Source organism: Coptis chinensis, chromosome 3 (assembly GCF_015680905.1).
Source record: "Coptis chinensis isolate HL-2020 chromosome 3, ASM1568090v1, whole genome shotgun sequence".
NCBI lineage: Eukaryota > Viridiplantae > Streptophyta > Magnoliopsida > Ranunculales > Ranunculaceae > Coptis > Coptis chinensis.
In genome coordinates this window covers 112,836,804-112,908,892 of record NC_141458.1, presented here as the reverse complement: position 1 = coordinate 112,908,892, position 72,089 = coordinate 112,836,804, and the positions used below count along the sequence as shown (strand labels likewise).

Genomic DNA, 72,089 nt, shown 5'->3' with positions numbered 1-72,089 from the left:
CAATAGTGCTTACTTCCACAAGAGCTAGTCCTTATATAAAGTGGGAAGGAATATTACAATCACTCTTTGCAGTCTCTCACCTTACTAGATCACTCCTCTCTCTTTACAGGCTTGTCTCTCTATAAAGGTTATCTCTCAATCTTGATTGCTTTCAAGATTGGGTTTCTCTATTTGTTCTTGAGTATTTTCGTGCCTCTTCTAAGTGTTAGGTTTTGCCAAAAACCCCAACCTTTATTGCAAACTCACGGTCCACAAAAATAGAATTCTCCGAAAAATAGGCATGGGCATGAGGCGCACCTTGGCCAAGGCCAAGTCGAGCGCGGGTCGCGCTGAAGTGTAAGAACCGTTATTTCAGAATGCAAATTTCTATAAACCGCGAAAACCCAAGTGCAGCGGAATTAATGGGGTTCATGGTTTTGGATAGAAAACATACCTTTTAGAATCGGCTAAGATGTAATCTCTGAGAATCCAAGCTATAAATCCGAATCAACAATCAACCCCTTGATCTTCTATTGTATTCCTTTAGAATAGATTGGACGTTGTGTGGGCAACGATCTACCAACCCCCTTATTTCTCACAAAGCTAGATCCAATTTTGGATCTATCTTTCTTTGCCTCTCTTTTTAATCCAGAGTGAATAGTAATTTTCGGCCAAAAAGAAAGGATTTTATTTATAGACTACAACAGAGACCATGAGGAGAAATTAGGGTTGGGCCTCCTGACGGGCTTGGGCTTCCCATGTTCGCCCAGAACACACGACCCAAGTCCGTCAACAAATGGTTTATTCCACTAAAGGTCACTGTTGCACTACCGCCCTAATCCCAAATTACGTGTCAGCGTTTATGGGCTCCATATTATATGCTTGTGGATCTCCCCGAGTTTAAGATATCGAATGTCCGTTGATTAAGTCAAGTTACTGACAACTATATTAATCAACTTCTTATGTCCTTGAGTAGTACCACTCAACCTCATAGTCATGTCGAAATAAATCCACCTGCAGGGTTTACATGACAATCTTTTTGAGCTCCTCAAGGGGACATCATCAACCCGACTTCCTGCGGGTCGCAGTTCCTTCTATAATCAACAGCACACCTTACATACAATATCATTATCCAATCCATCGAGTTTGTTAATTCACAAATGAATCTCATTCATTGATGATTTAAAGCAATGTACAATGCACGTAAGTGCCCGTTATTATATCCGGATTAAGAGGACAAACATCCATAATAATAGAGGCGTTTGTTCTCTTATATAGTCAGTATAAAGAGAAACAACCTCACTTGGTCTTGTTCAATACACACAAAGTGTACTAGTGTAATCCTATAGTCAAGATAGACTAATACCAGATTATACTACAACCGTACCAATGGTTTGTCCAAATCCATCTAGGTTGTGAATGATTACTTATACTTTATAAGGTACTGATGATATGATCTTCTGTGTGTTCACACCATATCATCTACAACATAAAGTATTAGACACATTCATATAATTAATAACATATATAATATGCATAACATTTGTCCATATGATTTTCATTCAAAATATAAAGAATTAGAGTTAATACAAAAGTAATGATTTTAGTATATTACCCTATCATGAAGTGCCTGGAGGTCGACCAAGGAATGGCTGGTCGGTCGGCGCCTGAAAGCAAGCTTTATTATGGCGGCGGTCGCGCCAGTTTACTCGAAGCAAAGAAGAAATCCTTTTCTCCTTATGTGAGGGATAACTCCAACAATCTCCCCATCCCGAACAGTGAGGGGGGATACCTTCATGTAATTTATAAATCAACAGGAGGAGTACGTCTGCTACCATTCCGGCAGTAGCACAACAAATATTAAACTTACCTTTCGGTAAAACTTTGGTCATCATATCCGACCCGTTCTTGTCGGTATAGATCTTCTCGATACACAAATGCTTGTCTTCGAGTACTTCTCTAATCCAATGATAACGCACGTGTATGTGCTTGGATCTAGAATGAAAACTCAGATTCTTGCTCAAATGGATGGCGCTCTGACTGTCACATAGAACTACAAACTGTTTCTGCTTTAGCTCTAGTTCGTCGAAGAACATCTTCATCCATAGCATCTCTTTGCAACACTCAGTGGCTGCAATATACTCGGCTTCTGTAGTGGAGAGGGCAACACATTTTTGCAACTTAGATTACCAAGAAACTTCTCCCCTTGCAAAGTAACCAGATAACTGAGAGGTGGACTTCAACGAGTCTACATCGCCTGCCATGTCTGCATCAGTGTAGCCTTCAAGTAAGGGCTTACTTCCACCAAAGCACAAACACGATTTGGAAGTGCCCTTGAGATATCTCAATATCCACTTAACACCTTTCCAATGCTACTTCCCCGGATTTGACAGAAATCGGCTTACAACACTAACAGCGAAAGTAATATCCGGTCATGTACACACCATTACATACATCAAGCTGCCCACTGCGGATGCATAAGGAATCTTTTCCATCTGACTCTGCTCATGCTCACCCTTTGGACACATCTCTTTGGTCATGCGGGCGGCCACCAAAGCGGACAACCGACCGGGCCGGCTTTTGATCCATGTTGAATCTCTTCAACACCTTCTCAATGTAGCTTTCTAGAGAAAACCATAACTTTCTACTCTTTCTGTCACGAGTGATCCGCATCCCAAGTATCTGCTTTGCTATACTCAAATCCTTCATCTTAAAAGACTTACTCAAGTCTTTCTTCAGCTTGAATATCTTGTTGATGTTTGGGCCAACTATCAACATATCATCCACATACAGCAAAAGTACTATGAAATCCCCATCTGAAAATCTCTGAACAAACACACAATGATCGGAAGCAGACTTCTTGTATCCTTGCTTCGCCATAAAGGAATTAAACTTTATGTACCACTGTCTCGGTGCTTGCTTCAACCCATACAAGCTCTTTATTATCTTGCATACTAGGTGCTCCTTGCCTTTGACCTCAAACCCCTTTGGCTGGTCCATGTAGACATCTTCTTCAAGGTCTCCATGAAGAAATGTTGTCTTAACATCTAGCTGCTCAACCTCCAGGTTCATACTTGCGGTCATACACAATACCACCTGGATAAAAGTCATCTTCACTACAGGAGAGAAAATCTCATCAAAGTTAATCCCTTTTCTTTGATTGAATCCGCTTCACAACAAGGCGAGCTTTGTGCCTTGGATGTGGATTATTCTCCTCATGCTTGACTTTATAAATCCACTTATTCTTGAGAACTTTTCTTCTTGTCGGTTTCTCAACTAACTTATAAGTGTGATTCTTATGCAAAGAATCCATCTCGTCATGCATGGCCTCCAACCACTTCTCTTTGTATGTAATTTCAATTGCCTCTTGATAGTACATAGGTTCTCCACCATTAGATAGTAAAATAAATGTATGTGGTGGATACCTAGTTGAAGCTTGTCTCTCTCTGTCAGACCTCTTTACCCCATCTGCTGGTGCCTCAGGAGGATGCACTTCTGCTTGCTCAAGTGGTGGTTCATGCACTTCATCTGCATCTTCTATACCAATAGGTTCTATCCCATCATTAGCAATATAATTCTCATCATGAGCTTCAAACTCACGGTTCTCTGCATTTTCAATGCCTTCTGCATATTCCACAGTAGGAACTTCTGGTTCTGAATTAACAAGATCATTAGTGAAAGCTTGTAGCTTCTCACCCTCCTCAAAGTCTGCTATGGTTTGGTCTTCTAAGAACACAACATCTCGACTTCAGATTACCTTCTTGTTAATCGGATCATAGAGTTTGTAACCAAACTTTTCATCTCCATAACCCAAAAAAATGCACTGCTTGGCTTTGTCATCAAGCTTAGATCTCTTATCCTTCGGAATATGCACAAATGCCCTGCACCAAATACCCTCAAGTATCCATAATCAACATCTCTGCATGACCATACTCTCTCTGGATAGTCACTATTTAGAGGCTTCGACGGCGATAGGTTGATCACATGCACGACTGTACGCATTGCTTCTACCCAGTAGGTTCTAGATAGCTTAGAGTGAGACCGCACAGCATACATCTCATCCTCTCTACAATGGTGCAGTTCATTCTCTCGCTATTCCATTACATTTGCGGTGTCTTGGGAACGGTCTGCTCATGATGAATCCCATGACTCTGGCAATACTCTTCAAACGGCCCAATGTACTCATCCCCATTATCTGAGCGAATACACTTCAACAACTTTCATGTCTCTCTTTCCACTATGCTATGGAATTTCTCAAACACGCCAAGTACTTCATCCTTGGTCTTCAAACTATATGCCCATACCTTTCTTGTCGCATCATCAATGAAGGTCACGAAGTATAAAGCTCCCCCGTGGGACTTCACTTTTATAGGATCACATAAGTCTGTGTGCACTAGTTCAAGGACATTGTCCTTTCTGTGAGACGTGAATCTTTGGAAAGACACCCTGTGTTGCTTTCCTATCAAACAGTGAGTACATGTATTTAAATGTGTACCTTTGATTTCTAGCAAGGTCTTTTGCTTAGCAAGAACTTCCATCCCTTTTACGCCCATATGACACAGTCTCTTGTGCCACAGTTCGGAGGAAGCTTCTTCTTCTTCCGCATTCACTTCTATTTTACACAAACTAGCATGTGTTTTGTAAAGAGAGCAAGTTTTCTTCCCTCTGGCTGCTACAATGGAACCTCTGCTCAGTTTCCATACCCCCTTACTAAACGAGTTTACAAAGTCATCGTCATCTAACTTCCCAGCCGAAATTAGGCTTAACCGTATGTCAGGGACATGTCTTACATCCTTGAGTGTCAAGGTGTAGGTGTAGCCGACATTGGTTTCTACATGAAAATCTCCAATGCCTATAATCTTCGAGACACCAATGCTATCCATCTTCACTTCACCATATTCACCACAACTGTAGGTAGTGAAGAATTCCCTGTACGGTGTGACGTGATAGGATGCTCCTGTATCTATCACCCACTCTGTATTAAGACAGCACACACCACAATCTAACACAATTCCCACTGGGTCGTCGACTAGTGCGGTAGTATCTCTGCCTGTGTTTCCGTTCCTCTGCACCATGTTTTCATGTACACAATTATTCTTCTCATCCCTCTTCAATGTTCTTCACTCATATCTGAAGTGACCCTTGGTGGCACAATGGTAATATTGCCTCTCTGCCTTAAGAGTTCTAGCTTCACCCCTAGATTTACTTATGTCATCACCTCTAGAATGAGATGATTTTCTGTTTCTACATCTCCCCTGTTTCTCTGTGACAAGGATCTCTGAGTGAGAGGAGCTGGCATTTGGACTCCTTCTAGTCTCCTCATTCAACAAAGACACGGTAGCCATCTCCATGGTAACGATTCCATCCTTGGCTACTCCGTGTAGAGAGATTGCTAACGTCTCCCAACTTTCGAGTAGAGAGCCTAATAGAAACAATGCCTCAACTTCGTCTCCCAAATTAATTTTCATCAAATGCATCTGATTGATGGTATTAAGTACTTCGTTAAGATGCTCAGACATTGAAGAACCTTCTTGGTACTTCGTGTTGGCAAACTTCTTAACGACCAACACTTTGTTTCCGCCCGACTTCTTCTCATAGAGGTATTTGAGTTTCTTCCACAAGCCAAAAGTTGTAGTCTTTTGGGATACATGGTGAAAAACACTGTCGTTAATCCACTGTCGAATGTACCCAATTGCTTTTCTATCAAGCTTGCTCCACTTAGCCGCAGCAACCGTTTCCGGTCTTTTTCCCCCATTCTCAATGGGTTGTGCCAAGTCCTTGCAATAAAGCAAGTTTTCCATATTGGCTTTGGTGTTGTTCTTCCTATTCAGACTCGTCATGCGAGTGTTTACGGAATTGTCCATCTCTCCAAGTTATTTAAACCTAAATCTTCTCTCAGGAGTTTTGTTAAACACCTTCCGACCAAGATTTGGATAACACCCTAGGCTAATCTAACCTGGCTCTGATACTACTTGTTGGGGTTTATACCAATACCAATCGATTCCCTACTACACAGATAACTCATATTTGAACAATAGCAACTTCAATCACCAATCTAAATATCAACTACAACCTAGCTAACATACCCAACTCGCTAAACAACTATTAATAACAGATAATAATACAAAGCAGTAAAAGCAAACTACAACACAAAGATATACCGTGGTTCGGACAATGATGTCTACTTCCACAAGAGCTAGTCCTTATATAAAGTGGGAAGGAATATTGCAATCACTCCTTGTAGTCTCTCACCTTACTAGATCACTTCTCTCTCTTTATAGGTTTGTCTCTCTGTAAAGGTTATCTATCAATCTTGATTGCTTTCAAGATTGGGTTTCTCTTTTTGTTCTTATTTATTTTCGTGCCTCTTCGGATTGTTAGGTTTTGCCAAAAACCCCAACATTTATTGCAAACTTGTGGTCCATAAAAATATAATTCTCCGAAAAATATGCATTGGCGCGGGGCGCGCCTTGGCCAAGGCCAAGTTGAGCACGGGTCGCGCTGAAGTGCCTAGAAGTCGACCAAGATATGAGCACGGGTCACGCCTTGAGCAAACCTATTCTGAGCACAGGCCGTGCTCAGACTTCTGCACGCAAATAGAAATCATTTTCTCCTCATATGAAGGATAACTCCAACAGGAGTATTTACATACATAACTGATACAAACCTTCGTCAAACAATGCTAATTGCACTAAAATATATTTGAACAAGTGTATGCGAAAGTACAAATCAAAGTAAGCAAATAAGGTACGATGTCACCAAGCGTAGTGATAGAACATATATATTACTTCTGTATGCACGTGAGTAAATTTAGTTAATGTTTTTTTTTTTCTGGTAACTGAGTAAATCTAGTTAATATTAAAAGCCTATGTTAGAAAGATTGACATATATATGGTACTGGATCGCCAGATTAATTCCCTTTTTCCTATTTTCTGTATTATATATGTCGTCATCTCCTTAGACTTCTTCAGATCTGTAAATCCACAACTGTTTTAGAGGTTGAGTTTTCTAACCAAAGCACAAAAAGAAAATAAATAAAGGAATCTCTTCATTACACAAATTATTAGCGTCTTAATTCTAACACATTCAAACTCTATAAAACAAATCACTAGTTTTCAAACCCGTTCTACGAACAGGTGTCATTATATTAAATTATTCTAAAAAATATTAACAACAATTCATAATTATGAGATATGAAAATTATATTAATCACTTATTCAAATTTCTTGCACCGCTCTCTATCAAAAGAAAACACCAAACCTTGGTAAAACCCATCGATTTATTTTTGTTGTTATGTTTAATAATAGAAGTTTAATTGAAATTTTGTGAGGATGCCCAATGTGGCGATGATGATATTGAAAATACTTAAATAGCAAGACATTCCCAATCATAATAAAATAATTATAATAAACACTACTTAAAATGCAAAACTATACTTGTTGAGATATTATATTCTCCCTATATATAATACAACTATGTTTCGAGGTTAGTTTAATGCATTTGCATCAAGTTTCCGATTTTACGTTAATTATTCTTTGAGGCTAGTTCAATGTAATTGGATCTAGTTTCCGATTTTCCATTAATTATTCTTTGAAATTAATTCAATGTAGTTGTATCAAGCTAGTTTCTGATTTCCCGTTAATTATTCTTTTAAGTTAGTTCAGTGCAGTTGCACAAAGTTTACGATTTCCCGTTAGTTATTCATTAAGGTTAATTTTGTGCAGTTCCATCTAGTTTTCAATATTTCGTTAATTACTATTTGAGATTAGTTAATTGCATTTGCATCAAGGTTCCAATTTCCTGTTAATTACTCTTTGAGGTTAGTTTAATACATCTGCATCCAGTTTCTGATTTCTCGTTAATTATTTTTCAAAGTTAGTTCGCATCTAGCTTCCAATTTTCGGTTATTTATGCTTTAAGGGTAGTTCGATGTAGTTACATCCGGTTTCCGATTTCCAGTTAACTATTCTTTGAGGTTATTTCAATGCATTTGCATCCAGTTTATGATTTTCCGTTAAATATTGCATCCAATTTCTGATTTCTCGGCCTGTTAGTTAATATATGATTTTAGTTTAATGCAGTTGCTTCCAGTTTCCGATTTTCCGTTAATTATTCTTTGAGGGTAGTTCAATGTAATTGCATCCAATTTCTGATTTCCCGTTAATTGTTTTTTGAGATTAGTTTAATGCATTTGCAACAAGTTTTCGATTTCCCGTTAATTATTTGTGAAGGTTTGTTCAATGCAGTTGCATCAAATTTATGATTTTCCATTAATTATTCATTGAGGTTAGTTCAGTGCATTTGCATCCATTTTTTGATGTTTCTATATTTGTTAATTAGTCTTTAGATTAGTTCATTGCATTTGCATCCAGTTTCTGATTTCTCATTAATAACTCTTTGAGGTTAGTTCAATACATCTACATCTAGTTTATGATTTCTAATTATTTATGCTTTGAGATTAGTTCGATGCAATTTCATCCAATTTATGATTTCCTGTTAACTATTCTTTGAGGTTATTTCAATGCATTTGCATCTAGTTTCTGATTTCCCGTCAATTATTCTATGAGGTTAGTTCAATGCAGTTGCATTTGGTTTTTGATTTCCTGTTAATTATATTTTGAAGTTAGTTCACTGCATTTGCATCCAGTTTCTGATTTACCATTAATTATTAGTTGAGGTTTGTTTGATGCATTTTTGCATACCGTTTGCGATTTCCCGTTAAATATTTTTCAATGATTTGCATCCAATTTCTAATTTTCCATTATTAGTTATTCTCTAACGTTAGTTTAATGCAGTTGCATCCAGTTTCCGATTTCTAGTTAATTACTTTTTGAGTTTAATTTATTGCATTAGTATAAAATTTTCGATTTCCCGTTAATTACTTTTTTAGCTCAGTTCAATGTATTTGAATCCAGTTTTTTATTTCCTTTTAATTATCCAATGTGGTGTGTAATATCAACTTTATACTTATCCATCTGTAGTATCCTTGCAAACATAACATAAAAATAAATTATGTTTGATTTACTATATGGGATCATTAAAGATTATCCAATTCCCGATTTTCCGTTAATTATTCTTTAAATTATATACCTGACTCACTATGTGGGATCTTCAAAGAGTATCTATGAACGGGTCCTGTCATATTAATTATTCTGAAAAATATATGCAACTATATATGCATAACTATTATATACAACTATTATATTGATCACTCATCCAAATTTCTTATAACATGAAAACCCCACGTACTCTCTATAAAAAAAATAACTCACCATTGATAAAACCCTTCAATTTCATTTGTTGTTTAATAATAAAAGTTTGATTGAAGTTTTGTGAGATTGTCTAATAAGACGAAGTTCATATTGAAACTACTTGAATAGCAAGGTGTTCCCAATTATACGAAAAAAGATAAGATAAATACCGTTTTAAATGCAAAATTATACTTACCGAGATATTCCCACAACATATAACACAACTATATTTTGAGGTTAGTTTAATGCATTTGCATCCAGTTTCTGATTTTCTGTTATTTATTTTTTGAGGTTAGTTCAATGCAGTTGCATCCAGTTTTCGATTTCTTGTTAATTATTCTTTGCAGTTAGTTTAATGCATTTGCATCCAATTTTTAATTTCCTACTAATTATTCTTCGAGCTCAGTTCAATGCATTTGCATCTAGTTTCCGATTTTTCGTTAATTATTTTTTGAGATTAGTTTAATACATTTGCATCTAGTTTCCAATTTCTTGTTTATTATTCGATGAGGTTGCATTTGCAACTAGTTTCTGGTTTTCCGTTAATTATTATTTGAGGTTAGTTCAATGAATTTACATCCAGTTTTCGATTTTCCATTAATTATTTCTTGAGGTTAGTTCAATGCATTTGCATCTAATTTATTTTTTGAAATTAGTTAAGTGTAGTTGCATCCGGTTTTCGATTTCCCATTAATTATTTTTAAAGATTAGTTTCACGCATTTGCATCATGTTTCCAATTTATAATTTTTTTAAGGTTAGTTCAATACAGTTGCATCCAGTTTTCGATTTTCCGTTAATTTAATCTCTGAGGGTTAGTTCAATGCATTTGCATCCAGCATCCAATTTTCGATTTCCCGACAATTATTTTTTTATGTTAGTTCGATGTATTTGCATCCAAGTTTTGATTTCCTGTTAATTTTTTTTTTAGGTTAGTTTAATGCAGTTGTATCAATATTCCGATTGTCTATTAATTAATTTTTAAAATTAGTTTAATGCTTACATATGCATATAATTTTCGATTTCCCGTTAAATATTATTTGAGGTTAGTTCGATACATTTGCATTTAGTTTTCTGTTTATCATTAATTGTTCTTTGACGCTAGTTTCATGCAGTATTAAATATATTTTAAAATATTTGTCATTATCGGTTGTTGTTGTTGGTTTTTTTTTTTTTTTTTTTTTTTTTTTTTTTTTTTTTTTTTTAATTTTCTATTATATATTTTGTGATGTTATTTTTTGTATAATTTAATTTTCCATATGTAATTTGTTTTGGTTTAGTTTGGTATATAATTTATTTAAGCCTAACATCCACTTTAACTAAATCAATAATTATATAATTTATTTAAGCCAACATTCGTTTTAACTGAATCTCATTATTCCGCTAAAATTGGAAATTATAAAATTCATAAATTTAATTAGAATATATCGTAATTATTGTGGCTTGTGGTTTTTGAAATCCTTAACTATTATTAAATGTCTAAATCCCACAGTGGATGACACCTCAAATTGATCCAACTTTATTTGTTAGGCCCATATATATAGTGCATATAATACCATTTTATTTGTTTTTGGTGTACACTATTACTTATTTTATGTTATGAAATCCATGGGCTTATATGGATGCCCACCATTGATATATGTTATCCTGATAATCCTCTATCTTGGTATTTATCCTGATAACCTTCTATCTTGATATTTATCCTGATCATCCTCTATCTTACTGTTTATCCTGTTAATCCCTTATCTTAGAAAGGAGGTTACCTAGTTGTATATAAAGGTAACCTCCTCCCATTTTAGTTTTACCTCAAGAAATAAGAATGCTCTCTCTCTCTCTCTCTCTTTTATTGATTCAATCTACATGTTAAGTTAGTGTGGTGTTCTCTCCAAATCGGTTTAATTTCTAACACGTTATCAGCACGATAGTCTTTAGCTTTGGATTAAAGGTATGTTATTAAGAGATATTAGTGTACTGTGTATCACTGTCTCAAGTTTCATGTGTATCGGTATATGTATTTCCATCTATTTCATAACCGGGTTCAATATTGTTGGTTAATTAAATGTTTTTGCTTTACCCTATAGGTTTGATCGATGACTTATCGTGGAAGGTGGAATGGGTCTTATATATGCATCTAAAAGATCCCATTGATCATTTGTAGATCTGATTAATTGTATGATTTTAGTGAATTTGTCTCATACTTTTGGATGGTTAATGAGATCGTAATTACTAATTAAAGTAGGTGAGTTTTAGGAAATTCTTGTTGTTGGTGCGTTATAATTTTGCTTCGACATTGAGTGTTCTCGGCCTATTCTCAGTCCATGTGGTGCTTTAGTACTTTTATATCGTTGCTAATACACTATGCATGATAAAAGTTACTTGTGTTAATGTTGAAGCTATTACATCTGAAATAAAAATCATCTGCAGTTGAATTTATTTAGTTTTTATCATTTTTAAATATGATAATCTATGTAACTTGCATCTCCATAAGTAATCCGTTTCTTCCATATTGTTATGCATGATTGCCTTATGCTCTTTGATTGCTTGCCTCCCACTTATAAGTATCCCTTGTGTTATTAAGTGAGGCACAGTAGATATTGGTTAAAATAATTGGTGGTGGAAGTGGTGTTATAGAGGCAAAACTTATATTAATGATACCAAGTTCATACATCATTGTGCCCACACCTTAATATTTAAGTTTCCATCATTCCTTTAAAAGGTTATGGTCTGTTTGTACTAGTGGAGAAGATGACGACGACATCATCTCTTTTGTTAGCCGGGCCTAATAACTTTTAAAGGTCAAAGCCCAAATGTTTTATTGATTCAGGGCCTTAAGTTAATAAAACCCAGACTTATGACATTAGTTTCGAAATTCGGAATATTGAGACACTCTCAACCTAAAGCGGCTATAATTTTCTGCTCAAACGTCGGATTTGCGAACCGTTTTTGCATTAGAAAGCTGACTTCGGAGATGTTTCCAATGGTATGTGTCGTGAAGCCTAATTCGTCCTGAGCTAATTCAGTTTTACAGTTCTTTATGGACTAATTTCTCGTTGGATAGAAGCGTGGTAATCCGATTTTTTCAATCGGATAGGTATCGTATTCCTTACCAAATCTATGCAATTCTTTGTTTTATATTGTGAGATGGATTAAAACATAGAATTACATGCTAAGATTTTAATTTAAGGAAATTTCTTTTCTTTTTTTTGTTTTTTTTTTATGTATACTATTGAACAATGAACAATGACCCTAAAGTTTTACGATATATTAGGAACCCGAAGTTCCAAGATCTATTTTTTTTAAGAACACGAAGTTCTAAGAATTAAATTGTTAGGAACCGAAGTTCTAAAATCTATTTTTTAGGAACTTGAAGTTCTAAGATCTATTATTTTTAGGAACCCGGCGTTCCAAGATTTAATTTTAAGGAACTGAAGTTCTAAGGTCGAATTTTTAGGAACCCTGGGTTTCAAAATCTATTTTTTTAAGAACACGAAGTTCCAAAGATTCAATTTTAGGAACCTGAAGTTCTAAAATCGTCCCAGTTGACTATATCGACTTGGTCGAGTCCAACCCATAAGGATTGGTCCAGTTTTGGCCCATTATGGTAATTTATGTAGGCCCAATTCGTTTTTATAGCTATTTTGTTTTCAAGAACTTGAAGTTCTACCATAAATAGTATGAGAATCAAATAACAATGGGAAAGTTTGATGAGCAACCTTTCATAATTGGAATGCTTTATTTAGTTAATTATATTTTTATTACCAGTTCATGAAAAGTTAATATTGTGTTCTCTTCATGGAATGTCTAGGCCTTGATTGTCATTAATATTTTTGAATTTTCTTATTATGAATCTCAAGTTTTATTTTTCTTAATATACTTGTGCTAGTATCAATCTTTACAAATTTATTTTGCTTTATATTAAAATGTATGGATATATAAATGGAGAAAAGTATTATGGATATATGTCCGGTAGACTATACCCATAAATGAGAAAGACATTGTGTATCATATCTAACGTTGGGAGCAAGAAGCTCACTTAGGCGGTCGTATTACATACTTGTCAATTTAATGAGACATTAATGAGACAGTCTTCTTCCCCGTCGTTAGGGGAGAAAAGCAATGGTTGCTCTAAGGAACGGCGTGAAGCAACTTGGATCCGTCCTCGTCTCATTAAGGATCCAAACAATGAATGTGACTATATGAGATAAGGAGAATGATACACTTGCAAGCGGTTGCAAAGAAAATGCCTAAGCATTTAATGATATGGTAAAAGTAACCATGAATGTCCATAATTGATGTTCCATTTGGACGGGGTCCAAACATGGCGACAAATGAATCCATCAGACGCTAAAAGCGTGGTAGACCTATAGGATCCAAAAGAGTGCTCCCGGAGAGGAGAACCGAGGAACCATCTTGTCCAAACAATAGCCGGTAATGGGTTTGGAGCTCCATAAACAAATAATGAAAATGTGCAAATATCCAAAATTCTTTGAAATGCCTATATATGGTTGCCCTGAAGAGAGGCAGTGCACTGAAAATAAAGAGATCGATCTCAATATTCCATGCATGTTGGTGAATTGTGGGATAGGAAAGCACTTGTCATAGATGACATATTTAGCTATGGTATAGCTATTGGAACATCAAAGGACAATGATGAAAAATAAATGAGCCATGTGTTTTGTCGACAAAGGAAAGATTTTAATCACGGAATTTGCTATTCAAGCATAATTAAACTCTTTCAATAAACGTGGTGTATTTGGACCTATAGTACAAACCCCAAAAGGTGTTAACCAAAGGTTACAAATGGGTGTTTGTTCGAAACTAAAACGAGAAAAATGAAATTTCTCGATATAAGACACGTCTTGTGGCACAAGGTTTTCTGCGAGAAACACAGGATTGATTATGAAGAATCATACTCATGAATGTAGTATTTGACTACTTGTATGGGGACATAGACAAATATATTTACATGAAAATCCCCTGAAGGATTTTTGGTTTGCCGAAGCAAAATCAAGGATGCGTACTCAATTAAACTAAGACATTTATTGTATGGTTTGAAACAATCCAGGAAGATTGTGGTACAATCGTCTTAGTGAATATTTGTCTAAGGAAGGGTATGCAAACAATGAAATTTGCCCATGTGTCTTCATAAAGAAATCCTTAAATGGATTTGCAATACTAGCCACTTATGTGAATGACATAAATTTGATTGGAACTCGGAAAAGCTTCGAGATAAGCTGCCGCCAATACCTAAAGAAGGAATTTGAGATGAAAGACCTTGGTGAAACAAGACTTTGTCTCGGCTTGCAGATTGAGAAAGTTCTAGTGGTGTATTAGTTCACTAGACTAATTACACCGAGAATGTTTTGAAATATTTTCACATGGACAAGGCACATCCATTAAGTACCCCAATGGTCGTCGGTCCATGAATATGAGAAAGACCCATATCGCCCCAAAAAGAAAAAAAATGAAGAAGTTTTAGGTAATCTTGAAGTACCATACTTGAGTGCAATTGGTGCATTAATGTATCTAGCACAATGCACTAGACCCGGACATTTCTTTTTCGTATATTTGTTAGCCAGTACCAATTTCGGTAGCCTACTAAAAGACTTTGGAATGATGTCAAACACATATTGAGATATTTTTATGGAATAACGGTATAAAACTATTTTATTCTTATGGTTCCACTAATGACTATGATCTAGTTGGCTATGCAGTCTTTGGTTATCTATTTCGGAAGGGTCACTCCCAAAACAGTGTATGTATTTCTTAGTGGTAATGTTGTTATTTGTTGGCATTGCACTAAACAAACTTTAGTGGCAACTTTCTCTAACCACTCTGAAATTTTAGCTCTTCATGAAGCTAGTCGTGAATGTGTATGGCTAAGGTTATTAATTGGGCATATTCGTATTTCTTGTTAATTACCTTCTATAACAGGTGTTCCCAACATTATTTATGAGGATAATGCAGCTTGTATAGCCCAGATTCAAGAATGATTTATAAAAGGAGACATGACAAAACACATTCGCCAAAATTCTTTTACACTCAAACTTGAGGAAGAAGAAGCAGATTAAGGTCGAGCAAGTTAGTTCGTCTTGACAACCTTCTTTGTTCTCTTCACTAAATCACTACCAAAGCATACATTTTCAAAAGCTTGTATATGGGATCGACATCTTGAGAGTTCACCACCAAGCCATATAAAAACTTGTCTTTATCAGGGGGAGTAATAGAATAGGGGGAGCATCATGAAGAATGTGTCCCAGGACATATGCACTACTGTACTCTTTTTCCTTATCTAGGTTTTATCCCACTGGGTTTTCCTAGTAAAGGTTTTAATGAGGCAGTATTAAGCAAGTCACAATGATTTTGAGTAATGTTGTACTCTTTTTCCTTAGCTTTGGTTTTGTCCCATTGGGTTTTCCTTAGCAAGGTTTTAATGAGGCAACTGTCATTGGATGATTATAGAGCATCCAGAAGAATGCTACAAAAGATGCATCCACCATAATTTCCACAAAAATGGTGGACATCCAAGGGGGAGTGTTATGAAATCCATGGGCTTATATGGATGCCCACCATTGATATGTGTTATCCTGATAATCCTCTATCTTGGTATTTATCCTGATAACCTTCTATCTTGATATTTATCACGATCATCCTCTATCTTCTTTGTTTATCTGTTAATCCCTTATCTTAGAAAGGAGGTTACCTAGTTGTATATAAAGGTAACCTCCTCCCATTTTAGTTTTACCTCAAGAAATAAGAATTCTCTCTCTCTCTCTCTCTCTCTTTTATTGATTCAATCTACATGTTAAGTTAGTGTGGTGTTCTCTCCAAATCGGTTTAATTTCTAACATTTTATGATTAGTTTACTTTTTTTCCTTTTTCCTTTTTTCCTTTTTCCCCAGTCACATGTGTGGTTAACAAATGCATAAATTAAATGTTCAAATAACTCAATTCATTTTTTCATTTGTTCTTTCATAGTTTCATTATTATTTTCTAGAAAGAAACTTTGTTATGTTAAACTTCACCTGAGATTAGTGTGGAAACTATTCTTTGTGGCGTAAGGGTTTTAGGAAAATCGTTTTTGATTGAAAATATTGTTTTTTGCAATTTAGATTCCCCCTCCCCCGTAATTAGCTATATTGTTTAGGAAAAGTTGGAGACTTTGCAAAACTCTAGATCGGATTGTTTCTTTATTTATATCTCACTTTTTCATAATTAGTAATAGAGTATTAGAGTTTACAAAAAACTGGAATCTCTGAGAGTGCTCCAAAAAATAGATTAGTGAAGGTATAACTAATATATATATATATATTTGGAATTCATTTTTTTTTCGTAATTAGTATTAGAGTTTACAAAAAGTTGGAGACTCTGTGAAGCCTTGAAAAGTAGAGCCAATAAGATATATCTATAATATCTATCTAAAGACAATAAACAAAAAACAACATAAACCCAAAACATAATACCCATAACAAAATGAAAATTGTCCATTATTTTCAAGCAGAATAAAATTTAAGCAAGAGAGATTGAAATGACATATCCGATAATCGAAATTTTCAGGCAAACTGAAATTGTTGGAAGAAAAGATTGGGTGAAATTTGTCCATTTAAACAAAAAACAATAGAAACCAACATAGAAAAATAAGAACTTCTAATGGATAGCAAAAAAAATTCAAAGTTAAGAGATACTGAAAGCGACTGAAGGAGATTTTGGTGAGAGCCAATAATCGGAATTGGAGGAACAGCTAGTGTAATTTCTAAAGTGAAAATGTGAAATGAGAAAATAAGATGGGGGAAAGGGTATAGACGTCTTTTGCAGGCATAAATCACGGATAAAGTCGTCTAACATACGCAAATAATAGGGGTAAAATGATTCAGAAAAAATATCAAGAGTCGCACTTAAAAAAAATTTTAAAATACTATTACAGTACAGCACTAGTACGTAGTACGGTAGGTGGGGGGAGCCGGAATTTTTAAAATAGTTAAGATGATAATGAATCTTATTTTCACGCACGCATGAGTTAAGTGCAACGTATGTTTCAGTGATGATCGTGACTTTGTTTTACCTTTAAAAAAATCATGTCCATTTGCAGCGTTCAGTCCTTGATTTCTTTAGTTGCGGCTTTAATAATTAGTACCAACTGCCAAAACAATGACCAAATCATGTCTTAATTACTGTGTTTCAAATTAATATCTTGACAGACAACATGGCCCAACGAAGTACATGCATAGTATGAACAAAAAGACAAATACTGTAGAACTGTATCATCCAATGTTCTGCCAGTTTGTTGTTCTTTCCAAATGCAATAAGCCTTAATTTGTGGAGCTTGTTTAGTATACAAGTTGATAAGAATCATAAGATAACCTCTAACTTAACGTAATTAAATAGCCTATTCCAAGTATAACAACTTAACATAATTAAATAGCCTATTCCAAGTATAACAACTTAACAAGCACACCCTAGTGACTAGCAAAAAAATCTATTTAGGGGCTATTTGTTTTTTTGGGTTAAGTTATAAGAGGTTCTTATAAGATGGTCTTATAAAGTGGTTTGTTTTTCATTGTAAAAATAGAAAAAACAAATACATGACACCTTATAGATGGTTATTTGACAAATATAACCTTACTTTACATAACATTTAACTTGAATAGATTAATTTGAAACAAGCGTATAGTTTGATTTTCGATTTCAAATCAATTTTGATAATTAGAATATCGATTTTAGAAAACTACCTTAATTGGCGGTGGTGGTAGTGGTCTTAATAGCACGGTGGTGGTGGTAGTGGAGGTGATGATATTGGTCTTAATAGTACGGTGGTGGTGGTGGTAGTAATAGAAGTGGTGGATGTCTTAATAGCACGGTGGCGGTGGTGGTGATAGTCTTAATAGTACGGTGGTAGTGGTGGTGGTGGTGGTGGTAGTGGAGGTGATGATATTGGTCTTAATAGCACGGTGGTAGTGATGGTGGTGGTAGTAGTAGAAGTGGTGGTGATTTTAATAGCACGGTGGTGGTGGTGGTAGTAGTAGTAGTAGAAGCGGTGGATGTCTTAATAACACGGTGGCGGTGGTGGTGATAGTCTTAATAGTATGGTGATAGTGGTGGTGGTGGTAGTAGTGGAGGTGATTATATTGGTCTTAATAGCACAGTGGTGGTGGTGGTGGTGGTTTTAATAGCACTGGTGGTGGTGGTAGTAATAGTAGTAGAAGCGGTGGATGTCTTAATAGCACAGTGGCGGTGGTGGTGATAGTCTTAATAGTACGGTGGTAGTGGTGGTAGTAGTAGAAGTGATGATATTGGTCTTAATTGCATGGTGGTAGTGATGGTGGTGGTGGTAGTAGTAGAAGTGGTGGTGGTTTTAATAGCACGGTGGTGGTGGTAGTGGTGGTGGTGATGATGGTGGCAGTAGTGGTGGTGGTGGTTTTAATAGTTTAGTGGTGGTGGTGGTGGTGATAGCCGGTGGTGGCTAGGGAAATAGAGTTATTTGGAGAATAAGATAATGAAATGAGAAGAAGAGATAAATGAGGCTAGAGGTATATGGATGGGGGTGTTTGAGTCATTTTTCAAGTTATAAGACTTATAGAATGAAGTAGATCCCGATTTTGTAGACTTATAAATTGGAGCCTCTCTTATAAGACATTTCAGTAGAATCTCTTATAAAAAAAAAAAACCAAAAAATGTCCAAAATCACTGGGCCACATCTTATAAGAGGTTATAAGACCTCAAGGTCTTATAAGAGGCAAAAACAAATGGCCCCTAAACTCCCTCACGTAACATGAACTCCATATCTTAAGTGACATCCAAATTATCTTATGCAAAAAAACTAATAACTCCATAAGAACTAATAACTCCATATCTTATGCAAAAAATCTAATAATTCCATAGAAACTCCATATCGTAGATGACATCCAAATTATTTCTCTTTCCAATAATAAAAAAAATAAATATAAAAGCAAAAAAAATAACTAATAACAAACTTACCTAATAAAATAATTAACACCCGAAATAGTAACAAATAAATAATAAAAATCTTATTTATATTTTCACAAACAAATTAAACAAAAAAAAAGATAAAGAAAAGTAAAAAAATAAAAATAAAAAAACCCCAACGCCCTAAAAAAAGTTAGGTGCTCAAAAAATTCACTTTCGTCATTCTCAATCCCCTTCACTATTTTTACTGTCACAAAATTTTATTTTTTTATCACTTTAGTTTACATTAATTTTGAGTGGAGAAAAAAAAAATCTATATAATTATCTATCTATTGATTTAAACAAATGTTTGGATGATCATGTCAATTTTATTTTTTTTGGGAGTTAAGGTTTATTTTTCTTTATTTTTTTTGGTTGAATTGTTTGTAGAAATATAGGCAAGTTTTTTATTTATTTGTTATTTTGGTTGTACTTATTTAATTAGGTATGTTATTTAGTATTAATTTATTTATATATTTGATTTTTGAATTTTGGAAAGAGATTAGGATTTTGATGCTACATAGGAAATGGAGTCCCAAAGGAGTTATTGAGAGAGTCTGAGTAGAACTACTCAGTGACTAGAGAAAGAAATGTTTATCCATATTTTTTTTTTTTGTATATTTGTTAATTAAGGTATTCTTTATTGAGCACTTCTACTCAGACTCCTTCTATAACTCTCTTGAGACTCTATTTCCTACGTGGCATTCAAATCCCACTTTCTCTTTCCAAAAATAAAAAAACAAACATAGAAACAAAATAATAACTAATAACTTGCCTAATTAAATAATTAAAACCATAAATAGTAATAAATAAATAAATAACTTACCAATATTTTTACAAAAAAAAAAAAAAAAAAAAAAAAAAACAACAACAACAATAACAACTTGAATAAGATTAATTAATTTTCTTTTCTAGTGCATCTTCATATTCAAAACATTCATCTTCCATCGTATTTCTTTATACGTTTGTTCAAGTCAATAGATAGAGAACATACAATTTTTTTTTCCTCTATTCAAAACTAATATAAACTAAAGTGATAAAAAGTAGAACTTTGTAACAAGAAAGAGAGAGAGGATTGATAATGAATAAAGTGATTTTTTTGGGTGTTGGATTTTTTTTGGGCTTTGATTTTTTCTTTATTTTTTTGTTTGATGAAATATATGTAAGTTTTTTGTTATTTATTTGTTAATGTATTGAGTTTTAGCTAATTAATTGGGTAAGTTATTAGTTATTTATTTGTTTCTATTTTTGTTTTTTGATTTTTGGAAAGATAAATATAATTTGGATACCACCTAAGATATGGAGTCCATAGAAAATTATTAAGGGAGTCTAAATAGAGGGTGATCTTGGACACACCCATAAAAGCACTCCCATATCCCATAACTAACTTAAGTTTTTGTTATACCCCAATAACAGTCTCAATCCAATAATATCTCTCAAATTAATTTGGAATATTTCTAATAGGGGTAAAATGATTAAAAAAATAATAATAACAACATGTCTTTTGGGTATTCGTTATTTTGAAAGAAGAAATCAATAACACTTTTTTATTTAGAAAGAATAAAAATATAAACACATTTTTTTTCCAGTTACAAGTAAAGAACGTAAAGTATATAGGATTTAGTATGGAGTCCCACCATGTATATTAAATAAATGACTTGTTTTGTCTTGCGTACATCTAATAAAAAATAGGGTAATTTAGGAATCTAAATGTGTCTAAAATAATTTTATTTATTTATTTTAAAATTGGGGTACGGGAATGTTTTTATGGGTGTGTCCAAGATCACCCCTAAATAGATTTTTTGTTCTTTATTTTTTATTTTGCTGGGTTTAATTAAGGTATTCAGTTATAAGTTTCACTGTATTTAGACTTTAGAGGAAATTTAGTATCTATGCATAAAAACAACATATATTCACCATATATCACCATCTTTCCGAAATTTTGAACCTTGACGACATCAATTCTGGCACATGAGCACGATCGCTTGAGCTTCAACATAGGATTTTCTATCCCAAAAAATCTTTTGGATAAACACCAAGCAGTCTCTGCCACCTCGTGCCATTGTGTCGTATTGGCAAAGAGATTACAGAAACAGAGCCAGCCCTGTATTAAACATAGGAACCTTCATAATGCTTCTCTTCCAATATTGTAGTCAGTATCTGAAGAAAAAAATTGTTTGATCTTTAATGGTCTGACCTTTCCTAAATCCTAAAGAAAGCTTGGGAAACGGAGACATGAAGAATACCACAACAACACACTCGTACCAACATTTCAATGAACATTACTGCATGTTTCACTAACAAGTTCCCACAACCATTCTACAACTAATAAAGCCCTCTAAAGAAATGTTGAAGTGTTGAACCTGAGCTAGAACCAACAGAAAGCCAGTGTTTTAGTTATATGGACCCTGGTTATACCACCATATGCAAGTAAAGACCCTACTTCGGAACTGAGAACCATCATGAAATACGTCTTAATAATGGCGATTTATCTGGCTGACATAAAAATCAAAATAAGGCCAATTCATCATAAATATACACTGGTTACAACACAATGTAGTCCCAATATACATCAACACTGCCTTCTAAACATTACTCGGCGTAAAAGTTTAATCAAAGAGAACTTTTTAGGACGTCAAGAATAATCCGGAGTATATCACTTTCACCATGGTTTTATTCCTCTCCGTCCACAGTGTCCAAATGATCGCCTTAAAGATGAACTGATAACCACATTGCCATGGGGGAGAGTGGAATATAAGATAGGAGGAGCACAAGCTTGAAAAAAGCAAGAAAGAAAGATCTCCAAAATACCAGCCGAAACCGGGTCAAAGTATACTGTTCACAAATCCTTCTACCTCAAGATAGAAGTAGATGCTCCAAATGATGATTTGCGACCCCTCTCAAGGTCAAAGTGAACCTGCTGTGGGACAGTGATGATTAGCTAGCTTCTCTACTCGAGACGATTTGAAGGAATCCAGCACCGAGGTTCTCTCTCATTTGTAAATAGGCTTATACTGCCTTTAGTGTTTTGTCTAATTTGTGGGAGGTATATTCCTGGCGATCGGACATAATGGAATGCAGTTGCCATTATGGCGACATTGCGAACTTTCTAATGTTAGCACTCCACACCTTCTCATTTTTTTATTTCAATAACAATCCAAATTTTCCTGGAATACATCAGCACCTACACATAATGTCGTAATATTATGTTCATAAAATTTATGGTTACGGGCCTATTAAACCTAAGCTACAGCTCACAAGGAAAAATAATGATTTTCTAAATAAGAATGAATTTTTTTGAATAAAATGAGAAAACAACAAAGCAGACTCAAACGGTGTACACTACAGGACTAGTTCAAAAAACCTGCCTGTTGAACATTTAGTAAGTAAAGAAGAAAAATACAGTACAACTATTTAGTTCTAGAGAAAAACATAGAGACAGTAAAAATTCTTATCAACCTTGCTAAATTAACCAGTTCAATCTCAAGGCTGGTTTCATAAAGTTCTAGAGAAATGCAGAACAAGATCCTGGAAATTCCCTTTAAATAAATGTAAGGAACACTTTTAGTTTCTCATAATGAGAAAATCTGCAAGATATGAACCTACTAGAGTACAAATATATTCATGAAACTCATAAAATTTGAGTTCAAGAATATACAAGGGGGATGCTTATAAACATCCTACGGACATGGACTTTCGTTTTGATATTCACTCACACTAGGAAGAGCACGAAATAGAAGACTAACGAAAAACGAGCTATGCACTTTGTTTCTCTCCCATGTCACTATTTTATTAATTTTTCTCACAATACAATAATGCAAATGATAATTGCCTATCTACAGGACAACAAAATTTAAAATTTGGGCAAAACACAAGTAGAACTGATCAGTATGATTATTACTTACCTCACAAAGAAAAAGGCAATTGTGTAGATGGCTAGATGCTCCAGAACAAGATTCGCACCAAAAGATGTATCAGGCATTTAGGCCTGATTAATTGCCTTCCTAAGAGGAGCATTCCAACAAGGAAGGTGTCTCAACAATCACTTGATATGTAAATCATGAGATCTTCAACCAGACTTGCAAGTTTCAGTTGATTATTCTTGAGATCGCCTGTACAAAAAGGATAAGATGTAAGCTATCTTCATGTTAACCATGTCTAAGGTCAATGAACACTTTGGATGTTTAACCTGCTATTTCAGGAGTCAGATTATTCAATCAACTGTTGTGGTCTTGCCATCACTACAATCTATGAAGTTCAAAATCTTCTTGATTTTTAATCAATCAAATTATAATCTTCTCTCGAGTGTCAAAGGACTCACTCCCAAAGAAGAAGTGACCATCAAAATTAAACTAGACAGGATGTCAAATGAAATGAAGAGCATAATACAAAGATATCAATAACAATTAATTTTTCAGCAAAATTTAAAATACAATGTAAATTAAACTACAATCATAGTTAGAAACCAAGGTAGGAATAGTAGGATGAAGAAAATTCTGCTAAATGGCACTAAAACTAAGACATAGTTAGGGCTTATGCTAACAAATAGTTGCTATTGAGACTATTCTGTGAATGAAGGGGAGAGAGAGAGAGAGAGAGAGAGAGAGAGAGAGTGAATCACTGCTAATTTGTAACCTCAGCCGTCAACATGGGGAATCTCACATATGCAGCCTGCATAGTAGTCATGGCATGTCCAGTCAAATGGCTAAGTAATCCATCTACTGTAGCTTCCATATGCACAAGGCACAGAACAAAGGATGGACAGATTTGTGGACAGAATCTGTCTCAACCTCTGCAGTGTATGTGTTTAGAACAAAGGACACACCGTGGATTATGGTGTACTGGTGGTATATCATGTCCTGGTGTCATCCACCTGGAGAGAAGTGAAATTCTGACTGCTTAAACCGTCCATGGTGCAAAACTACGAAGTAGCTATTTAAAACTAATGTGGTAAGCCTCCATTTCTTCACTGTGTAGAGGACCCCCAGAGATGTTACCATAGATTTAGTTAAGTTTGCCTAGGGATATCTCAACTGGTTGCACACTTCGCTTGAGTTGGAACCAGAATAGACCTTTTTTCTCCTTTTCCTTATTTTCCCTTTTCCTCTCATGGGCACACTTGTACACTTTATTTTACTAGTTATCAATAGAAGGAACTTACTTAGTCAAAAACAAAAGAAAACACAAGGCATAGAAACTTTATATAGACTATAGACCTCTAGTATAAAATGCACGATTCTGGGCGCAAAGTTGTATCTTCATTGTATTTTCCCAATGTCACCCCCTCCATACTATCTGTAGAATCCTGAAATGCACCAACATCTAAGCCTGATTCATCCACGTGCATGAGATGCACGAATTTTGGTGCACCTCTCTCCCTCCCCTCACCCCCCAAGTATAGAGGTATTCTTAAGATTATTTTAAACACCTCTTTTGAAGTCGATTTTGTAAGTGGGAGCACAGATATCAACACCCTAGTTGTAACTTTAAAGTTTAGCCCACTCAATGAGATATATTGATGGCATATCATTTAAACAAAGTATGTCTAGAATGAGTCGGGAATTACCTGATAGCTATCAGTTAAACAGGATGTACTTTATGGCATCCTCCCTTACGAACGAGCACGGAGCATGGAATTGATTGGGTCCTAGGTAAAATAACAAGGAGAAAATATAAGAATTTCAATACCAAAATATCAGGAAAGTATATGAGCAAGAGCTGAAACAATTTGATGATGTTACCAACCAGGCCTTGATAGAAGAACATCAAGCTTTAGTGAAGCCTTGCAGCAGATGTGTAACAAAGTTAAGTATTCTCGTAAACAAGAATATTCTCCTCAGGCCCAAAAACCAAGTCGAATTCTCTTTGCTCATAATTTTTTTTCTAAGTTAGCAAAATTGTATTAATATGGGAAATGGATGTACAAATTACATTGTAGAAGTTGGTTTGGATTTGTACAACTCCTAACCACCTCTAATCAAATCTAGGGTTAACTAGTATTACACCCCCACTAGATGAGCCAATTAGGATTTCACCCCCACTAGATGGAAAATTAGGGTCTCTCCCCCCCCCCTACACACAAAAAAAAGTCAAATTGGATTGACCGTGTTTTTTTTCAGTGTATTTTCGCAGGCGGGGGGGGGGGAGGGGAGGGGAGGAATCATAATTAGCTCATTTAGTTGGGGTGTAATACTAGTTAACCCTCGAATCTATAATAAGTCACCGAGGGAGATTCCCATCTAGTAAGCCAATAGGGCCTTCCCTCATACAAAACTTGATCAGTGCAGTTGAGTGAGGGCATTATTTGTGGCTAAGTCAGCTGCGAAATTTGCTTCCCGCCGTATGCTTGTAATCTGACAATAAGACAAGCTTCTTTGCTCATAACATTCTTCCACCAACATTCTCTTTATCCTTTCATCTGGAAGTTTCCCTCTCTTGAGAATCATATCAAACACATGGAAAGCCAAATATATTTTATTCTCTTTCAATAGACTGCAAAGCAGCCTATTATAATTATGAAGGCGCGGTCTATAATTCTAGAGAAGCATTTCCTTAAATAGGTTCAGATCAAGATCACTTAAGTATCACAACAAGCACCCGAGTAGTCTTTCATACTGAAACCTTACTAGGGATAAGGCCTCAAGAACTCTCCCATTCCTGCATAGACCTTCTATAAGAGTGTTGTGTGATTTTATCTGGAAGGCAGCCAGTCTCACTCATGTTGTTAATAGCTGTATAGCTTGACCAATTTGACCATGTTGTATGTGCCCTGTATGTCATATGTTTGGCATTTAACCCATCATTTTGCATCAATTCCACATACAAGTATGCATCTCGCAGCATATGAGCCCTGCAATAACCATTGATAACCGCGTTATAGAAATGCAAATCGAACACTACCCCATTTCGTGTTATGTCTTTCATTAACTTCTCTGCAATATAAATAAATTCTTCAGTAAATTTGCAAGAAATTCTTCTTTTGTGCTCCTCTGGCATTAAAATTAGCAGATTAAGCAATTGGAAAATCATCTCTCCTGCTTTCTTAGATCTTCTATCAACAACATGGTATCTTCTACCAGCACGAGAGATATTGCTACATACACCACTGACCAATGAACCAAACGTCATCAAATCATGTTCAATGTGATTTCTCTTCATTAGATCAGCCAAACGAAATGCAAAACTGACTTCTCCTTTCTTGCAGGATTGATTAATCAGAAATGAATAAATACAGTACCCAGCACGAGACCATCATCCAGCACCATTTCAAGATATTTGCGTGCCTTCTCTGTCATATTTGTCTTCATTAATCCGTTTATCAGTTCCGTATAAGTATGAGCACATGGTCGAAACCCACGCTCAATCATCACATGAAACAAATGGCATGCATCAATAGCTCTTCCATTTATGGAGTAGTCGTTGATCAAAGTGGAGTATAGGTCTCCATCAGGGACCGCGCCAACCTCAAGCATCCTCCTAAATATCCATTCTCCCTCGGGCAATCTTTTCTCTTTGCATAAAGAACCAATAATAGAATCATAGATTGCGACACTGGGCCGAGTCCTCTCTCATCCATTTTCTCTAAGACCTCAAAGGCCATCCACATATCTCCTTGCTCGCAGTGTTCATTTATCATTACCAAGTAAGTTGCAAGGTTCGGAACCAAACCCTGACCACACATACGATCTATGAGGAACTCAGCTTCCTTAACATGAGCTTCCTGGCAAAGAGTCCTGATCAAAGAATTGTAAGATGATAGCAAAGGCTCGCATCCATAAATGATCATCTTATTGAAAACATTCAGTGCGTGGTTTGTCTTGCCTGCAGCACTCAAGGCACTTATGAAAACACTGAAAACTTCATTGGGAAGAAATTTCAGTGCTACCCAAGATTCTGCTAAACAAGAGCTCTATATCATTCTCAAATGTCTTTTCCGTATGAAAAGTGGAAGAACTACACAACCAAGAAAGGTCTACATTCAACCCATGCTTATTTAATACCTTCGAAACTAGAAGAAGTACATTGAACTCTTGGCCTTTCGGATAGTTATTTTCTAGGTACAAATACAATACGTGATCTGGAGCAACGTTGCTGCTTGACATCTTATCAAACAAGTCATCGGCTTCATCAAACCTATTCTCCTTCTACAGGGACGAGATTATGACTGTATAACAATGCACATTGGGACATACAGTACAACTAATCATGTTATGAAGAAGCTTCAAAGCACAATCCACTTTTCGTTCTTTGCAGTAATAACTTATCATAATGTTAAAAGTTACCACATTCAGTTGCAATCCCCTTTCCATTGTCATTTCACCTAACTCACAACCCAAATCAACATAACCACATCGGAAAGACGGAAACATCCGTAAAGCAGCATGTTGTAAACATAAGTATCAGGCTCACACTGCATATCAAACATCCTTCGAAAAACACCCATTGCCATCTCCATATCCCCTTCCTTACAAAAAAACATAAATAAGAGAAGTATACAACTTCTGATCAGGAGAAAAACCATCAATCAAATTATTATAACACCAAAGACTCAAATAAACTACAACACTTACCATCTTATTAAAAATAGTAAAAGCCTCTAAAACTCTTTCTTCTGTACACAACCCGTTAAGCAAAACATTACAAGCAGGTAAAGAACCAATCCTAAAAAGTCCATCCACATAAACTACAATAACATATTACCATAGTCTGTAACACACAAGTAAAGGAACAATACCTCTACTCAAAATGGCCTCATTAAAAACCGCTTCCGCAAGGCTTCCCCCAAAACAACAAGTTATTGTACTTATAAGTAAAGCGTAAGTTGTAGACTTAATTAAGATATACCGAAATGGAGTGGGAGAATGAAGATGAGTGTTTAATGAGACGGTGGATTAGTGTTTGTGCAGAAGAGATTAAACCACGGGTGATGAGATTATCAGTTAATGAAAGAGAAAGGGTTTTATGGTCTTTGGGAGAAGTGGGGCAGTAGTAAGTGTTTTGGAGAACAAATTGAGTACTGTCATCAAACATGTGGTCTGCACCAATTAAGGGTATGAGAGTGCTCGGTTGCTCAGAGAGAGTGAGGAAATTTGTTCGAGTGTTTTGAAAGTGAGTGTATTTATATCTTCTATCTAACAAAACAAAATAGAAGTGTGGGCCCAAAAATTATTGGATAGATAATTATTCTCACCAAAATATGACTCGGCAAATCCAAACGTACGGGGAGTTTGTGCAATTTTGTTAAGTGCAATTAATACCATGGGATCTATTCAAAATTCAGCAAAAAGTAAACAATTGCGGCTAGCCTTATAAACTGTTGGGCCTCCAAATATGACATGGTACTGCACAATTGGCTTGCCCAATTGATACTATTGGGCTTATGGATAATGGATAATTGGGTGGCCTTGCGCCGAAAGCGCGATAAGTTGTTTCGCGCCAAAAACATGGCTGGCCTTGTGCCAAAGGCACGACGTGTTGTTTCGTGCCGAAAGTGCATTTACGCCTCAACAAGTTGTCGGGATAGCAAGCGTTGAGATCTCGCGGCTATATACTTTATAGGATGGGACTTGTGTGTATGAGGAAGTGAAAAGCCTAATTGAAAATCAAGTCCATGTTTTTGCAACCGTTTAATATCGGTTGACTATGGGCCTTCGGCTATAGCTGAATTTTCAAAATTTCATGGGCTAATGCCGATCGATCTTTTATAGTTCTATGACTTGCAAAATTTCCATTTGTTAATTTTTTTACTGCTCAAGAAACAGTCATCTGCAATTTCTATGCTACTTATGAGACGCGCCTGTGATGTAGTTCTTTTGGAATTTATTGTTCATTCTTGAAATACTTCGTGAAGATACAACGACAAGGTGGGTAGAGAACTCTCTCTTTTTTTTTGGTAAGAAGGTAAGTAAAGTTTGTATGTTATAATTTTTTTTGTGTGAATTAATTAAAAATAACTCGGTGTTACATTCATCTATTATCTATATACTAAAGCAGAGACTTTTAAAGGAGGGATTTCTCTCTCTTATGTGGCATTCTAATATGAGAGTTAGCCTTTTCTCTATCCTATATGGCACTTTAATATGAGAGATAATATTTTCTAATAGTCTATAATCCCATGTACATTGAACCTCTTTGGTTTGAGTGTATTTTTAATTCTTATATTTAGAGAGTTTGTGTATTTCCAATTCTTATATATTTGATCAAATAAAAAAAAAAAATTAAAAAAAAATAGGTGATTTGTAGAAAGTAATTTCCTATTACAAATCAAACACTTTTAGTATTCAAATTTTTATATATTTGATCAAATAAAATAAATTGCAAAAAATAGGTAATTTATATAAACTAATTCCCTATTACAAATCATACAATTTTAGTGTCTATGATAAAGCACCGACTTATTTCGAATATATCCTTAACACGACTTCAAACACATAGTTAAAAACAATTATACAAAAAATAACATCACAAAATATATAATATAAAATAAAAAAAAATAACGGCAAAGCAATAATGACAAATATTTTAAAATATATATTATATTGATTGAAACTAAAGTAAAAAAACAATTAATGAGAAACTGAAAACTGAATGCAAATGCATCGAACTAACATCAAATAATATTTAACGGAAAATCGGAAACTGGATGCAAATGCAAGCATTAAACTAATCTTAAAAAATAATTAATAGAAAATCGGAATATGGATAGAACTGCATTAAACTAATCTCAAAGAATAATTAACTGAAAATTAAAACTTGGATGCAAATATATCAAACTAACATCAAAAAATAATTGTCGGAAAATCGGAAACTGGATTCAAATACATTGAGCTAACCCTCAAAGATTAAATTAACAGAAAATCAGAAAATGGATGCAGCTGCATTAAACTAACTTCAAAGAAAAATTAATTATAAATTGAAAATATAATGCAAATGCGTGGAACTAATCTTAAAAAATAATTAACGAGAAATCGGAAACTGGATGCAACTGCACTAAACTAATCTCAAAAAATAAACTGGATGCAAAACCTCAAGAAATAATTAACGGAAAATCGGAAACTGAATGCAAACTCATTGAACTAACCTCAAACAATAATTAACGGGAAATCGGAAACTAGATGAAAATATAGCTTTATCAAATAATAAATGAGAAATCGGAAACTAGATGCAAATGCATTAAACTAATCTCACAGAATAATTAACGAAAAATGATAAACTGGATGCAAATGCATTGAACTGACCTCAAATAATATAACAATTAACAATATGAAATTGGAAATTTGATACAAATGTATTGAACTAACCGAAAAGAATAATTAACGGTGCTTCGGCTGGATGCAACTACATTGAACTGATCTCAAAAATAAATAACGGGAATTGGAAATTGGATGCAACTACGTTGAACTAACCTCAAAATATAAATGACGGAAAATCAGAAACTAAATGCAAATGCATTAAACTAACATCAAAACATAGTTGAGTTATATGTTGTGAGAATGTCTCGATAAGTATAGTTTTGCATTTAAAATAATATTTATCTTATATCTTTCCATATGATTGGGAACTCCTTGCTATTCAAGTAGCTTCAATATATATGAACTCCGCCTTATTAGGTAATCTCACAAAACTTCAATCAAATTTTTATTATTAAACAACAAAATGAAGTTGAAGGGTTTTATCACAGGTGAGTTATTTTTTTTTTAATGGAGAGTGAGGTTTTCACGTTATAAGAAATTTGGTTGAGTGATCAATATAATATTAATATATAATAGTTCTGCATATTTGCAAATATTTTTCAGAATAATTAATATAACAACACCCGTTCGTAGATAATCTTTGAAGATTCTACATTGTGAGTCATGCATAATTTAAATAATAATTAACGGAAAATCGGGAACTGGATAATCTTCGATGATCCCATGCACATAGTAAATTAAGCATAATTTACTTTTTATGTCATGTTTCCAAGGACACTCTGAGATGGATCGGTAGAAGTTGGTATCATACACCACATTGGATAATTATGAATTCAAATACATGGCGAGCTCAAAGAGTAATTAACGGAAATCGAAAACTTTATGCAAATTGCATTAAACTAACGACATAGAGTAACTAACGGGAAATTAGAAATTGGATACAAATTCTTGAAAAATATTTAATGGAAATTTGGAAACGATATGCAAATACATCAAAGAAACCTAATAATAATTAATGGAAAACCGAAAACTAGATGCAAATGCATTGAACTTAACTCAAAAAATAATTAACAGAAAATAAAAAACCGAATGCAACTGCATTGAACTAACCTCATATAATAATTGGTGGGAAATTGAAAACTAAATGCAAATGCATTGAAATAACCTCAAAGAATAGTTAACGGAAAATCAGAAACCGGATATAATTGTATCGAACTAACCTAAAAGCATAAATAATAAAAAAAAAAAACTAGATGCAGATGTATTGAACTAACCTTAAAGAGTTATTAATGGAAAATCGAAAACTGGATCCAAATGCAATAAACTAATCTCAAAGACTAATTAACGAAACATTAAAAAATATATGAAACTGCACTAAACTAACCCAAATGAATAATTAATGGGAAATTATAAATTTGATGTAACTGCATTGAACTAACCTTAAAAAATAATTAACGGGAAATCGGAAACTTGATGCAAATCCATTGAACTAACCTCAAATAACAATTAACATAAAATCGGAAATTGGATGCAACTGCATTGAACTAACCTCAAAGAATAATTAATAGAAAACCAAAAATTGGATGCAACTGCATTAAACTAAAATCAGAGATTAACTAACGGGAAATGCGAAATTAGATGCAAATGCATTGAAATAACCTCAAAAAATAGTTAACTAGAAATCTAAGTCGGATGTAATCGCATCGCGACTAACCTCAAAGCATAAATGTCCACTTTTTTAGCCTCCTCACATGAGTAATTAATTACGAGTAATTAGTAACTCAAAACAAAAGTGAGTTTATAAAAAGGATTTTTACATGTATGTAAACCGTATAGAAATTGTAAACTATCGAACTAACCTAGAAAAACAATTAACGGAAATCCGAAATGGATGCGAGATGTATTGAACTAACCTCAACGAGTAATTAAGGGAGATTGGAACACGGATGCAAATGCAATGAACCAATCTCAAACACTAATTAACGAAACATCGAAAACTAAATGCAACTATACTGAATTAACCTTTTAATGAATAACTAACGAGAAATCATAAAGTGGATGCAATTGCACTGAACTAACCTCAAATAATAATTAACAGAAAATTAGAAACTTGATGAAACTGCATTGAACTAACCTCAAAGAATAATTAATGAGAAATTGGAAACTGGATGCAACGTAATACATTAAACTAACCTCAAAGAATAATTAATGAAAAATCAGAAACTTGATGCAAATGCATTGAACTAATAACCCTAAAACATATTTGTATTATATGTAGGGGGAATAAATATCTCGACAAATATAGTTTTGCATTTCAAGTAGTGTTTATTATAATTCTTTTATTGTGATTGGGAATGCCTTGCTATTCAAGCAGCTTCAATATTATCTTCGCCACATTAGGCATTCTCACAAAACTTTAACCAAACTTCTATTATTAAACCTAACAATAAAAAAAAGTCGATGAGTTTTATCATGGTTTGATGCTTCATTTTTATAGAGAGTGGTGCAAGAAATTTAAATGAGTAATTAATATAATTTTCATATCTCATAGCTATGCATAGTTGCTAATATTTTTTAGAATAATTTAATATAACGACACTCATTCGTAGGACACGTTCATGTGATAAATCTTTTCAAGTGAGAGTAGTGTATTCCTTGAGGATATGAAAACAATCAATCTGTTTTAGTGATTTGTACACATTAGTACGTAAGCTCGAGCGGTGATGATTTTATCGCTAAATCACTATAAATCTAATAAAACTATTATACAAGCTAGATCGAGTTTAAGATAATTTCATTTGAAAATTACGGATTAATATTCTAAACCACAAAGTGAATAGCCTATCTCAATTTGATCCCTTAGTTTCCAAGTACTTATGCACCATAATCGCTACTCATTAACGTATTTCGGTTTATTTTCAATAAAAATATATTCTGATTCGAAAATTTATTCGAAAATTTGTGTGAGACATTTTGTAAAGCTTTTTCAGCACACAAAATATTTAATAGATCCCGGGCGTATGCCCGGGTCCAAAATCTAATTAGTACTACAACAGAATTTCCCGTTACAATAAACAATGCTAGCTGGCTAGCGGCAAGTGTGCGTAGGAACAATGTTTATCTCCCTTGAGTAGTTATTGGGGTTAAATAAGTAGGCCGTGTCCGAGCCCAAACGGCCAAACCTGAAGTCCGATTCCAAGCACGTACAACGTCCACATGACCACACAAAACCATGTTTGGGTTTAAACATGGGGGCCGTCTCTGAGCCCAGGCACAGCATATTCATGTAAACATTAAACTTGGTAGGATGAGTATGAAATTTACAATACAAGAACAGTTTGATGATGCCTAATCATACAATTTGTTGACTTCTATTTTTTATCATTAACTCCGTCCCTTGAAAGCCTTTCACTCAATTTCATACATCGAGGACATATTACTTTACCTCATAAGAAGGTCCACACATCATGTCCCAAACGATCTTCTTCATGAAGCTGAAGGTGCGTCGTCATCAAGAATGTTTGATGTGTTGTCATGCTTGCAATCCATATTGAGCCTCTAAATATGAACAAAGTACCGAGATATGTGGTTATTGAAGTCCCTCCATCCAACACATCGGTCGTCCTCAATCAAGTGTAATACTTTGTGGGACATGAAGAAGATATTGTTTTCAGAAATAGATCTTGGGAAAGAGCAATGTCTTTTTAGAATCTTAAAACTTTGTTACCTGAATTCACATTGGCTACAAAAGTCCTAAACCTTTAGCCAACTTTAATCTGTGACTATGGCATTTGAACAAAAGCGAAAAAAACATGGCAACCTGGCTTTTAAAGGATACCTATCTTCTTGCATGCTTTAGCAGTTTAGCTTATCATCAACAGCTAGAGTTGTTCTAGACATAAAGTTGTGTGCATGTTCTGAGAACTGGTTTCTGGTATCAAAGCTACTAGTAGAGTATTCTAACTTGTACTCTACGTATGAATACATTGCTTTATTCCTCATGTCTGGCTGTTGTGGTGTTCCATCATTACCAGTTATATGCTCATTCAATCTAAACCGTTGAATTGATAACTCTGGCCGGTTACGATGAATACAATTATTATACAGGCTTACTATGGTATTGATGTAGGCCGTAGGCGTATAGCCTATGAAAGAGTTCTCTTACCAAGATGTGGGGGTAAATGGTGAATATAAATGAAGATGAGGATGTTCCATTCAGCTAGTTGTACGTTTAGTTTTACACTGGAATACACAAAACATTCCCCATTAATATCATGGTGATTTCCACAACAGAATTAACAGAGCTAAGATGCTTTATTTGTAATTAACTATTCGTTGTAGAGTCGAAATACAAAATGAGACTAAGATTTCATTTGTATAGGACTAATCAAAATAAAATTTCTGTTTGAAGATATGGAAGCAGAAGCATGCATAGCGACCTTATTATCAATGTTAATTAGCTTAGTTATTCAATTACCCACCCTTGTTTCATTTTTGTTATTATTATTATTATTATTGTTTGGCTACCTATAAGCAGCCTTCACCTGAATAATGTATCATACTATCATGTATGTTTTAATGTCTGCATGTTTTTCTTCGTTTCAGTTTTTGCCGTTTGTGCAGTGAGCGAGTGAGTCACTATATATGGGTTTTAATCATTCTATGCTCCACTCTTTTGTCCTTTATTTGTTCTCATTTCTTAATCTTATTATTATTGCTATAATTGGAATTATTATTTTGAAGGAGACATATAAACCAAAAAGCAATCATAAACTGCTCATGTTATTATACATATCTAGGTGAGATTTCTATTATTTCCTCCCAGCACAGAAATAAAGCCACTCCTTAAAGTATAATATGGGCTTAGAAAACACCGACGATTGTAATTATCAAGGTCATTAAGTCCCACTTAAACAGTCAAACTGCGTCAGAGTGTGTGCAACTGTGCATCAGTGCATGTGTGCCAATGCCATTAGCAAAGTTGACTTTGTCATCTTGGAGTCAAAATGATGATTAGTCTTAACAAAATTGCGATAAACTACATTATCTAGCTAGAGGCCTAGAATAGTATCTATTGACCATTAATTTTACAACTAACACGGCCTGGGTGCTAGAACTTAACTGTGGCATAGTTCAGATTTCAGAGGGTAGCCGGGTAGGCAGTAAGCACCCATGTCCGTTTGGACAAATAAACAATCCCCTGCATAATTGCGGGGTGCCAAAGAGGATCGAACTTGATGTCTCAAACGAGTGGCAATGCATGTAGCTCAAATAAACTTTTGATGTTTTAGCTTACCAAGAAGTATAAAACAGTGCTAAAACCTCATTAATTCAATTTCTTACTTTTCCTTAAAGGACGGATAAAAATACCTCAGTTCCCTAACCATCTCTTTTTAGGAGCTCTAAAACAACCCATACTATGGTACTGCAATAGATTTTCTGTTTTCAAATCTCAACAGATTTTCAAAGAATGCTTTCAAGTCTACGACTACCATGGAGGAAATTGTCTAAGTTCAGAAGGGTGTTTGGTCCTACTAAGAGATTATTTTGGTAGGTAACCAATAAAAACTTGGCAGGTCGCCATGTTGGGCCCGCCATATAATAATATTATTTGGAAGTAGAAAGTTCCATCCAGGGAGTAGGGAATAGGGCTAAGCCTTGAGTACTTAGACATGATGATGGTACAACCTTTGGTGTACGGTGGGACCCAAGGTGCATTACCAAAACCGCGTTCCCCGTAACGTTGCGGTCTGATTCAGCCATCCATATGGCGCCACCTGTAATGTGCTCTTGACGGAGTTGTAGCATGTGTTAAAAAAAAGGTGGTCCATCGGAAACAATGATGGTTCTTACAGCCACAATGATTTACTGTGGGACCAGTTTGAAAACCACCTTTCATAACTTTCCCCGACTCCACTTGGTAACTTGTTGAGTTCTTTTTCTTGGTTTTTAGGTTTATTATTACTTTTTTTCCAATAAATTTATTCTCATTTATTTTCTTTTCGTCATTTTTATTCTTTATTATATCAATATGTGGTTAGGGGTGCGTGGTTAGGAGACGAACGAAGGTTCAGATTCAGAAAATTTATACTGATATCTGAATACGATGGATTTTAATAATTCTATCAAAATCGGATATCATATATTTTTTAAAATCAAATAAGATATGATAGTATTTGAATCCGAAACCAGTCTAGACATACAAATTTATCTGAATCTGATATCTAAAAATTTAAAATAATTTGATTTTTAACCAATTCAAATCGGTTTCAAATATTGAGAAATCCACTTACACCCCCTATCTGTGGTAAATGACCAAGCCGAATATGTTAAATACCTATGTATAGGTAATATTAAGCTTTTCGGGAATCAGCCATGAGTGATTGCAACCAACTATATTTTGTGGAGGATCTTCATAAATATGTTAAATTGGGTGGCATCAATTATGTTGTTTGCCAATTTATATGACCTTATAAATTAGCTCGTTGGGAGAAAAAAAAATAAAAAAAAAAAAAAAGAGATGGTATTACGCAAAAATATTCTTTTTAATCAACAAATACTTATTGAGCTCCAGTTGCATTTTTCAGATTGCGTAAGGCCTTTATAAATACTTTACATTTTAACTACAACATTTAGCACTTTTATTGAAATTACTTTCTCAAATACTGTATTTGTTTTTGTTTTATTTAATACTTTTAAATACCTTTTAAACGGCATGAATTTAAAAGCATGTAAAGTTGCAGAATCACACAGAGAATATTTTAGTAAAGTGAAATTACTGGTTTAAAATTTTATAGGACAATAGAACTGATTGATCTTTTCCTTTAAAATTGATCAAATGGACCACCACTTAACAACGTGTGGAATTTTTTTACTCGAAGAGTAGGGGGACAAAAGGATGACAATTGGATCACGTGTGAAACTTTAGCTTCAATTTTATAGCTTGATAAAAAAATATATAAAAAAGGAATATGTACTGTTCCATACGTTAATTTTCCATGAGGAACGCCGACGAACCGGCCGATATAGGGGGCGGTATATTTATCGGCACACAAACACACTTGTCGAGTTGTCGTTCAAAAATTGGCAAAAAGCACCAATTGTGGGTCCAGGTACTGGTCCACGGGCTGATTAATGGGACCCAGTGAAGTAAAACTGACGAGTGACGACCACCCAAATTGCGAAACTAATCATCGGGCCTTTTAGCCCACGCCAGACCATGAGCCGCCATAAACTAGAGTCATACACAAGATGTCTTTATGGGTCCCACCCACATCAGCAGCACTCGCTGTACTTTGTTGTAACTCCGTAATCTGCTCTGGGTTCAGCTAATTGGCTTATTTGGCTTAGCTGAGCTGATTGAGCTTTTGGAGAAGTGTCTTATTCGAAAGATTATTGGTCGGTCAGTGGGACCGACAAAACAAAAACAATGTTGAATTAACCAACAAAAGTCCTCCATGTCATTGCTGCAGAAAGCTTAGTATAATACTGATCCCATTCTATTAATATTAACTTAATCTCCAGTTAGTTACAGTTAACATTTTATTTATAGTTAACAATTACAGTGAAACAAGGGCCAGAAATGTTGGTTTTTTCATTTGTGTAAATTCCGAATAGTTCAGTTTAACTTCATTTCCTTATTTAGTTGCACACTATTGGTGTTTTTGGGCATATATAGGATTCTAGGCTTCGAGACTTTGAGACTGTAGACGTAAAAGAATAACAACAATGTTTATGTTGATTAAAATGAAGGGAGTTTAAGCCCTACTTCCCTTAGATGAAATCATGAAAAGAGTAAACTTGGATTGTTAGAAATCACGAATAAGACCACCCGAATTTATTTTTAATGTCTCAATCATCTTAGCTTTCACCATAATTATGGATTGTATAATAAACTAATTTCCCTAGTATATATTTCTGACCACAGACCAAGTAACGTATCGGCCATCTAGAGAATAGCTACGTATAAAGTTGAGTAATACAGTCCTAAAACAATGGGTGATTTTGGCAAATGAAAAGTAGAATGATATTTTTCTGCTGTAAGATACAAGCTAGCTAGCAGATCGAATTGATTGTAGGGACGAAAACAGAATTGGTTTTACCGCTGATGCACATATTAATGAGAATGAGCATTCTATTTAAGGAGTTGCACCCATGCAAGCTCGGGTTAGAACTACTATCTGACAATCTGACAACTTTTAGTTTTGCAAACTGAACCAATTCAAGTAAAATTATGTGTATACAGTAACAAAGATTTTAATATTTTTCCAGAGAACATTCTGTTGCATTCAATGGGATTTTTTTTTTTTTTTTTTTGAGCATATGATTCAAGTGTTAAAAAGCACTCAAATGCACTGAATTTTGGTTGGTAATTGGTTGGTCCATTGTACATCTGTTCAGCAGTTTGAAATATGTTTCATAATTCATAATTTCATATTATTACAAATGGAGTAGCATTAGTCCAACTCTTTGAAGGGGTTGCTTACTGGCGTTGCTCAGGTGTTAGCGTAATGCATAGAGATTAGAGAGAATATAAAGAGATCGAGTTGCCCGGCAAAATCAAGGAAGTAAATATATTTTCTGTTGGGGCAGTCTTTTTCAGTTGCTGGTGGCGGTGGCTCTTTGTCCCCGCTAGATTTTCCTTCTCTCTCTTTCCTATCCCCTTTTCCCGCGTAAAGCTTTTCCAGCAATCCAGCTTCCACTTAGAAAAGGATAGATAATGAAATAAGAGAGAATGATGATGACGGGTAATTAGGGTTTCGAGTAGTGTGTGGCCTTGTAAGAAGAGTGGGGTTGGTTCTATAGTTTTGTTTTTAGTTTTTCTTATTTAAACCTATCTCATCTTTCATTCCCTGCTCTTACATTCCTTTCTCAACTCAACTTTTCTAATTAACTCGGCTTTTATATTCTCCTCGGGATTTGATCTCTCTTCACCACCTTTGACGACAACAAAGTATTTTGGTGAAGGGAATGCTCAAATTTCGAGGTTAGTAACTGACTATTCTGTTTTCTTTCTGCTTCTTTATTTATTTGTCTTGTTGCATGTTGTTTCTTGTCTGCTGTGAAACATTCTTTCTCAAGTACTAGTCTACTTGTCCTTTTGTTGAATTAATTGGTTGACTTGTTTCAGATCCGAGGAAGAATTTAAGTGAAGACCAAAGACGAATATCAAAGCCGCAACAAGATCGAACCAAAGGCAACTCTTGTTTGATCTGTGAGAGCTCTCTCTTCTTTTTATTCCTTAGATGTTGCACTACTTACTATTAAGTACACAAATTTATTTTCAACATTGAGTTGATGTTTGTATGTTTGTGGATCTACAATTAATCCTGAAGGGCTGTTTTGAATGCGTTTGCTCTCAAGTTTTAAAGTATGGACTAGATCTAACTCTAGTGATGCATGTTTTTCCTCTTGATGATGTGAGTCCTTCATTCAAAGGAATATTTATGTTCTTCGATTTGAACTTAACTAATCAATTCTAGTTATTACATGCTTGCAAAATTCAAGCACTACTCTCTCCCTCTCTCCAACTAAAGAAAAACTTTTTTTTTTTTTTTGATACTAGCTAGCATTATTATTGTTCAAGAATGCATGCACACTCTACCTAAGAAAACATTTCGCATGTCACTAAATAAAATGGTGATCACAAAATCTTAAGCTTCTACATCATGGCATGTTTTCGATCATTTGATTCATCTTGCTATAATTTATCATCATAATTTTGAGCTATGAAATATGAAAAAAAAAGGTTTAATTTGCCATTCTGATTTCAATGGACAACTTGGCGGAACATATATGTTCCTTTTAATTGTAACAATAATTAATACAAAAGATATTATGTCACTTTTTTTTTATTCCTTTAATCCTTTTATATTTTCAAAAATCATGTATAATCTAGCTCCATTTGATTAGTAAGTAACAATTTGGAAACAATGTAAGTCTATTTATAGAGTTAAAGCCGATGCAAGTAAAATAGTTTAGAACCAATCATTCTTCATTTTTCAATTCGAATATGTTTGATTTTCAATTCATCAAATTTGTTATATTCTTTATTGTTTATCCCTGAAGCTATAGCCATTCTTCATATTCTCTTCACTACATTTTTTCCCTTTCTCCAATTGACACATAACTGAATCTTATTAGCTGCCAAAGTCCATACAGATTCAATCTATATAGATAGAAAAATAATCAATATGTACTTCATTTTTTATAAGATAGACGCACCACTTTCAGTGTAAGTCGACCAAGTATTCATAGATTCACACAAGAAAAGATTTAGAATCAGCAATGCAGATTTATCTTTATATAAGCAATATGCTAACTAACGGAAGAATATCGTTTATTAAAACTGGGGGCTTTTAGATTCTACAGTTTCATTTTAGAAAATTATTCACCTATTTGGAGTCATGATTTACTCAATTCAAGTATATTTTCTTTTCATATAGTGCAACACTCTCTTTTTTAATATATTATATTACGAATAGTGAAAGAGTTACAAATAAAAAATTAAAGACGAAAGAAAAAAAATAAAAAAAAAAACATGGAGAAACCTATATAGAGTATTCATCATTATAATAAATAGTGTAACAATATTTAAATGATCTAAAAAGCTATATGTATACTCCTATATATAATGTTTCTACCATGACTGTGTGTGATAATGCTGATTGTTTACTAATAAGCTACTAGAAGTTCGAACCTTTCTATTTCGAGGTGTTTACTATTTGTATCTATAACAAGGTTAGAATCATACATGCTAAGACTATTTTATGTTCATTGACAGCACAATTATGTTAAGATCACTTGAGCAAAAAAAAATATTAAGATCATGATAATTGAAAAACATTTTTTTTCCCGCTAAAGGGTAATGTTTATAATAGCAAAATAATAGGTTACAGTAAGTTGAGAAAGATGGAAAAAAAAAAGGTGTTTGGGAATGGAGGCACTACTTTGCAAGTCTCCTCATTACAATTTATGAAGTGAAACGATAGTAGTTTATATTTGGATCCTCAAGTCTAGTTATGAAACTAGCCCTGTGATTCCACCATTGCTTGACTCCTTTTTGCAGCATTGCGCCCTTCTTTGCGCACTGATTGGCCGAGAAATTGACTTCTCGCCATGTTGTAGTGATTAGTAGCCATTGGACTTTGCTTCTCACCTGATCCCATGCTGATTTGCATTTCCAGTGGACCTGATTCCCTTGAAACACTTGTGCTGCTGCCTGAATCCGTCAGGATCCATATTTTTGTCCATCCCATATGCACCGCTTGAGCAATGCTTTCAACAATTGCCATACTTTCATCTACATCGTAACATGTAGTAATTCCCAGCCCCCCAAAAAGCGTTCCTTTAACCTCACCTGAAGAGTCTCTAATTGAAAAACATCACGAACCTCGATTAGTTCATACACAAACAACAGAAACATGACCACTTCTTGAAGGTTGTTTTAATTATGCACGAAGGTGTAATAGATTCTCCTAAAATGCATGGTCCCTCATCTGGCGCATGCTCATTTACCATAAACTTATTCTTAGTTCTTACATTGACTAATACCGACTCTTGGATAAATCTTTTCCCAAAGTAGGAGCCATCAACAATATTTGAGACAATTCGACTTGGGATGGATTAGGCATTGCAGAACTTGTAATCCACATTTGGTATCTTGCCTTAAAGGCCAAGCAAGGCTTTCTTTTAAACCTTTTGAAAAGGGAAAAAGGCATCGTGCATGAAAGAAGCATGATGTGGCTTGATGATTTCATCTCAATTTGCTGAGAAACTGATTGGAGTTGATTATACCAAGTAGCAACAAGATAATTAAGAACTCTAGTGAAGTGCATGAAGCAAGTGGTCGATAAAAAGTTGATTAAGAGGAACTAAGTTGCAAGGTGTTAAGATTCTTCTTAACTAATGGTAACCAGTGATTGCAAAAAATTGGTTAAGTGGAAGTAAGCTGCAAGGTATTGGAGTTCTTCTTTAACAAGGTTTATTTTCTCTTGGGAAAGAAATACGAGCAAAGATCTAAATCAGAACCTATCTCGCTAGAGGTTTGATTGCTTTAGCTAACCTTTAGTTCATAAAAGGTCCTTCATGCATGATGTAGTTCTTATACATTTTGCTTCTTTAGAGAGGCGGGGACAAAGTTACCAAAAATGATGGACACCATGACCAAAGATTAATATTCCACAGCAGGTCTTTGTTGAGGTTGAAGAAGGGGAGGATATGGAAATTCACTGTGAGCGGAAAGATTAGGAAGACAATTAAAACAGAAAATGGAAGTGCTAAATGACTTGATGGATAACAATGGCGTCGATTGTTCGAAAAGAGTCAATGCTACAATCATGCTTCAAATAGAGATTAAGTTATAGTCATTCACGAAGAAGAGTCAATTACAAACTTGATGTGGTTCTCATTAAGCACACCAGGGATATGCATAGAGGAATGCAGTTTATAAGCGATAAGATGTGATACAAAATACTTTTAGTTAAACCCTAGTTGTTAGTTGAATGGCCTGGCATCCGAATCCTTTAAGGATGGAAATATAAAGAATAATTTTAGGGTCTATTAATCCTGCGTACATCTTAGGTATATATCTTCTCTCTAATTAGAGATGTTGAACATTATCTTGAATTTATAATCCATGTTCCATCAAGACTACAATCTCTTGATTCATTATTAATTTTTGCTTCTCAAGTCTTACAATTTCTCATAGTTTCAGTTCTATATTACAATCTTCATGTCTTTGCATACTTCTATTACCAAAACATTCTAGTAGAGTATTTCGACTCAAACAGTTTCTATCACCGCTGTAAACTTAATATATACTTTCTTATTTGATTAGTTTGATATGGAATTGCAGGATTTCATCTTCCCAGGGAGACTATGAATACTTTTACACACGTCCCACCAGGTTTCCGGTTCCATCCAACAGATGAAGAACTTGTTGATTACTACCTTAGGAAGAAAATTGCTTCAAGAAGGATTGACCTAGATGTCATTAAAGATATCGATCTCTACAAAATTGAACCTTGGGATCTTATAGGTAGAACTGACTAATAAATATTTATATCGTTTACTTGCACATTTAAGCACTATACTTTATGCAACATAACATTCGATTTGTAATTAACTTGAACAGAAAAATGTAAGATTGGAACAGAAGAGCAGAATGAATGGTACTTTTTCAGCCACAAAGATAAGAAGTATCCAACTGGAACGCGCACTAATAGAGCTACAACAGCAGGGTTTTGGAAAGCAACTGGGAGAGATAAAGCTATTTACTCTAAGCATAACTTGATTGGAATGAGAAAGACCTTAGTCTTTTACAAAGGTCGAGCCCCAAATGGACTAAAGTCGGACTGGATCATGCACGAATATCGGCTTGAAACAAATGAAAATGGAGCTCCTCAGGCAAGTATAATATTTCAATTATAAAGTATGTGTTTTCTAAATCATTTTTGGGTTTAAATGAATTAAAGTTGTCGACATTATGATGATATAGTTTTAACAATATTGCTCCAGGAAGAAGGATGGGTAGTGTGTAGGGTGTTCAAGAAGAGAATAACAACAGTACGGAAAATGAGTGAGGACGACTCGTCTTGTTGGTACGATGAACAAGTCTCTTTCATGCCAGACCTGGAATCACCTAAGAGAGTTATTCAAAACAATATGGCATACCGCCACCCTTATTTATGCAAGCAAGAGTTGGAGTTGCAGTACCACATGCCACATGAATCCTTCATCCAGCTTCCTCATTTAGAAAGCCCAAAATTCCCACATTCTGCAGCAAGTGCAAGCTGCAACAATTTGGTGGCGGCATATGGTATTGATGTTAATCAGGGAAGTAATACAATCCAATCCTCAACGCTTACTCAAGAAGAACAGATAGAACCAAATCACCAACAAAATATGAACTCATTCTACAACAACAACAGTGAGCAAGCAGTGGATCAAGTGACTGACTGGAGAGTACTTGACAAGTTTGTTGCTTCTCAACTCAGCCATGAGGAATTATCCAAAGAACCAACATATTGCAATTCAGCCAATGTTTTTCATGTACCAGACCACATGAACAATATCCTCAATAGAGAGTCAAGCAAGCAAGAAATAGCATCTGAATACGCGTCGACCCCCACATCCAGTTGCCAAATTGATCTGTGGAAATGAATCTGCTGTTATTATTTGGAAGTATATACACTATATACTGATCATAGGAGGTACTGTTCTATATAAAGGAAGAAGACATTCATATAATCCTGTACATAATAAAACTAAATCTTAAAGCTTTAGTTACTAGGATGCTCCTTTCCCTTTGTAATATTGTCTAGTAGTACTCAACTGTTTAGGAAACTACTCTGGAGAAGATAAACGATATTAGATAGATTGTGTTTCCGAGAGCTGAGTTGCGGTGACTGACTCAGCTTTAAAGCATTATATAACAAATGTACTGGTACCAAGAGGCTTTATTATGCTGTCCATTTTCAACAGCTAAGTCTGTTGACGGAATCGATTGTTGTTCGATTCTTAGATGTATTTCTATATTTCTTTTCCTGTAATAATAATCGATATAAGCTTATATATATTTCCTTTACTTTCTGTTCCACTGTAACAAGCAATTATCTCCATTTGTTCTGTTTTACAAGAAGTATCTTGTAAATCCATAACTTCTCTCCCCCAAGTTGGCACTTGGCAGCAGAAAAAACTAGACCAGGTAGATAAACTTATTGTTCTACTCAAAGAATAATGTAACTATTTCATGATACATGCATTACCAATCAAAGAAATGAACAATGACATACTGGAGGAAGACACCAGATATAAATGATTTACTATTACTGGAAATACATATGGTTTAGACTTTGGAATGAAGGTTTTATCACCTTTATGGAATTTATTTTTTGGTTTCAAAGTGGGAACTTAATCCAGCCCGGGTGGTGCTTAACCCCTAGTTTGTAAACTTTTATTATATATAATATATTCACATTTTGCCTGCAAAAAAAAGGAAGACACCAGTTATAGAACAATCAAAGAACTCTGATCATGTATTAATAAAAGTTGTAATTGAAGAAACCAACAATTAACAGTTTTATACTTTCCTAATTTTATCGTCTAAGATGACCTTTGATACACAGAACCTGTAATTTTAAAGATAAAGAGTATAGCCAAGAGATCACAAGAAGAACAATGGAAAAATTAGTTTGGTTGGATTTATTATAATATGAGAATATAGCCAAGAGATAAGAACTAGTTGATGTTCAAAGTTTCAAACAGTACATGGCTATATATCCAAATAGCACATTCACTCCACACAGGCTACCTAAAGCAGATAGTCTGTAGGAAACATGAAACATGGCAGATTTCTTTCTGGTACAGAATGATCCACACACTCTAGTGCTCGGTCTCAACTACTCTCAACTCGATTTTTACACCCCTCCACCCACACGCCCCCAGTCGAAGCAGGATCATATCGTTGCGGTTTGACCGTTTAACACTATAAAAGCTACTTTGGTTTGACAGTTTAACACTATAAAAGCTACTTTTTTTTTTGTTCCCCGCATATCATAAGTCCCAAAACTAAGTTCAAATGGTCAAAATACCTGGAGAAGGATTGATGATAAGATCGGATGTTAATAGGGACGTTGGTTTTGGGTCACAAACTCACAATACATACTTCGTCACCTTCAATAGTTTAATATCAAAATAGTTTCTAAAAAGAAATATAGATGAAGTAGACCATAGTTCATAGGTAGTACATACACCAGTCATCTGGCACCTCCAACATTCAAATCCATATATATATCCATATATATAAAAAAGATATATATGAGATAATATACATCGTAAAATTTTTTTTTTTTTTTTTTAATTACTTACTCTGTAGGTGCTTTGAGGTTGGGCTGTGCACATGAATCTATAAGACATTAGTCGTCATATTGCAGTTCAAGAAAGTATCAAGTCATTGCTCAAAGTGATCCAGATATGTAAATGAAATGATGAGTTTAAGTTAAAAAACATTTGAATACATGCATTTACACAAATCCTTGATGAAGAATAGTCTGATAATAGCTAATACAGTGATCACGGGTTCATATTTTGATAAATATCAGTCAAAGAGAAACAAACAGAGGAACCTAAGAGGATACAATCACGAACAAAGTACAGTGAGAATGGTTTAATTTCTGCTCAACAAGAAGATACTAGATCTAGAAAAGTAACTCAACACAAGCATTCGGTCGACCATAATCACTGAATACGTACCATAAAATCGGCATTTCTGCTTCCTAAATCGAGAAATAACCACCATATTCTTAGGCAAAGTCATTTGATTCTGGAAATACGATACCAAATAAAGTGAAAACAACCCCAACTCAAGTTTAATACCAGTAGAAAAAGAGACAAGTTATTAGTATGTGACTATTGATGAGTGTAGGAACAAGGATAAGCAGAATAACTACCTTAGCATGTATGTTAGTATATACTATAGAATGAAGCACGCACTTACTTGGGTTGAAGTCAAGCATATAAGTTCATAAAGAATAAAATTTCCAAAACGACAACACGCTCATTTGGCGTGGTTTCACATCAATGAGCATATATAGTTCATCATTCTTCAGTGTCATTCTCAATGAGTGAAGGAGCAAGAAAGAGTTCTGTGACTCTTTTAGTCTTATCTGACTAAGTTTGACATGCAGGCTAGTTCAGTTCTCATTTTGTTTTCTGGCTTTTATAATTACTTGGTTTGGGACTTTGGGGATACAAAGAACTTTATATATTAATTAATGAACCAATTAGAGAGGATCACTGCCCTGCAAAGTCAAAACATAGCCTTGCGCATGGGAAAAGCCATAGCAAGAGCCATATGGGTGTCTAAATAATTAAGGCTTGTGAAAATGTTGTTTGTGATGGAAGAAAACATGATTCACAGATGAAACATCTCATGTTACTGCTATTATTTTCATGCTTCTACTCCAAGTTCAACCTCACATTTCCTAGGATTATGTACCCTTTCTTTTAACCAAACTCTCATGTGACCTCATTATATTGCTGATAGACTCACTATTTTTGTAATTCTTCTTGAAGTTTGTAATATTTCCTAAATTATCACTCTGAAAATTAAGTTTGTAATAGTTAACAATTTCAATCATTACTCATTAGTTTCACTGACATATGTGTGTGTGTTTTTATCTAGTTACCCGACACAGATACAAAGTGTCTGACACAGCAAAAGACCAAAATTGAGGCATATCACATTGTCACATACAAAATGTGTGTCGTGTCCGATACAAATACATGGACACGTATCCGACACAGATTATTTGTAAAACATGGTGTCCACGTAACATAGATTACTGGTTGTCAGTGCACTGAAATATTGTTGGTAATAGACATGTCTGATATTTTAGTCATCGATGTCTATCTTGCCTTTTATCGCTTCAGATTACCCATACAACTATCACTCCCCTCTTAACAGGGCGGGCAGGGGAAAGTTCGAAGTAGACCACCAACTTCCAAACATTTTCTTTTGATGTTCAGTATCTCTTAGACTCCACTATTTTGTGGAGAGTCTGCTGAGAAATAAGAAAAACTAGAAGTGCGAAAGAAAATGAATGGACAAGAGGGAACAATGGAATGGTTGCAGCAGCCTCAAAGGGGACAAACATTTCTCTTTTTAGTGATTGATGTTTTTTCACTCTTGTTTGTGACTTTGGAGTTTGAATTGATGAAGAATCACTTGAAAAAGATAAAGTGAACAAAAAGGGAGTTTACTTTAAATGGGGTTTTGTCCTCCAACGACTATGCTTTCTTTGGCCTATGCTTTTTCTATAAGCCTTCCTTCCATGGACTCATATTACTCCGACCTCATGATAAGGGGACCATTGACTTGTTAAAGTATCATTTTAAATACACTTCACCTAGACCTCGCAGAATATAAATTGCGTGCGTGTGATAGGAACAGGACCATGAAAATCTAAATATTTCAATCGGCCAAACATCACGAAATTGTTCTGTGAAGGGCGGATATTGGGTAACTGGGCATTGAGGTAGTTTGTTCATGTCCAGTAATTCCAGTCACAAACCTGGATCTGGATGGCATGGAACCTCAAACAATAACAAAGTAGTTGAGATACAAAACAAAGAGAGTACACATACCTAGACTACAATGCTGAGAACATATAGCAATAAGCAAAACATATATTTAATTCACTGGACCTACTGGAAGTGATAAAATCATTGTTGACCTCTCATTGCATTTTGTGTGGGCGTCATTTAAAACAGTAATCCCTTTTGGTAGTAGCGCAAAACAACTTTCCAAACTACCAAGTATTTTAACGAAAATAATGTTCAAGTACAAATGTACATTTGTACAAAAAAGGTAAGCCGTAGAAACATCATGCCTCTCAGTATGGTCCTCGTTCTTGGTTGTTATTTTTTGCAATAATGTACCTTATCCGGCGTTAGAGAAGAAGATAAACAGCGGTAGATTTGGTTTCAGAACTTCAGTGGGCTGTGCTTAAACCCACGGCCCGTGGGCCAAGTCCAATAAAAAAAGGGTAAGATTGGACTGGTCTTCATTTCTCCATCATATAAAAATGATCTCGCCTGCCCAAATCGAATTCAACTGTAGTAACGGAGGGAAGAAGTTGATAAAAATGAAGGGTCCCAAAGCTTTACTATCGAAGGTCATTCTTCTAATTTTACAATTTTTTTGTTATGTTTTTGGAGGAACAATTTTTTTAAGTTAGAAATATGAAATCGTCTTTTTCATAGACTAGAATTTAAAAGAAACATAATCATGTTTTGTGTATATGTATAGATTTCCCCTGAAGTTTACAAGTCAAGACTAATTAGACCATTTGGATTTTATTTATTAAAATTCCACCAACTCTATGCCCTCAATAGCATATTATATTTTTTATATTTCACCGTGTCGGATACGGACACACGTAACTTAGCCTTTTAGAGTTCTGGACTTGTTATGGAGATCTAGTGTGATTATTATGGCTGTCTGTATATACCATGACCAGATAGAACATATTAGGTGAGACCCAAAATTTTGAGCTTGCTATTTCTATAATGATGTCCATAATCCTTAAACGCCTTTCCTAACATTTCTATTTCTGCTTCGAATTCAATGTTCCCTCTTTTTAAACATTGAAAGTAAACAACAGATTCTGTACTCTTCCTGTTACCCTTTCTTCGCATTCTATATTGAACATGCACATACTCGAAGTTTAATAAGTTACAACGGGAAGGGAAGTTTTAATTGTCTTTGTCCATGATTATCTTGTAAGTCTTTCTCTTTTGGCGATAGTTTTAGCGTCGTTGCTATAATAATTGAGGGTAGTTATGTGACAAGCTATGCTTCTAACCCCCATGTTTATATGAATGCAGATCTTCTCTACTATTCGCTTTACGAAATATATAGAGCAACTTAGGGACTTCCTTTGCGCACAAAGCAATATGGAAGCTCATTGTTATGAAGATGTTCGTCAGTTGGTGCAGCTATATCTCACATGCATGCACATTTTTGTCCGGTAATACTATAGGTTATTAATTGTTTGTTTCTTTGTTTCTTTTGTCCCCGAGTGCATCTTGTCATAGAAAAAGAAGGAAAGAGATATTAGCTAGACACAAGCAATCTTCTTATGATATGAACATACCTTAATTTTATCTTTTTATTCCAGTATGCATTACACAAAACCTATACACCCTCTGGCCTCTTTCTATAGTTTGGTTCATTTTCTTCATTTTATCTTTTTTACCTTAATTTATCTTTTACCATTATCACAATTTTATTCTATAATGGGTTCTCATCGCTACTCGTACTTGGTGGCTATGATAAAGAACTATACAAACAAATTGGGAACTCCATCCTATTAAATTATGTACTGTGGTACTAATAAGAGAAGAGCTTATGTGGTGGTTCATGTCCTAGGCTGGCTTCTTTAACTAGTACATGATATGTACTACATAGCTCTCCTGTTCAAAAGTGCATTCGTAGTGGACAAAACAACATGTGGACAGCATTTAGCTGCATCGCCGACCAGTACCATATAACATTATTACATCAATAAACCACCCTTTTCAAGCGCTGCATGGCTGATCTCCTATGCCTAATATCATGTGACACCTTTCTCGGTTTCTTTTACGACTTTTTTAATGACACCTTTCTCAACTGAGTTTGCGCCTCTGCGGGTGTGTTCATTCAGTGGAGTTTGAATTACTGGAAGGTATGGGTTATTTAGGTGATTTATTGCTTCGTGGATGTTGAAAGTTGAAAGCACTACCTTTTACAAAACAATGGAAGTTGCTCTTCTAATGTTTTAGCTTGAGAGAGAGAAATGAGAGATTGTGAGGGGGAGTGAGATGGAGAGAAGAGGGTGACCACTTTTATAGAATATGATTTCCTTTAACCAAACACAATGTGCGTTGTACAAACATTAGTTCATTTCTACTAACAGACTGATTACCTTTAAAAAAAGGTCGTTTACCACCATTTGATCCCTGCATTAAATCTCGTTGGATTCTTTTACATATGGCATGAAGGCGGAAGCTCTATAAGAGAAGTCTTTACCCCAACCACTCGATACTAAAAAATTGTAAATGATTTAGCATACATTATTGGTAAGAGTTTTGCAGTCTCTATCTCGTTCATTGCTAGGGATCTGTTTGGAAGTTTTCTTTTGGAATTGAAAATATAATTCCAAGACTTACAATTTCAACTAGTTAAAATTCCGGAATATATGGAAATCTCAATTTTCTGCCCTCTATAGAAACTTAGAATTCCTTGATTTTGGGGATTTGAGGTTTCCATTCCAGTGAAGAAAATGTTGCCTAACAGAGTGATTCTTAATTTTCAGAAATATATTCTAAATTCCACCCTAAAATCCTGGTGTGCCAAACACACCCTAGGAGTATTTATATGGTGGTATGGGCAGTGAATCTAGTATCTAAAAGTGTGAAGGCTATAATTGATAACAAAATTTTGCAATTGGAGTTTCTGTGATCCTTTGAGAAGGTGTTCCTACACAGGTGGAGATTCATGTGTATAAAAATTTGCTTTTGGAGTAATGGTTATGAAGATTTGTGCCTATGATTTGGATGATGAATGCACCAGACTGCAGTAATCTGGCGAAGAATCGTTTCTTACAATATAAGCTCATTCTTGATAGATCGTTTCGGTGTAATCTTTGTCTGTATTTGAATTTAACTTGTGAAAATTGGAATTCTTTTACCCTGCTTTTGAACTCAAAGAAGTTGGACTCTCATTTAATTCTGCCTCTCAACTCTTTATTTTTAGGAGTTGAAAGTTCAAACTGTATATTGTAAGTGTTTAGCACTCGGCTGGTCAGTCCCCTGGTGGTTGTGCATGAGAAAATAGAGAACTGAGAGTAGGGAACGATGTTGAACTTTTGAAACTGATTCTTGCAAAATTTCTTACTTTTCAGATTATGCATAGGAAATGATATACAACTGTAGGAAGTCATTTTGAGCACTCCTTAAGTTTCTGATGATGGTAATAACAGTAAAAATAAGAGTAATACTAATAGTGAAGTTAAAATTTAATTGTCGTGTGAGTGTGAGTTGACTTGGTCAATTTACTACTGACTGGAGAAAATTTGAAACATTTCAGCCATTGTAAGATCTAACTCACAGACACAGACAGACCCATTAACATTTGGGATGGCATCTAGTATCTACTGTGTACCCGACACAAAGTACTTGTACATCAACTACAACCAACGATCCAGAGGCCAAAGTATCAGAGAACATTGAATTTAAGCTTTAATGGCTGTTACCGTACTGTAATAATCTGAACATACTACTGTGTTAAATGTACGTGCATGGGGGAGTGAAACAAGAAGAACGAGATCCACAACCTATATCATTTCATTTATTTACCAAAAACATTATCTAGCTGCAGGCCATTTACAGAGTTGGATTCTTACACCATGCATGCAAGTCTGCATTCCTGTTATAAAATCATGAAGCAATTGGACACTTAGTTACCGAAAGAAAAAATGGACACTTGCATATTGGTTGGACCATGGACGAGGAGAGGATTCTGGACAGAAGTCCCACGATATCTCCACTTGCTAAGTCTTTATTATGTTTTGGACGATGAATCCATATAACTTGCCAGGGAGGACTGTTGGTTTATATAGAACCTCTTCAAAGAAATGACCCTATTATTCCTCTGTGATCTATTACCATTCTTTCGGTTAGAAATTAGAATATGCGTTGGGAGATACATATTATTTAGTAGAACTAACAGGAATACTACACTTTGTTGTTCTTGCTTGAAAAGTTTTCAAATAATAAGGTTAAAAAAATAATTCAAATTTCATGAATAGATCAAAATATAGAACTAAATTTTTCATTGATAGACGCGAGAAGAAGCCAGGATAGTGTTGCCTCTGTAGTTAGTTTGAGACTTTGAGGAAGGGTTTTGAATCCTATAGCAGAAGTTTAGCAACCTTTCGGTCTTCGATTATACTAGCTAGGGTATAAATGTTGAATTTTGGTTGGGTTTGTCACGCAAGATGTCACATTGTCACATGCACATTGCACCAATACGTAATCAAATTGATTGAACATACGCGCGCCCTAGCCGTCTCTTGGTAAGGGAATGACTGAGAACCTATTTGACTGGTCTGCTTCATAAATACCTCAGGATTTAGTAGTTGGGAAACAAGTTAGTCAGTGCCTGAAAACTGTTTATTAGTTGGGAAATATGATTACGGTCTAACGACAAAAGAAAATCGATGGCAATGTGTTGTCACATTACTTGCTCATCTTTCGGTTTGTCAGTCAAATAGTACATGAACCATGCCACTAAATGCCAGTAAGTGTCAACAAGCTATTGTGGCTAACAAGCAGCCCAATACTTTGCTGGCTTTACGATGTTTCTGTACACTATTTTTGGCCGACTTTTAGCAATAGGGGTATATGCCGTCATGGTCCAGAGTCGAGATTTTACAAGTAGAAAAACAGAGCCCATGAATGCAACAACTTTGGGATTTGATACGTCTGATGTGTAGTTAACATGATGCCATGATGGACGTGTGTTGATGAGTAGCGCTTACATTAAAGAAGCTCGCTCTGTGCTTCCGCAATGAACTCGATAGATGCATGGCGCTTGGGACAACACAGATACCACCGTACTAGCAAGGCAGCAACGAGTTGCTTATTCTTTATTTTTCAGCCGAAAAAATTCAAGTCAATAGCCAATTCCGCCAATCTACATCAAATAAGTCATTAGAAATTGAAGAACCAACAAAACAAACCAGTGTCCCAACAATTTGTACTAAGAGTGGACGTGCTACTGTACAAACAATAAAAGTATAAGTATAGGAGCTGATAGTCTAAAAAATTATTTCTTTCACCTTAGCCTTTCAATCTAATAAATAATAAATTGTTTTACTTTTTACTACAGTTTTTTTTTTTTTTTTTTTTTTTTTTTTTTTTCCGATAATACCTACAGTTTAATTTTCAATCTATTATTTTTTTTATAGTAATTTTCAATCTATTAAATGCTTGCAGCAATAGGATATATATTGCTTACTCTTACTTGGTTCTTTATTGCCATCAGTAGATTACGCATATTTTCTTTTTTTAATAAGTAAAACGAGTTATCCCTACACTATTAGATTGCCAGACTTTCCAGACCCATCTAACTACCCGAACAATGTATTTCGTTTTTTCCAAATTTTCACTATTTAATTAGTAATACCAATAATTGTTAGCATCTCTTTCCAATTTCATTATTTAGTAATCTTTTACCGTGGCCACTTCCGTCCTGTTTCATTATTTAGTAATACCTCAACGCACCATTGTAATTTCTATTTATTATCCGCATTTTATTTGCAAAATAGTGAAAATTTGACTCAAACGAAAAACGTCATATACAATTACGACTGTTTTTTTTATGCAGCTCAATATGAATCTAAAAAAAATACGAACATGGTATCATTTTATACAAAACATTACAAGAACTGATGTGTAGCACATATGACATACTAGTATTATATATGTAAAGATTATAGATATTTCATTATTACATACCTCTAGTATCATCACCTCACCAACATCCAAATTACCCGAGTTACTGATCTCATTTAAAACATGTTTGCCAATAAAAAAATAAAAAAAATCTCATCATCACCTACTTTAAGATTAGGACTTGTGATGGGTTAAGTTATAAACTGTTTATACGACAAATTCATACACCGTGCACTTATATACGCTATTACATTGAAAAAATGAAATTTGGAAAGTCTTATTATACTCTTTAAGGAACTAAGAGTATCTCTAGGTGATAGTACAACCTATGTTTTTCTTCAAATTTGAAGAAAAAGTTTGAAATTTCTCGGAATTCCATCTCTAGGTGGCCTCAAATCCGGTCGCATCACCTATTTGTTCGCATTTTTGTTCGCAAATTTAGTAATTTGGATGCGGATGCGGAGCGTTACAAATGTCGCCCCAATTTTTTTTTTTTTACTTTGACCAACACTATTCCTGGCGCCCGGTATAAAATTTGCTTGTCGTAAAAGCAAATTTTGCCCACTACTAATATTGCGTGAGTTTTTTTTTTTTTAAGGAATCGTTACGCGCCACTCCTAATGTCACGTGGGTTGTTTTGGAATTGTACATGGGACACTCCAACTTTCGCGTGACAGTGGTAATGTCGCGTGGGTTGTTTTTTGCTAATGGAATTTGCGACCACCTAGAGTTGGTCGAAATTTCCGACCCGATTCTTCAAATTTGAAGAGTATACTACCACCACCTAGAGATGCTCTAAGTTCATTTATAAACAAAAGTATACTTTCAATTTATTTTTATAAAAAAAAAAAAAAACTTTATATAGATTGTGTTTCAGAGGACAACGTTGAATTACTTTTCGTAAAATTTTCCTCGACATTTTCAAACCAAACACATTAAGGGGCCATTTGTTTTTCTGAGCCTCTGAATGCTGGATGCTGGATGCTAAATGTCTAAATCATCCTTTGAATACTGAATGTTGATTGCTAAACTCTGAAAAACATGTTTGTTTTATGTTAGAATAACCTAGCTCTGAATGCTGAATATAAATCATTTAGACAATTTTACCCATGATATCTATTTTAAACACTAACTTGATTTCTTATAAAACAAAATATATATTAGATTTGAGGAGGGGATGGATTATCGAATAAAAGAAATAATAAATAAACTTATTTTAAAATATGTTTTCACAAATATATTTTAACGGTTTATTTTCAAAAAAGAAATATGTAATTCTATTTTAACAAAGTGGATATCTTTCACCCTTAAAAATGAAAAACCCGTGACACCAGCATCAAATTTTGAAGAACCCATTTTAAAGCCATAAAGATCAAGGTAAAAAACTATATGGGTTCTTAAGAAAGGGCAACAAGGGACTTCATTGTTTTAAATATTATAATTCAGCATTCAGGAGGAACTTTGGTGCAGAATGTTGAATGCTGAAACTACCACTGAATGCTTAAACTATTTAAAAAAACAAACAAGTTTTTTAGCTTCTGAATACTTAAAACTTAAGTTTAAGAGGTTTTGAATGCTGAATCCAAAAAAACCAAACAACCCCCTAAATTGTTTTATAAAAGTTTTTAGAGAGTAATTACATTTTATTTCTTAGTTCTTTAATGAAATATATTGATTGCGGGGCTTCTAGCTAAGATTAGTGCGTGGATTTCAAGTTCTCTAAGAATACATTATAAATTATAAAGTCATCGAAGAACCTAGCTAAATACTAGACTTATTTCTATAACAAGTTTTAATCTTAAATGAACTCTAAATAAATCCTCATTCCCTCTTGCTACCACTTGATTTAGAACAAATAACCGAACAAAATACTACCAGGCTAGCTAATAAGACTAGTAAGAGCATCTCTAGGTGGTAGTATCACTTCCAAATTTATCCAAATTTGCTTCCAAATCTTGGAATTTTGTGGAAAACCAACTCTAGGTGTGCACTACTACAGAATGACACATATACCACGGTCAATAAGAACGTTTATACCACGGTTCTTCCAAAAACCGTGGGAAATACTTATATACTACTGCGGAAATTTTTTTGGTCATTGGTTTACTAGTATATGCCACAGTTACATGAAAACCGTGGGATAAGGCTGTGTTTGATAGCACCATTTGTCACGGCAAATTGTGGCAAATGCAAAAAATCACCCATTTGCCGCTGTTTGATACGTTTTTCAATCGGTGGCGAATTTTATCCAAATTTGCCATATTCCTTGATTTGCCACCATTTTCATGGCAAAATTTGCTTTGGGGGGAGGTATGTAAAAGCAAATTTTGCCACGCCAAAACAACACACAAATTTGCCACCAACAGAAAAAAGAAAACCAAAAAGAGCCGGATAACATATTTCCAAAACCCAACCCACCTTCGCCAGTTCGCTTGCCTTCAACATCAAACCATTGAGCTGCAATTCTCTCACGATGAGTAAATCTCCTCGTCTCCTTTAACAGGTTCGTTCCTCGATTTCTTCTCATCTCTTCTTGTATATAATTTTCTTATAATAATTAAAAATAACACTACACCATATCACTAAAATTGCAACATATAGAAAAATTGATTGCTAACACTTATTTATCCGTTACAATGTTTGTCACACATATCTTCCGCTAGAAATTTTACCAACCGTTACATATTCTGGAGACAAATACTTTATTTATTTTGTAACATTTACTCAATATTATGTGACGGATAAATAAGTGTTACCTATTTGAAAACAAAAATAAAAGAAAAATGAAATGAAAATGAAAATGGGATAAAACTTTGGGGGTAAATAAAATAAAAGGGATGAAATGAAACTGAACTGCCTCGTCTCTCTTCCTTTCCCGTTTCCAATAACAAAACAAAAGCGAAGAGAGCAGAGAGAAAACTCTGCTGCTTTCTTCATTAGCCTCGCTTCGGCTTCTAGTGTTGCCCACTTAGGTAAGTTGTCATCTTCTCCTTCTTTTTCTTCATCTTATCTTCTTACTCCTTTGTAACAGTAAGGATTTTGGCTAGGGTATTACATTTACACAATCTAACAAAGGAAGCTTCTTCTTTGGTCTGCAAGGTAACATTTTGTTTAGTGAATCCTCTTTTATTTGAGGTTTTTAGTGTTTCCATTTTTGAAAAAATGAAATAGCTTTTGGGTTTGTGTAGACGTAAGATTATTAGGGTGTATGGTAGTAATAGATACGTATAATCTGTCAAACATGGCAAAAGGTTGCATCTTTATATGATAGATTTAGTTTATCTTAATGTTCTAATGTTGTATTGTCTGTATCAAAGACAAGGGTGGGAAATCTGCTCATGTTAATAGTTTACAGCACTTTGATTTCAGGGAACGTAATTTCTATAGCAAATCTGTTAAAATTTTCATTTTTCTTTCAAGTTAATAGTTTATTTAATTAATGAAGTTGTATGTTTTGAATCTTATCACTTTGGGTTTTGAATTATGTACTAAAACTTTGTTCTTGAAGTGGAGTTTTTATATTTTGGAGATGAGTGTTATTTCAAATTATGGGTTAATTGTGTTGGTTCTTAGATCAGTCTATTGTTATCGTTGACCTTATAGCTCCAAAACTAATTAAACTTGAGGAAATCCTCATTTAGATAGATGATTGACTGTATAATTGTATGGAGCTTCTTTTAGGTTATCGTTTGCCCTTATTGAGAACATGTTCAATTGTGCAGCTGTTTGTTTCTTTGAAATCTGTGAACGACATACTTCAAAATTATATTTTCGTGTTGTACAAGCACCAATTCAGAAACTCAATTATATTTTTGGATAATTTGTGATGGAAAAACAGGCATCTCTTCTCAACTACTTCAGCCCTCAGAGACATTTACCTTAGCACACACATATGAACTCTTTGTGACTAGACAAGGGAGCTTAAAACAGTTTTGAACAAGGTTTGGCACTCCATTTTGAATTTACATATTTCAAATATAGCGAGGATTCTTGATAGCTTGATAGGGAGTAAACTGATATTAGTTGGGGTTTCTCATAACCTTTGTTGTTATCATTTACTTTAGGTGTGCCAATCACGTCATCTACTGTCTGGAAGCGGACTTCTGAGAGCAGATTAGATGCAAGGAGGGAGCAGCCTAAGGTATGTGACATATGCTTAGTCTAGAATGGTGTAATGCCAAATTTGTGAATCTGAAAAATATTTTAATTTCTTATTGTTGGATAATATTAGATGCCCCCTATGGTGCACCGACCAAAGATCACATGAAATACAACGTTGTTTTGGTAATAGGTATGGGATGGAATTGGTGCAACCCCGAAGATCACCATTGTGAAGGACACAGGGGGGGGGGCTAATACAACTACCACTGTTTCTGGTTTTCTGTAAGTCTTCAATATTTCAACTCCTATCAAGTTCTCTTATGCTTATTGGATATTTTAGAAGTGTGATTTGGTAATACTAATCTGGAGAAGCAATCAAGTTCTACAACAATCTGGCTGATTCTGTAAGTACTGATGGAAGTCTCTTGTATTGCTTAACAGGTGTTCAATGTGAACTTAAAACAAGCTGCTTGGTTCAGTGCCATCCCGTGGGGGATGATGGCCATTTCGAGTTACATTGCAGGTGTTGCCTCAGATGCCTTGATCAAGAAAGGTCATCAACCGATCACTTTTGTGCGGACAATCATGCAGGTAACTTCCTATGCATGCAAGTATTCAATTACTTTAGAAAACGAACATGTCTAGATCAGTTCCTTCCAACTATAGGTTACTAGGCATATTGAAGTCTGGGTCTATGAAGGAAGTTAAACTTGAAGTCTCAACAATCGATAGCTGATAAAAAGCGAGTCTACTGGAACTAAATACTTATAAGCAATGAGTTTAAAGTCAGGTACAACATAACAATGTTTTTTGCTTCACCTTGTGTTTCATGACTTTCACCCCTATATTTAACATAATTAAACTCAACAAACTTTCTATATTTGGCAGTCAATTGGTTTCATTGGACTGAATCGCATCGCTTTTGCTTAAATTATGTGAAGACACCGCCTCAGGCGGTTGCTCTATACAGCAGCCACGAAGTTTTAGCTCATTCAAACTAGTTTTGGTTTTCTCCTCAACATGCAAGTAAGTTATCATCTTCATCTACTTAGTTTTGTACAACACGGTATTCAACCGTATGTAATGTGTTCTTGACCACATCCAATTTCTGACTTCCTTGATACACCTTGCATTTTACTTAATTATCATAAAGTTGGTGTTTTTTTTTTGAGACAAATGGTTTGAAGTCTGGTACTAGCTACTATAATATGTTGGGTTTCTTATTATCAGGATATAGCTCCTCGGTGTGTTGGATTTCTTCATTGTCTGTTTATTTAAACATTCCACCAAAAACTTTAGAACATTGCTTACAATTGTAGGATAGGAATGAAAATATATTAAGGTCATAAAGTAAATATATTCTCGTTCAGGGGAGTTTCATTTGAAAAAAACAACGGAGAGGCAAAAACGAGCGTCGAAACATCATCAATTGAATCATCTTACCGGGTTAGTTATTTTCATTCTAGATTTCTAGTCAAAGTACCTCCAACAGTTTTACTCATTGTTAGAATTAATTGATTTGGAAATGGTGTTTACGTATATAACAGAATCATTGGAATCCCCACAAGCTTACAGAACCGAAACCACCACACCTTGAAACATTACTTCGAGAACGTCCTCCCAAGTAGAGGACTATGTTATTTGGTCACAGTAGAGGACTTGCTTTTCTTTTGAAGGCAATTTTTGTTCAAATACTACAAATGCTTTTCTCTCATTCATTCTTTTTTCTTTTTCAATGTAACCTCCTGTTGTGTCTCGCTTTCTTCCTTTTATAATGACAACATTGTCCCCTGCCCAACATGCTCTTGTGGCTGCGAGAACGATATAACTCAGCTGGGAAGTTGTGTGATGTAAGTTCACTTATAAGTTTTCGTTTTCTGTTCCACCAGTGCACATGTTACACACTTTCTTGTTTTCTGAACTTGAAGTTGATTTACCAATAATTACTTTCCTATTTGTTTTGAAGGCCAAATTCTACAATGATTTGCTCATGCAAGATGGGCCTTCATGGGGAAGAAGTCGTTTCCATGATCGTTGAAGGCCCACCACCTCCTCGAAGAATCTAGGGTGAAAGCGGTTGGTGCAAGGGTGTTATGATTTGGACCGGGTTTGGGGTCGTCCGCCGGTAGAGGTATTCATATCGCTCCTTTAATTCAAGCTCAACCTGGTTTATCTGGTCCCGTTAGAGGTATAGGTGGACTGCTCCCGGTATGATGCGACCTCAAATATTGAGGCCACCTATACCCAATATGACCGTCCCACCGATGAATTATCCTCGATCTCCTCTTGGACAAATGGCACTGGCTATCCCGGACAACAGCCCAACAACAGATGGGAAGAGGATCGCCACCACCTATGTTTCGACTGGTGGACCTCCCCGGCCTTTTCGGATGCCGCCACCGCAGTTTGGACAACGACCTATGCCTCTACCTCGCCAGATGATGAGAGGACCACCTCCTCCACCTAGGCCCAAGATGCAGGGTCGTGACCACCTAGGCCTGGGATGCCTCCTCCCGGGTCGGTGGATTCGGTGTTAAGATCCCGGTATGCCACCTCCACCACCTAATCGCCAAAGAACAACATTAGTAGTGATGACCGGTATGTACTTGCTACATTGTCTAGATGTCTCTTGCTTTTTTGCTTTTATGTTTATTGGATGGTTACTGTTTTTTTGCTACAACTATGTGGGCTAATATTCTTTTTAACCATGTAGTGCTATCCTGGGGAAAATGGTGTGGCCATTGCTCGAGCAATTCTACTGTAAGGGCCTTGAGCTTGATACCCATTATGTATATTATGCATGTCCTTTCTGTAGAACTCACTACCATGATGCAGCCTCAAAAAGTCAAAGCTGCAAGTCTAGCTCTCTTGTTACAAACAGAGGGAAGCAAAATGATAATGCTGGAAAGAAAAGAAGCCTATTTGACTCTAAGAAAAAGAATGGCAGGCAGATTGAAAATGGAGAAGTTGATGATAAAGTTGGTTTGCCCGATTACGGTTGTCATTGCACACATATTTGCCCGAGAAGTTCACATCCGAATGGGTTGACGAGGAATACTTGGAATAGGGACAACAGAATCGACAAGGAACAAGAAGTTGATCCACGTTTTTATGACAGAAACGGCTAACGTGAGCGCGGTGAGGACCGGAGGAAGAAGGGCAAGCATTGTACTAAAGGATTGAAGCTGCATTGTTCACTTCACTCCACTACAAAGAAAGAGAGGCGAGAAAATTTTTGATTCTCCGCCTTCCGGATATAACAAACAGAGAAAAAGGAATTTATCTCCATCTAAGAGACCAAGCAAAGTCTGTGAGAAACACAACGAAGCACGATAATCACACTGGGAAAAGTAGGAAGGTGTATGATGGTAATGAAAAAAATGGAAATGAACGAGCGAATAAAAGTCACTTGATGTTTGATAAGAATGCTAAAGAGGGTTTAACAGTTTGCTTGGAGCAACGAGCTGAGCTTGGTAATTATATTTCCCGATCTTGTGCTTTTATGATCCATCAATCACATTTCTTTTTAAAAGGAATTGTGTTATTGTGATTAACACCAGTAGTTGTTTGCATCCCACAGTCTGTGACTAGCTAGAAGATCAGTCTCATTCCGCGAAAAATAAAGAGACGTTTTAGAGGCCACAAATTTTACATCTAAAAACCCCTTCTGCTGGGTTATAATGCGGCCTTCATATGTCCGTGGGTGGCTTAAGCTAGTGAGATCTATAAAATCAAATACTGATTGAGTCCTGCTGTTGAGGCAGTGCCACTTGACCAAATTGACGCAAGCCAGGTTTAGAAAGGACTGGCGGAATTCAACTAGAAGCTGTTTGTTTAATTGCATACATGAGGTAAGCATATCTTGAAGGTTTTATTATTGGTGATTTTAATCAAATATTAGTTATTTAAATTTATTTATGACAGTGATTTTTTCCTTTTAGAATCCTTTTCTGATTGAATTTGTGAGTCGCTTTGCCGCGTGACATCGTTGGATTTGTTAATCCTTTATCCTTTACAAGAGCAGATGGAACTGCTAAAACTGAAATTATTGTAGAAACATTGCGGAATGCAAGTGGAAAGAAAATTGTTCTCATTCCTTACAATCCAGGGATAAGGACATAAACGATCCTATCACAGTGTATTGTTTAAATTGATAAAATTATCAATTATACTGATTGTTTTCCATTCTTTTTTTTCCCCTTCTTTTCTTTCATAGCGGCCATTGGATTTTAATTGTCATTGATCTATCACGTTTGTCTTTCATTTGGTTGGATTTGAAGCATGGTGAACCAAGCTCAGATATAGCAATATATTTTAGGAGGTGAGCATAGTTATATTTTTTGACATATCTTAACATTTTGAGGTACTACCATAGTGAAGGTACATAAAGGATTAAATTAAATGAAGTACTAAAGACGTCTCTAATTAGACTTCCCACTAGCGATTGTGAATTAAATATTTTGCATTTATCTTATTGTGAAGTTTTGTCCTCACATTGCAAAGGGTTGATGGGAAACGAGTTCTGCTAAAGTGGGACAAGATCAAGGTAAACAAATCCTACATATTGTTGTTTTTTTCTTTTAAAAGTATATGTTTACATATGTTGTGAGTCTATATGTTAGGGCTCATATCAACCAAGTGGCATAGAGTGTGGGTATTATACAATGAAGTTTATGAGGGAAATAGTAGAAACTTGTTCAACTGGATCATTTGAAAATAAGGTATTCGAAAGTTTTGACAAACACTTTATTTGGCTCAACGACTTCGCCTTATTCTTATATAGTAACTCCACATGTTGTGCTTTGACTCATCCAGATGACAAATTTAGAACTGAAGGAGACATACATGCAAGATGAACTTGACGGTGTTCGACTCGATATTATTCAGTTCATCCAGGAAAATGGGGTGTTTCAGTCGGAAGCGAATGAGGATGAGTTTTAGCTATGTTCGGACCCTTCCAGTTTAATTTATGAGTCTTACATTTTTAATTTATGAAAAGGAATTTGAAGTTTGTTTTCTTAGTGCACTCAAAAAATTAATGGAAGTTTTTTTTTTTTTTTTTATTATTATTATCTTTTTTTTGCAATGTTTGATAGTTTATTGTACATTTTGGAATTTGTTGGAAAGATGGAAATGATGTATGTAGGCAGGCTGTGTAAATTTTGTTATGCAGGTTCGGTTTTAAGCATTTTATTATTATTATATATATATATATATATATATATATATATATATATATATATATATATATATATATATACCACAGTTTGGCATAAACCATAGTGTTTAGTATAACTATATACCACGGTATTATAACACATACACTAATATAAACCACGGTTTCAATAGCTTATATGCCACGGTTCTGTTGACAACCGTGGTATATAATGGGCATACAAACCACAGTTCTTTGAAAAACCATGGCATCCGTTAAACATATATACCATAGTTTTGCTATTATTATATACCACACCACCTATTGTCACGGTTGTATAACAGTGGTAAATATATTTATACCACACTTAAAAACAGTGGTATAAGTGTCGTTCTGTAGTAGTGGTGGAAGCAAATCCGGTCGTATCACCTGTCTAGCCGCATCCGTGGAAGTAAATTTGGGATTTCGGATGCGGATGCGGCGCAACAGTGGTAATGTCGCGCGCCACTACTAATGTCACCCCAAATTTTTTTTTGACTTTGACCAACACACTGCGCCATTACTAATGTCGCACACTATTGTCAATGCCGTATGGGCTATTTTTTTTTTTTTTTTTTTTTACTTTTTCAATTTGGCGCAATAGTGGAAATGTTGCGTGGGTGTTTTTGTTTTTTTTTTTTTTTGGGGCGATAGTGGTAATGTCATGCGACAATATCATTATCGCATGGTAGACCCTACTCCAAAATTACGATTGATATTTGCGATTATCTAGAATTGGTTAAAATTTGAGGATATTTTCTTCAAATTTTTCGCCTTTAAATTTATAGATAATACTACCGCCACCTAGAAATGCTCTAATAAGCAATATAAATCAAGGACCTCAATCTTCTGGACTCATCACAATCAGTACTGATCACAATGTCCCAATCTCGCGCTTATAATTTGAAGGATTACTTAATTTGAAGAAGGGGCCGAGGGGACAGGGATAAGCATATTTTGTTACAACTACATATAATTAAGTTTCCTTGAAGACAATTCAATTGCTTCCCATGAAAGTATTACGGTCCTAACTTCTAAAATGAATGAACTGAACATTTAAGGCAATTTTTGAAAAGTGGGAGAATCCCATACTTACACGTGGTTGGATGGTGATAGTTTTACAAAACTTTGTAATAAGTAGATTGAATGACTGCCATCTTTTTCAACAAAGACAAGTGGGGTTGCATTATGTAACCAAAAGGAAATGAGCTAAGCACATGTAGTATGGGCCAAAACTTAACCAAATTAGCCATAACAAAAGCCTAAGAAATGGAACTTAGGAAAGGACAAAGGTGGCAAAGTAAAGACAGACAAACAAGAAGAGGTCTGCCAAAGTCTATGTTTATACTGACTTAAATAGTGTATGGCATGAGAGAGAAAAGGGTGTCTTTTCTCTGATGTATGGTCAAATCAGTAAGTAAAAAAGGGCTTTTAAGAGAAAATAAATACTAAAATGTAGATTAAAGAAGAAAGCCCAGAGGAGGCGGAGTAGAGGGGGTGGCATAAGAAGCTTATTGCCCGGGAGTCACAAGAGAGAGAGATGTTGGGGAAGTGAGAAAGGGAGTGTTCTGTTTCACTGTTTACACAGCCTATTAACTACGAAAACAACAGGTGAATGAGGGAAAGCTATGCAGCCCATGCAAACGTCCTTTTCTCGCTCCTCTCCCCCACCTCTGCCGCCTCTGCTAGCTGCCACACTATACACACACACTAATACACCACACCCACACCAAACCAAACAAAACCAAACCCAAGGTGCTCTTTCTCTCACTGTTCTCTCTTTCTCTCTCTTCTGTCATAAAAAATGCTATCTATTTTGTCATCAACAAGAATGCCACGTTGCCAAGCCCAACCACACATTTGTTATTTATGAGAAAATCACTTTAAAGTCATTTTTTAGAGGAAATTGACATCACAAAAAAGTTCTCGTGATAAAAGAGTATATTTTAAAATTGGCTTGGTAAATACCTGGATGCTATGAAAATCAAGTACTAGTATAACCATATGACAAGAGACTAATGAATTGTATTCTTTCTGGTCTTATTATCCCCCATTAATTTTTCAATATATACTTATCTTGCGACAGAAGAAATTCTTGGTTATGCCCCATCACACACGAGATACACAAATTACAGGACAAATGTCCATCAAGAGTTGCACATATGTCCACGCACATGTGCACATGCATTTCTAATGCAAATGCATAACTACCTAATGTTTTGAAAATCGAACCGATTTTTTTGTTAAAATGGTTCAACCAAGATATGGCAACTCGGTTTTGAAAATCGAACCGATTAATGTTTATTTAGCAAAAAAATATAATAAATTAAATAAACAAAAAATATATATATGGCAACTCGGTTTTTCTCTGTTTAAAACTGAACTAGTTCGTCGGTTTCACCCGGGGTTAGTTTAGACTGAGAGTCCAACCAACAATTCCAGTTTTCACCAACCCAAACCAAAAATTTACTGGTTCAGTTAGAACTCAGTTCAACCGCCAGTCCAGTCCAGTTTTCTAAACACTACAAACTAACAGATCTAGATGCATGCTGCTGTGCCACGCTCGTGTACACACGAGGACAATCAATATCTCTATGAGGCTAGACATATCCCCGCATCAACAATCTAATTAAAAGATGTACTGTTTTAGAAAAAATGCATATATACTTCTCCAACTTGGACAGTATAGGGAATATTATGAACCTTAATTGAAAGTGGTTTTTCATTTATTAAGATGAATATAATGGTTGTGATATGGAATTTTATTATGTGTATATGACATATATAGATGCATGCACTGCGCCATGCTTTTGTACACACACTGCATACAATCAATCTCTTCTCTATGTGGTTAGGCATCAACAATCTAATTAAAGGATCTACTGTTATAGCAAATGCACACTTCCCAATTTGGATCATATAGGGGATCTGAACCTTAATTGGAAGTGGTTTTTCATTTATTTTGGTATTGAAAGACGAATATAATGGTTAGTTGTGGTATGCAAGTTTGATATTGATTTTGAGTTTATGATTCAGACCAATAAAATTAACTCAAAAACATGTTCGACGTTAATGGAGGTTGGTTGTGAAGGGTTCTTTAGGATTATATGTATTCTAAACAGTAGTGTGATTGGCCAAACTTGGACTAATTACAAATTACAATCCAACAGAGGTTAATAACTTAATATGTAGTTGTTACTCCATATTTCGTAATTTTAGAGGTTGATAAAATTGGTGTTTTGATTGTTTTTTCAACTAATTAAGGAACTAATGGTGAATAGCGTTCAAACTTCATATATATATGCAGATTGAATTCGCTGGGTGAATAGTGTTCAAACTTCATATGCAGATTGAATTCGCCGTACTGGCTAATTAGCTTCTTTCTTGATACAACGGCATATTGTTTTTGGATGGAGGCGTTTTGCAGCAACTCTTCCGGATCCAGTTTTCTGTCTGACTCATAGTTGATTAATAGTTCTAAATATATCCAATGGTAAAAGCTCTAGTTGCTACTTCTGTTTGATATCTTTGATTAATTCAAGGATCAATTGGCTTTTGCCTCAAAATATTCTGAACTCCATCCAACTTGAGGCCAATTTACAAGCTGTTCGATTATGGGTGTTTAAAATAATGTTTTACGCGCGAGTAGCCATAGAACATTGTGCGTACTATAAGATCGTTTTCCATTTTTAGTTGGAATTTGTTGATACTTAATAATTGTTCACCCGTCACCCTGAAACACATATAAATCAATATATCATTATTATGTTTTAGGGCCATAAGTGAAAAAAAAATGGCAATATATTCATCGCGAATTTTTAAGACAGTACCCCACCTCAAAGTGGTGCTCCTATCTATAAAAATGTACCTGTTACATGTATGTGATCAGCTTTAAATAAGAGGGAAACCATGGCTTTTTGGGATCACTTTTTTATTGCTCTAACTTACTTGTAGCTCTCTCTCTCTCTATTTCTTCTGTCTTTCTCTGTCCCTGAGTTAGTTCTTCCTATCTTTGCTTCTCTTATTTTATCGTAAGCAAGCATCTCAAATCACAGACCAGATCCAAAGGAAAGAAGTTTGATTTATATTCTGTTGATCTATCAATCAGAATATCTCCAGTCAATCAATCAAATCATATATCTCATATCAAATCAAAAGAAAAAGAAAGGGAATCAACCTAACAAAGATGTCATCCTCTTCTGCTTTTTCTTTGGACCACCTTTCTCCTTCCGAGCAGCTGTGTTATGTCCATTGCAACTTTTGTGACACTGTTCTTGCGGTATCTCTCACTCAGCACTACTACTTGTTTCTTGACTTGTCTTTGTTAGTCCCCCATCTTTAACTACACACCCAATCACCACTCTTTTCTTATCTCCAACCCCACCTGAACGACTTAATTTGCCTAGTTCTTCAAACACTTCTTAGGTTGGTTTTATTTCTTTCTTCATTTTATGTTTGTTTCTTTTTCTTATGGCAGGTGAGTGTCCCTTGTAGCAGCCTGTTTAAGATGGTTACAGTGCGATGTGGTCACTGCAGCAATCTTCTCTCTGTCAATATGCGGTTGCTCCTTCCTACTGCTAATCAGCTTCATCTTGGCCACTCTTTCTTCTCCCCCACTCATAATCTCCTGGTATGTGCGAAAAACTTTTAGCAGTTCATACATACATATTTAAATATCTTCTTCCTTTTTTATAGATAGCTTTGTCTTCTTGTTTAATGAGTAGCTTTGGTTATAGGAAGAAACCCCAACTCCACCACCAAACATGTTGTTTGATCAGTCCAACTTCAACGATCACTGCTCCATGCTTCCAGTTCGAGGAGGATTTGATGAGCTCCCAAAGCCACCTGCTGTTAACAGACGTGAGATTTATTGTTTTTACGCATACATTTGATCTATGTGGGAACTCAATTCTACAAATAAGTTTCTTAACTAGATTGGTTTCACTTCAATTCCCATTTTCACTTTCTTTTCTCTCTAGTTAAAGCTTTGGACATAGTGTTCAGGGACTTGGCAAAAAAAGTTAGAAACAAGAAATCAAAAGTTGAAACATATGGTCTGTAGGCTTATTTGCATACAGTTGTGAATGTCTTTATGTTTTGTCCAGAGGTGAATAAAAGCTTAATTGTATGCATTAATTAGGAGTAGACCACATTACCTGCATCCGCAGTCTTGTACTTAAAAGAAGAGGCCGACCCCTTAACACATTTCCATGTGTTTTTTATTAAATGATTTAGTGGCTTCATTTCTCAAAAACAAAATTCTAGAACCCTAAAAGTTTTGGATGTTTGATAGATATATATCACAATCACTTGTAGAGATAAGTAGATAAACTTCAACAGTCTCGCGTTGTAACCCGAAGTCACTAGGGAAAAAATAAAGTGCAGACCTGGTTAAGCTACCTGTTGATTCATGTTTCTCTTTGAAAATCCAGTTTTATGTGTTTTTTCCCTTCTCAAAAACAAATATCAATAAACACAAATGCACTGCTGCAGAAAAAACCCATGATTGACTATGGGAAGAAAACCAAAATTTGGAAGTTCATCAATGTGATTTTTCTTCAGTTTATCCCTTACTGGTACATTTGGCTACTCGACATTGGTTTCAAATTTATACTTTTTCTTCTCTTAAAAGATCGAATGAAGATAGAGAGAGCTGATACACGATTATTTTTTTTCTTCTTTTAAGTTTTGTTTTGTTTTTTTTATTTCTTTGTACTTGTTGAAGTCTGTTAGTAAGGTATGACAAAGATTGGCTGAGGGGATAAGATGAATAGATAGATATGATAGATGTGATGATGGATATAATGATTAATGAAAGGCAATACAAAATAGAGGCATTGAATTCATTTCAACAAAAAGTCAGCAAATTTGTTTTGTTTTTAATGTTGTGGTCTCTGTCGTCTGTTCAGCTCCGGAGAAGAGACAGAGAGTCCCATCTGCTTATAACCGTTTCATCAAGTGAGTCATTATGAGAACACAACAATCATTTAATTTATTTTTGAAAAACTAATAAAAATTATTTTTAATACAATTAATTCTATGCAAGGGACGAGATCCAACGCATCAAGGCTGGGAATCCAGATATAACTCACAGGGAAGCATTCAGTGCAGCTGCAAAAAATGTATGATCCAAGAAGAACAAACACCAAAACCCACCAATCTCATTTTCTAGAGGGGTTTATTTTTATTTCCATCTTTGCTCTAAACTAGGGTTTCATTCTTTCTTATGATTTCTTGTTTTGTGGGTTTCTTTTGTTTTTATGTGTTTCTCTTTAGTGGGCCCACTTTCCACACATCCACTTTGGTCTCATGCCTGATCAGTCTGGGAAGAAAGCTAATGTGCGCCAGCAGGTAATCTAACGACACTACCCTTTTTCGGTTTGTTTAAAGTTGAAAAAAGATGAAAACATTTTCTTACACAAATGTGGATGTTGTATGTGTAGGAAGGAGAGGATGTTCTCATGAAGGATGGGATATTTGCTGCAGCTAATTTGGGTGTTTCTCCTTACTAGGAAATGAGATAGTTAGGGTTTCACTCTTCTCCCTTCTTCTTTTTCTGTGAGTAGTGTTTACTTTTTCAACTTTCTTTGGAGGAGGTTGTCAGCTTTCTTTCTTGTTTGTGTCGTCCTTGTTCGATGTTGGGAGAATAGTTCTGAAGTTTAAGGCCTTACCCTTTACACACATGTGAAAGTGAAGGCCTTAATTTTCATAACTTTTCATGTAAGTTTAACTTTGAATCTTTTATCTTCCTTGAAAGACCTCAACCTTAAGGCTTTGCTGATAATATATTTCTTAGTACCTACTACCTTATTATCTGGCCTTGTTACTATCTTTGTGTTTTCTTGTCCTTTTATTCTTCTTATAACAATCTTCAATTGGTACATTATCAAGGTGCTAAAACTAAGTCTTTGTTATACAATTCTTGAGATCGATGATGATATTATAATTTCTGGTCATGAATGAATTTGTTCAAGACTTGCGTTGTGTGAATATTACACATTCCTGTGACACTGAGATTGGCATTTTAATCACTGTTATTATATTTTTGTTACAAACCCGATCCATTGGATGAGACGATTGTGAAAAAATCACGACCCCTAGGAGTTTAGGAGTGTGGAACAGATTCGTTCTCTGCTTCACTTTGAATTTACCACGCTCACGGCCTTTCCTAATATAATGTTGCCTGTGTGACAGTGTCGATAAGATCTTTAGATCTCGTAAAGCATCTAAAAAGCTATGACCGTACCTGAAGCCCAGTTGTCTTATGTGGTTAAAAGCCTTTTAATTGAAAAAGCTGAAGGTAGCAACTGCATTGTATTGTCTTATTCACTTAGCTGTGTGATGGACTAAACCTTGTTTCTCTATTGATGATCTGACCCTTTATCCTCCCCCCACCAAATCTATATTTAGAATTGATAAAGTAAGTCAACGAGGTTCAGATATGCTAAGACATAGGTAGACTGTCTAGGTGACTATATCTTTGTGCTTTATCTTAATCTTCTGATTACTTTTGTTTCAACAAATTAATATTTTCAAGAACACTGAGAATGACAACTTCAATATTAATATATTGTTGCTTCCCCAACAAGCAGCAAAACCTTAACTTGCACAACCAAAGTCATTTTGTTTCATTCCCTAGTGGCCCCTCGAATTTTTTGGTGAACCCCCTTTGTCTATCCTGGAAATAATAGAGTAGCCTACTTGTTGACTAGCAAGTTCTTTCCGGCCCTTGGAATCAGCTGATAGGCAAGAGCTTCTCTTTCTCTTTTGCCTAATTAATTATCTTTTTGAACACCATAGATATCTTCCCAGATTTATCTCTTCTGGCCTATCTGTCTTTACATCTTTTATCTTCAGGCGGATATCAAACAATTACTTTGGCATCAATTTGCAAAACAAAAACCAAAAAATCATCTCTTGGTAGCAAACAGTTATTGTTGGACGCGCAAACTTAGCTTGCAAGTTTGTGGATACTGTACTGCACTCAATTTAAATGTTGGCCGCGCTCCACTTCATTTGTCGCTCTATGACTTTTCAACTAGCCAAAACCCATCGCCACATTTTTAGGAAAAAAGAAATTTTGAATATTAAACAATATAAATGAGACCCACATAGCCTGCTTTTTTAGAAAAGAAAATTCTCAAATACGAACCAATTACAATGGACCCACTTTAACAAATTTTGTTAGATTTGTAGGCATGTGTCAATGTTTTGAAAATACGAACAGGTGATTGAACCGATTTTTTTGTTAAAATGGTTTAACCGTGGGTCGACTCGGTCGACCGATTAATGTTTATTTAGTAAATTTTTTTAATAATTATAATAATAAAATAAATAAATATATGTTTTAATTCAATATTAATTGGTATTATATATCAAAATAAATTTTTTATACAAAAAATACATAGTAG

The 72,089-nt window shown here is 35.0% G+C and overlaps 2 protein-coding genes, 3 long non-coding RNA genes and 1 pseudogene across 8 annotated transcripts; 4 read left to right on the top strand and 2 right to left on the bottom strand.

Moving 5' to 3' along the window:
• Nucleotides 1-21,688: 21,688 nt before the first annotated feature.
• Nucleotides 21,689-28,391, bottom strand: LOC147513086 (uncharacterized). 2 transcript variants are annotated; one of them, XR_015215215.1, is made up of 4 exons: nucleotides 27,926-28,391; nucleotides 24,758-24,838; nucleotides 23,097-23,303; nucleotides 21,689-22,375 (listed from the first exon to the last, which is right to left on the bottom strand). It is a non-coding gene; the product is annotated as an uncharacterized LOC147513086 (long non-coding RNA). The 2 variants fall into 2 exon arrangements; XR_015215214.1 differs by lacking the exon at nucleotides 27,926-28,391 and adding an exon at nucleotides 24,937-25,783.
• A 10,586-nt stretch (nucleotides 28,392-38,977) lies between these two features.
• On the top strand, nucleotides 38,978-44,678 carry LOC147513085 (NAC domain-containing protein 7-like). 2 transcript variants are annotated; one of them, XM_086596120.1, is made up of 5 exons: nucleotides 38,978-39,130; nucleotides 39,514-39,597; nucleotides 43,240-43,422; nucleotides 43,519-43,790; nucleotides 43,902-44,678. In XM_086596120.1, exons 3-5 carry the CDS (start codon nucleotides 43,263-43,265, stop codon nucleotides 44,544-44,546), a joined length of 1,077 nt encoding a protein of 358 aa, XP_086452246.1. In that variant the 5' UTR covers nucleotides 38,978-39,130; nucleotides 39,514-39,597; nucleotides 43,240-43,262; the 3' UTR covers nucleotides 44,547-44,678. The 2 variants fall into 2 exon arrangements, with proteins under 2 accessions (XP_086452246.1, XP_086452245.1); XM_086596119.1 differs by lacking the exon at nucleotides 38,978-39,130 and adding an exon at nucleotides 39,161-39,369.
• Nucleotides 44,152-47,093, bottom strand: LOC147513084 (uncharacterized). Its single transcript, XR_015215213.1, has 3 exons — nucleotides 46,882-47,093; nucleotides 46,638-46,707; nucleotides 44,152-45,368 (listed from the first exon to the last, which is right to left on the bottom strand). It is a non-coding gene; the product is annotated as an uncharacterized LOC147513084 (long non-coding RNA).
• A 1,735-nt stretch (nucleotides 47,094-48,828) lies between these two features.
• On the top strand, nucleotides 48,829-51,649 carry LOC147513083 (uncharacterized). Of its 2 annotated transcripts, XR_015215212.1 has the most exons (3): nucleotides 48,870-49,060; nucleotides 49,773-49,915; nucleotides 51,242-51,649. It is a non-coding gene; the product is annotated as an uncharacterized LOC147513083 (long non-coding RNA). The 2 variants fall into 2 exon arrangements; XR_015215211.1 differs by having other exon boundaries at nucleotides 48,829-49,060; nucleotides 49,773-51,649.
• A 5,576-nt stretch (nucleotides 51,650-57,225) lies between these two features.
• LOC147513082 (uncharacterized) lies at nucleotides 57,226-63,523 on the top strand (annotated as a pseudogene).
• A 4,072-nt stretch (nucleotides 63,524-67,595) lies between these two features.
• Nucleotides 67,596-70,488, top strand: LOC147513081 (protein YABBY 4-like). The gene is made up of 7 exons (XM_086596118.1): nucleotides 67,596-67,957; nucleotides 68,156-68,308; nucleotides 68,415-68,538; nucleotides 69,588-69,636; nucleotides 69,725-69,800; nucleotides 69,955-70,029; nucleotides 70,122-70,488. Exons 1-7 carry the CDS (start codon nucleotides 67,865-67,867, stop codon nucleotides 70,188-70,190), a joined length of 639 nt encoding a protein of 212 aa, XP_086452244.1. The 5' UTR covers nucleotides 67,596-67,864; the 3' UTR covers nucleotides 70,191-70,488.
• Nucleotides 70,489-72,089: the final 1,601 nt, after the last annotated feature.

Coding starts and splice junctions, on each gene's coding strand:
- LOC147513085 (XM_086596120.1), top strand. CDS start 43,263: ATGAATACTTTTACACACGTCCCACCAGGTTTCCGGTTCCATCCAACA. Junction 43,423..43,518: donor TGAACCTTGGGATCTTATAG/GTAGAACTGACT, acceptor TAACTTGAACAG/AAAAATGTAAGATTGGAACA. Junction 43,791..43,901: donor ATGAAAATGGAGCTCCTCAG/GCAAGTATAATA, acceptor ATATTGCTCCAG/GAAGAAGGATGGGTAGTGTG.
- LOC147513081 (XM_086596118.1), top strand. CDS start 67,865: ATGTCATCCTCTTCTGCTTTTTCTTTGGACCACCTTTCTCCTTCCGAG. Junction 68,539..69,587: donor GCCACCTGCTGTTAACAGAC/GTGAGATTTATT, acceptor TCGTCTGTTCAG/CTCCGGAGAAGAGACAGAGA. Junction 69,637..69,724: donor GCTTATAACCGTTTCATCAA/GTGAGTCATTAT, acceptor ATTCTATGCAAG/GGACGAGATCCAACGCATCA.